The 71,423-nt window shown below is 31.4% G+C and overlaps 7 protein-coding genes, 1 long non-coding RNA gene and 1 other non-coding gene across 11 annotated transcripts in view; all 9 read left to right on the top strand.

The window, feature by feature from the left end:
- The first annotated feature begins 976 nt into the window (after positions 1–976).
- Positions 977–4,068, top strand: LOC116404147. The gene is made up of 4 exons (XR_004217076.1): positions 977–1,345; positions 2,094–2,163; positions 3,425–3,665; positions 3,790–4,068. It is a non-coding gene; the product is annotated as an uncharacterized LOC116404147 (long non-coding RNA).
- A 6,117-nt stretch (positions 4,069–10,185) lies between these two features.
- On the top strand, positions 10,186–19,310 carry LOC101221482 (multiple inositol polyphosphate phosphatase 1). 2 transcript variants are annotated; one of them, XM_011656703.2, is made up of 12 exons: positions 10,186–10,469; positions 14,663–14,744; positions 15,293–15,586; positions 15,736–15,894; positions 16,286–16,426; positions 16,645–16,701; positions 17,254–17,392; positions 17,468–17,578; positions 17,683–17,876; positions 18,650–18,691; positions 18,779–18,866; positions 19,017–19,310. In XM_011656703.2, exons 1-12 carry the CDS (start codon positions 10,348–10,350, stop codon positions 19,049–19,051), a joined length of 1,464 nt encoding a protein of 487 aa, XP_011655005.2. In that variant the 5' UTR covers positions 10,186–10,347; the 3' UTR covers positions 19,052–19,310. The 2 variants fall into 2 exon arrangements, with proteins under 2 accessions (XP_011655005.2, XP_011655004.2); XM_011656702.2 differs by having other exon boundaries at positions 10,187–10,469; positions 18,779–19,268.
- Positions 19,311–21,122: 1,812 nt separating this feature from the next.
- On the top strand, positions 21,123–21,204 carry TRNAS-CGA. Its single transcript has one exon. It is a non-coding gene; the product is annotated as a tRNA-Ser (tRNA).
- A 5,470-nt stretch (positions 21,205–26,674) lies between these two features.
- On the top strand, positions 26,675–30,214 carry LOC101221718 (probable methyltransferase PMT23). Its single transcript, XM_004148128.3, has 8 exons — positions 26,675–27,187; positions 27,357–27,506; positions 27,711–27,981; positions 28,087–28,197; positions 28,286–28,457; positions 28,568–28,822; positions 29,170–29,364; positions 29,735–30,214. Exons 1-8 carry the CDS (start codon positions 26,753–26,755, stop codon positions 29,916–29,918), a joined length of 1,773 nt encoding a protein of 590 aa, XP_004148176.1. The 5' UTR covers positions 26,675–26,752; the 3' UTR covers positions 29,919–30,214.
- A 5,003-nt stretch (positions 30,215–35,217) lies between these two features.
- LOC101206467 (sister chromatid cohesion 1 protein 1) lies at positions 35,218–41,236 on the top strand. Its single transcript, XM_031886222.1, has 20 exons — positions 35,218–35,411; positions 35,593–35,661; positions 35,751–35,809; positions 35,909–35,953; positions 36,061–36,080; positions 36,190–36,266; positions 36,800–36,893; positions 37,217–37,292; positions 37,392–37,470; positions 37,719–37,831; positions 38,404–38,486; positions 38,573–38,719; positions 38,946–39,114; positions 39,201–39,283; positions 39,377–39,557; positions 39,673–39,751; positions 39,862–39,995; positions 40,088–40,181; positions 40,285–40,397; positions 40,883–41,236. The coding sequence occupies exons 1-20, from the start codon at positions 35,359–35,361 to the stop codon at positions 40,963–40,965; spliced, it is 1,851 nt and encodes a 616-aa protein (XP_031742082.1). The 5' UTR covers positions 35,218–35,358; the 3' UTR covers positions 40,966–41,236.
- A 5,114-nt stretch (positions 41,237–46,350) lies between these two features.
- LOC101221950 (uncharacterized protein At5g39865) lies at positions 46,351–47,094 on the top strand. The gene has a single exon (XM_004148129.3). The coding sequence runs from the start codon at positions 46,351–46,353 to the stop codon at positions 47,092–47,094; it is 744 nt and encodes a 247-aa protein (XP_004148177.1).
- Positions 47,095–59,386: 12,292 nt separating this feature from the next.
- On the top strand, positions 59,387–63,923 carry LOC101206710 (probable inactive receptor-like protein kinase At3g56050). Of its 2 annotated transcripts, none has more exons than XM_031886095.1 (9): positions 59,387–59,954; positions 60,089–60,227; positions 60,475–60,546; positions 60,651–60,794; positions 60,893–61,033; positions 61,369–61,925; positions 62,217–62,407; positions 62,497–62,629; positions 63,166–63,923. In XM_031886095.1, exons 1-9 carry the CDS (start codon positions 59,834–59,836, stop codon positions 63,759–63,761), a joined length of 2,094 nt encoding a protein of 697 aa, XP_031741955.1. In that variant the 5' UTR covers positions 59,387–59,833; the 3' UTR covers positions 63,762–63,923. The 2 variants fall into 2 exon arrangements, with proteins under 2 accessions (XP_031741955.1, XP_004148196.1); XM_004148148.3 differs by having other exon boundaries at positions 59,390–59,954; positions 61,369–61,874.
- Positions 63,924–66,186: 2,263 nt separating this feature from the next.
- LOC101207189 (non-classical arabinogalactan protein 30) lies at positions 66,187–67,027 on the top strand. Its single transcript, XM_004148150.3, has one exon. It carries the CDS (start codon positions 66,228–66,230, stop codon positions 66,726–66,728), a length of 501 nt encoding a protein of 166 aa, XP_004148198.3. The 5' UTR covers positions 66,187–66,227; the 3' UTR covers positions 66,729–67,027.
- A 2,721-nt stretch (positions 67,028–69,748) lies between these two features.
- LOC101222188 (ELL-associated factor 2) overlaps positions 69,749–71,423 on the top strand; it is a 3,598-nt gene continuing 1,923 nt past the window's right edge. Inside the window, exons 1-4 of the mRNA XM_004148130.3 lie at positions 69,749–70,023; positions 70,108–70,323; positions 70,489–70,907; positions 71,114–71,156. Coding sequence (XP_004148178.1) covers positions 70,206–70,323; positions 70,489–70,907; positions 71,114–71,156 — 580 coding nt within the window. The 5' untranslated portion in view covers positions 69,749–70,023; positions 70,108–70,205. The remainder of the gene's footprint in view (positions 70,024–70,107; positions 70,324–70,488; positions 70,908–71,113; positions 71,157–71,423) is intronic.

Below are 71,423 nucleotides of genomic sequence, written 5' to 3'. Positions count from 1 at the left end.
AATGGAGAAAGGAACCAAATGGGGATGACACTACTACAAAATCTACTTTACTTGACACTATGTACTTTTAAATACTTGACATTTTTATTAAAAAAACGTCAAGTAATGATCATTTCAAAAGAAAAGCATCAAGTATAGTTTAAAAAAGGGAAACTTTCACGAAAGTTTTCAAACTATTTTACATTAGTTTTTACTTGACGTTTTTTTCGCGTCAAGTATAAGAGAGATTTTACTTGACGTTTTATTCGCATCAAGTATAACGAACTTTTACTTGACGAGAACAAAATGTCAAGTATAACGAACTTTTACTTGACATGAACAAAACGTCAAATATAACGAACTTTTACTTGACGCGAACAAAACATCAAGTATAGTTTGAATACAGCAAAATTTCATGAAATTTTGAATTATTTTACGTTAGCTTTTACTTGACGTTTTTTTCCACGTCAAGTATAGTGCATAATTTACTTGACGGTCTTTTAGTGTCAAGTATAATGCAACTTTTACTTGACATCTTTTTCATGTCAAGTATAGTTAACATTTTTATTTTGTCAAGTATAAAAATATAAAAATACTTTTTATTTCCCTCTTTTAAATTTTTTTAGTTGGATTTCTACCAACGTTTATTTTAATTTATGGTCAAGTATCATGTGTGGATAAATATTTTAAACATTTGTCGACTTAATTTACGTGGCGAAAGATCCCACGCCTTTTAGACATATTTATGCCAACGTAATTTACGTGACGAAAGACCCTAAATTTTTTATATGCATTTATGACGACTCAAAATTTATACATATGACAACGAAAATAACATGAGCATATGTTTTTTTTTTAAAAAAAAATATAATTTCAGTTTTTTATGTTCTTTAAAAAAAAAAAACATAATCATTTTTTTATGTTTTTTTTTTTAACAAAAACATAATTTCTTTTTTACTTCTTCCTCATTTTTTACTTTTTCCCTCCAACATTTCCCTCCCACTTTTCTCTCTCCCATACAACATTTCCCCCCAATTTGCCGCCTCCTCTTCTCACAGAACGCAACCCAACCACTATCCTTCCGATTTCCCTCTTCCTCTTCTCACAACCTACCATCTGAACGCCGCCGCTACCCTTTCTCGATTTCCCTCTTCCTCTTATCGCAACCCACCATGCAAATGTCGCTGCTATCCTCCCCATTTCCCTCTTCTCGCAACCCACCATTCGAACGTCGCTGCTACTTGCTACCATCTGAATGTCGCCGAACGCCACTGCTATCTGCTAGCATCTGAACGTCGTTGGAGGCCGCCACTCCTTTGCTCACCAAACTCGTCGTAAGTGCTCCATTCGTTGCAGCTCACCCTAAGTAAGTTTAACTTTAGTTTATTTATCAAGATTTCAAAGCCTCCAACATTTTGCTTGATTGTATAAGATATTGATATAGATTAGTATATTGTTATTGTGTGTGAAACCAAGGTTAATGTATTCCTATAATTGAATTGTATTTTTTTTCAAGATTACTTTGCTATATGTTTTTTAAGATTACATTGTGTGTAAGGATATATCGATTTTGCAAAGCTATAGTTTTTATAATTTTCTTTCTTCACTACTAATTGGAAACATTATTTATATTCCCATACTTTGAATTTTTTGAAGAACATAACTTGGTTATGATATTTGATGTCTAGCAAAATTAGTGATTTGAAGCACAGAAGCCCTGAGTCGTGTCAGTTTGTTTTGTTTATTTGTTTTTCTTTTAAATTATATTCTTTATTCTTTTAGAAACCAAGCAACAATAAAGTCATAGTTTGCGACGAGAAATTGAAGAACATATTTGGAGGGAAAAATGAGGTTGGATTTTTGGAGATTGTAGGTTTGATAAGTACTCCACACTTTCTATAATTATTCAAAGTATGGAAGATAAACATAATATGGACCTTCTTTTTAGTCCATGAAGATTAACTTTTTGTTTTGTACAAGGGAAGAGTACTAACTATTGCTATCGGAAAATGTTTGCTTGATTCTAAAATCTTGGTTTGTTCCATTCAACGTGACTAACAATTTTTAATATGTAGGATGAATTTATTTTTCATGTATTTTGTTACATAACTTAGGTTCACTCGTGAGGGATTAATATCAAGCTAGTGGATGAATACTTATTGGATCTTGAAAGGAGATTTAAAGGTATAGATGTCTACATCTTTAACTAGCCCTTCTTTTTTTTCTTCTTTTTTTGTGCTTTTAACTACCCTTCTTAACAATGTTAATTGTTCCAAATTAAGCAATCGGTTATATTTCTCTCGTAAGTAAAAGACATTTAAAGTTGTTGTGTTAATTAGGGTCATGGCTTTTTAGATTTTCTTGGCAGATGATGCAAAAGCCTATAGAATACTAGAATTCACATCTTATATTTTATTGGTTGCTATTAGTTGGACTGGTCATTAATTGTTGCATAAGACAGATTTATCTTGTACAACCTTTCTAGATCTTGTACGAATTTTCTCAATTTGCTACACGAACTTTAGAATTTTTGTCGATTGGAGTTCTTTTGCTTGTTTGATTATTTGATCGACTAGTTATTTTGTTTTTCACATTTTGAATTGTTTTGTAGTGAAGGCAAAAAGGTGAATTAATAGTTTTGAGTAGATATGGTTTCCTTCAAAATGATTGACCGCAAGAGTGAGTTTAAATTTTCTCTTAAGGATATATTATTTTTTTATTTTGTTTAGTGGATCGGTTTCATATTTGAAATATTTAGTTATTGGTTTAGGGTTAAGCTACTTGGTTAGTACAATCTTATTGGTTTATTTTGTTTGTTTTTTGGTATTTAGAATGATTAGGACAGAGTGTTGTTCGTTTAAGGGGTTGAATATTGTGAATCGGGCTTTAGTCATTAATCGTTATGTAATTACGATGTTAATCTAGTATTTTTGCTTCTCATCTTTGCCTCGATACTTGGAGTTTCATTATGGTCATCAACTCATTCACTTAGTTTAGTGTGTAGTTATGTGAGCCCTAGGTTTCTTAGAGATTATGTGTTGCATATTTTGTTAGGATTTCTACGTCTACGCTTAGCAATGCTCATGCATAAAAGAGAGAAGGTGTACGTGATTTTTTCTAATCATTTTGTTTCTTATATGAATTGTTTTTGTAATGGCATTAATGATAAATTTGGCTTAAGACTACGAGGATTTGTGCTCATTTTTTGGTTTGTGCTCATTTTCAAATCCATAAAATAAGTGCATTAAGAATTTTTATAAATGGTTATATATATTATTTAACTAATTAAACTTGTTGATTTAGTGGTGATCCAATATTTGAGCCATGAAATTAATAGTGTTTAGACTAGATTTGTGTTCAAGTATGTGAATTATCATCACTTGTTGTGGCTGAGAGAAAAATGCAATGATCCTTTCTCTTGAATCTTGATTGTTGTATTGTGTAGGAAGAGAAGGCTATTGACCGTGGAATTCTTTCCTTGCTCCAACCTGCAACTTTGGTTCAAACTTTTGGACAAAGGAACCATGTTTGCTTGAACGAGGGTCCATCATTGTTCCTCCATACTGTCCTCCCTAGAAAATGAAAACCCACCTAATCCCCCTTGAAACTCCTTGCTCTATCATCGTCTATTTTTGTGGATTGTTTTATGATGTTAACAATGACCCAGAAGGTGGTTATTACATAAGGTGCGTGTTGGTTATGTCATTATTAGTTTTTTACATTCCTAGAATAGAACAGAGTTGAATACAACACTAATAGGGTATAGAAGTTCGACTTTGTTGTGTTTTGACAATTTAATTGAACCTACAGAGGTGCAAGAGCAGTTGTGTGGGAGAACTTGAAAAACAATCCTCTCTTTAATATCTTTACCGACCATCCAACGACGTATTATGAAGATATGCACAGGGAAATATTTTGTTTATGTCCTCTTGGACATCTCTATCGACCATCCAACGACATATTATGAAGATAGCTATTATTATTGATTTAGAACATGCCACATATAGTAAATTTTAGCTAACTATATTGGATTGAAATTGTGTAATTGTTGATGACATTGTTGAGATTAATGAAATTATTGTTGGTTTATTAATTATACTAAATTATTCATCATTTTTTGTTGTAAATCTACTAGTTGAATAATTTATTTTGTTGATGGATCTGTTTTATTGAAATGAATGTACCTAATGCAAGAAATGAAAAATTGTGTATTAAATATATTAATAAATGATATACTTAACATTAAATACATGTCAAATATACTATTTCACTTGAATTAAATATAAAAATTTACTTGATGGATAAATAGTGTCAAGTATACTATCTTACTTGATGGGTAAATAGTGTCAAGTATATTATCTTATTTGACATGTAAATAGTGTCAAGTATATAATCTTACTTGACGTGCAAAAACCGTCAATTATAGGACTTTATTTGACACCTAAAATGCGTCATTTATATGACCTTACTTGACACGTAATAAGCGTCAAATGCGCTAGATTACTTGACGTTAATACAATGTCAAGTAAATGTATACTTAACATTTTTTTAGTGTCAAGTAATGCGACTATACTTGACAGTCGATTACTTGACGCTTTTAAAAACGTCAAGTATACGTTTACGTGAACCAATTTTTGTAGTAGTGAGGAAATTGAAATTACTAATTCATGATCCCAAATAGTTTGTGAAGTTTGATTGTTCACTTTTTCAACCATGAAAATGAAGGAAAATTTAAAGGTTAAATATATAAGTAAGGCCTTGTAGAAATCATTTTGTCAACAATTTTAAAATTATTAAGACATTAATTGAACCCTTAGGTGGGCTATGTTAAATTTCTTAAATGTTGAGTAAATAGTGGTTTTTTCTTTTCTTTTTAAATATCTAAATGTGCATTTATAGTTGGCTGGGAAATTTATTTAATGTTGAGAACTTAAATTTTCCTTTAAACTTTTTTATTTTATTTTTTTTGTTAAAATTGACTCAAAAAAATTATAGTTTTAACATTGGTTTCTTTTGTCTTCATCGGTGAAGAAGCATAACTATAACCTTCCCTAGAGTTCATATATTTATTGTATTTATGTTCGAAAGTTCAATATAGTTTGTAAGAGACAAATAGTCATATTACTTTTTAAAGTTAACTTCACGATGGTTACGATGGTATCACGATACTAATTACAAGGTATGTGATATTATCTATAATTTCTAGACTTGCTTCTATTATTGTTAGATGTAACAATACTACACCTCATTGAACCTTTGTTCTATGTATATTTATAAGTTCAAAAGAAATATATATATTATAACAGGTATACGAATTACAACTGTTTTTAACTCTTATTGGATGTTTTAAAAATGAAGCATTAGAAAATAATCTCACAATTATTTAAAAAATTGGGTAAGAATTTAACATAGAAGATGGTGTACAAGGTAAGTTTTTAAGTAACATTGAACATAATTGACATTGAAATTTTGATGATCTATAATGTTAGTTTAGAACCGACATTGTAGCTATATTATGTCAGATTTTAACTTACATTAAGTCCCAGTTCTGTACTAGTAGTGAGTTAAGAAAAACAAACAATATTGTAAAGAACAAAGAGTATAGAGGCTAGCTAGTAGGCAACATTAGTTATAATTCATCTCTTTGAGGTTGTTTACCATCATTGTGAAGCTAGAAGAACCAATTGAACAATGATAACTTACTCGACCAATCGAACAATGATAACTTACTCGATTTGAGCTCCTCTGTTGGTCCTTCCTCGTTTACAGTGCACAACTTCTTGAAATCATGCTTAAGAAGAGGATCCACAATTTTATCCTACAAAAGATATTAGTTTTAAGATCATTATTACATGGTAACATAATACTTACGCGTAATTCAAAATGGAGACAGTAATTCTACCTTGAATGTGTTGAAGGGGCAAAAGTACGAACCATCACAACCCTATTCATTCAAATTCAAAAGATTTTATTACTATACCAACTAACTAACAAGGATTAATTACTCAAAGAAACCAAATGAACACGTACAAAGATAACTATATTGCAATATCAATAATGATACGAGACATAAGAAGGGAATTTCATTCTTAATGGAAGTCAAAGCATATGAATAAGAAATAATAATACGAGACTACGAGTGATTGTAAGGGTGCTAACAGGCATTGCTATGGGTTCTTCATTATGCAAGACTTGAACAAAGTACTCGTTGGACGAATTAGCAACAGGAGCGCAGCTATAGAGAACCAGCATGTTATTTCCAGCAAAAGGTGAAACATTGCTTACCCTCCAGTTTCTAGTTGCGGGAGGCCGAGGAGGAAGCTCTAAAGGATAATGCTCCTTTTGGATTTGTTTAAATCCTGTTATATATATTCAAATAACAAAAAGAAAGAATAAAAAGAGTGCTTTGGTCTTAAAAAGAAGTGTGTAAATGAATCTCATAACTCTTTTAGGATAATAATTAAATTTATAACAATTTTTTGAAAAGAATTTGTAAATATTCGTCATGGTTTTTATCATTAATACTTCTATAACCATTCGATCTTCTAATAGACTCCAAAGACTGAATATAAATCTTGCTACATATGTAACTTTTCTTACAATATGTTATTGTCTCAGCTAACCCTCTGTCTCATTGCTATATTAGAAACTTCAGAAGAAGAAAAACACAATATACCTTCTCCTTCTTCTTCAAGGAAGAGCCAAAGCAAACATGTGAATGGAATAACAGTTTCAGCAAAACGAAGTCTTGCCTTCTCATAGAGTCTTCCAGGAACTTGTTTTTCCACAAAACAACAAAGTAGATATAATTTCCATACCATATATCAATTAAGATTGTGTCGTGTTTGTGTAAATATATAGATAGCTTGTCTGGCTTTGATAGCGTTCTTCATGGATTCAAAAACATCTTCCATCAAATTAACTCCAATTTTGTAATTTAATGAATTTCCATAACCATTCAACATAAACATCTCTACATCGCCCGTCCACTCCAACAAAGCAACCTGTTCACACACAGCGGATCAAGAAATTTTGTTAACAGAACGAAAAAATTGAAAAATAAATGCATGCTGAGATGAGAATTTTAACATGATACCGCCAACCCGAGACCCAACCCAACCCGTAAAAATCAATTTTTTTTAACCCAATCTAATCCATATTTTAACCTAACCCAACCCAACCCTTATTATATGGGTTGGGTAGTCCGGGTTATTCGGGTCCAACCCATATTCTTACACTCTTAACTCACAGTTACATACAAACTTGTTTTCTTTCCTTTTAACATTCGACGTAACAACAAATTATTTTTCTACTTCTAGATACACTTGATATGTTAGGAATTATCATATGCGTTTGTAAATATAAATAGGTTATGATCATATGTCAATTATGTAATCTTAACAAAAATTATAATTTATAGAATGTGTTTTTAAATTTGAATTAAAATGGATCCTATGTTTAAGATTAAAAAAAAAAAAAACCAACATGTGTTTTTAGATGGCCGAGTGTTAAACATTTGGCCAAACACCAATTTATTTTTACTATTCCCAAATCAAATATGTTCTTAAACAAATTAAAGAAAAATAAAATTAATAAAAACAAAAACTTATGGCTCATTTGGTAATGTTCTTGTTCCCTATTTCTTGTTTCTTGATAATTGTTTTCGTTTCTTGTTTCTTGAAAAAAGAAACAGAAACAAAAAATGTGTTGGATAATTGTTTCTTGTTTCCTTATTTTCTTTGAAATTTATTTTATTTTATTTTATTCATATTTAATTCAATTAAACATCAAACAAAAATATATGTCCTTCATTAAACATAATAAAAAAAAATTAACCTAGATAGGAAGGTCTTCTTTTAATCTTATGGAGAACGAGATGAAGATTGAGATCTAAAGAACAGAGCCAACGAGAGGAAGACAAAAACCCACAACGAAAAGAAGGACCGAAACCCACGACAAAGAGGAAGAAAAAAAGTCACGGTTAAAACACATATTTGACAAAAGTTCACAAATTCGATGAAAACACAATTCACGCAAAGAGGAAGAGGAAAACCTAGATCCAACGAAGAGGAAGGCGTCGTGTAAAGGAAGACGATGAGAGACGAAGAGGAAGACAACAAAGACGATGAGAGGAAGAGGAAGAGGATGGTTATTTGGAAAAGACAATCGAGATAAGAGGAAGAAAAAGGAAACCACGTGGAGAGTGCTTATTTGGGGAAGAAGATGGAAATAAGAGGAAGAAAAAGGAAATCACGAGAGTAAAATGGAAAAGGAAAATGAAATAGAAAAAGAATCAAAAAGAAGGGAAAGGAAGCCAATAAAAAGAATGGAGAAAAAAGAGAAGAAAATCAATAAAAAGAATGAGAAAAAAGAAAAGAAAACCAATAGAAAAAATTGAGAAACAGAAACAAGAGAAACTACTTTTCTATTTTTTTTAAAACGATAAACAGGGAACGTTACCAAACATCTCCGTTTTTTATAAAATAAAAACAGAAAACAAGAAACAAGAAACAAGAACATTACCAAACAGGCTCTTAGAAATCACAACTAAGCTCAAAATGGTTAATATTCAAATAATGTATATTATCTAAATCGAACAACAAATGTCTTGAGTTCATTGTGTGGTAGAGTGTTACTAAATACATATCGATATTTGTTTCACCAAGCTAATTTTCTAATTAAAATGTTGACTAAGACTAGTGTATGGATATAGACAAGGTAAATAAAAGTAAAGACTAGATAGTATATTAATATCATTTCTTATAAAACTCTATGATTATACTTTTAGTAATTTTTTATAATTGAAAAGAAGTTAAAGATAAATTAAAATTTTTTATATCAATACAATATGAAACACAACTTATTCTCGAAGACAAAACAATCCAAATAAGGTAAATAATTTTGTTTCTGCCTTGCTTGAGTGAGTACTAGGTTGTACAACTTATTCACGAGTTTTTAGAATTATTGGATGATATTTTGCCTTTCGTTTCGTAGTTTTATCATTCCACCTTGTTTAAGTAAAGATTAGGGAAAGCAGTGACGTATTTTAAATTTTATATAGGAGGCTCGGACACTATATAATAAACACACTAAAAATGGTTTAAAAACATTTCGATATTTCACTGATACTTCAATAACATTCATTACGTTTGTAGTAATAAAAAAAGACTGACAATTTACATATGATTTTTGTAATGTAAATATGTAAATTTAAAAATTTGCATCAAAAAATAAAAGAATAATACATTTTCATGGAATATTGTTGAGAGAGTGAAAATTTGCATCACCGACTTTATTGCATTTTGCATTTTTTAAAAAATTTTGTTAAATAACAAATGAAAACTAAAAAATAATTTAGACTTCTATCTTATATAGTTTTTTATTTTCTTTTTTTTTAAAAAAAATTATATTTCTTTTAGAAAATCATTGAAATTTAGGAAGAAATTTGATATTTAGGAAAAGAAAATTATTGATGTTTGGAATAAAAATTATTTCGTCGAGGGCACAACTACTACATCATATAATTTAGACAAAATGAAACTAAATTTAATATATATTATAATCTAACTCTTAAAAATAGTACTAAAATACAAAAGCAGATAAGTGAGAGAGGGCACGTGCCCTGATCTTAGGGGTGTATAAATATGAGTTGAACCTGAATAACCCAGACTACCCAACCCATATTATAAGGGTTGAGTTGAGTTAGGTTAAAATATGAGTTGGGTTGGGTTAACTTTTTTTTTATTTTTTCGGGTTGGGTTGGGTCTCGGGTTGGAGGGTTGAAAAATTCGATTCAATCCAACCCAACCAAAATTAATATAATATATAAATAAATAAATTAGAGGTATATATTATTTTAATAAAAAACAAATTAGAGGTATATAAATTTTGAATTATTGTATAAAAGTTTGAATTATGTATGTTTGAAATTTAAATATAACAACCTCAAACTGTTATAACCTTTGGAAACTAGAAAACGGAATTTTTTTTTAAAAAATATTTATATGTACAACTCGACAATCCAACTCATATTTTACGGGTTGGGTTAAAAACTAAATTTAGGTTATTCGAAAATATGGGTTGAGTTCAAAATGTCTCTCAACCCAACTCGATTTCGGATCGGCCTTATTAGTTTGACTTCAAAACTTAACACTATCTCATCTTCAGTTAAAATAATAGGACCCGACTCCACAACCCAAAAAATTGGGGTGGTTCAAGTGTTCCCAGCCCGTTTACAACCCTATGAACTCATAAGGGGGCAAATTGGCAAATAAAGTCACAATCAAAAGATGGAAGGCAAAATTGGCAAATAAAGTTTTTAGTTTCTTTTCATATAATTTCTTGATGTTTATATACATGCTTGGATGAATGGCAGCGAGGAAGGAAATTTTCATGGCCATTTTTCTTCTCATTTTCTTATTCCTATTCACTCATTTGAGGGCTGAAGAGCGATCATTCGATGTAAAGCAACATCTGTCCACGGTTACCAGGTTTTCTTGACGATCTCTCTCATCTATTTTTGTGGGTTTTGTGCTGTTTGAATTGCCTGTTTTTTTCGATCTATCTTCATGATTTATTTCTTTTCTTTCGTTTTGTATTGATTTAGGTGTTTGTGTGAATGATTGAGATTTAATTCATGGGAAACATCTCTGGATTTCGATCTGTTTCTTATGAAACATGTTTTAAACATTAATATTTCTGATCAGACAATTGAAATCGAAATTTAGAATTCCTGTATTTTAAAATTTAGCTTAATCTCTTTCCACGAATCCACGTGAAAAATTTACTAGAAAGTCAATGGCCTAAACATGGGTTTTTTTTCTTTTTCTTTTTTTAATGATTTTTAAACGTTTGTTGGTTGGACTTTGCATGTGATTATAGGTTTCCACAGCTTGATGTTAGATTACCACTATATGGAGCTGGAACTGTGACTGTCTTCGGGATGATTTTATTTTATGTTTTTAAAATTAATTCAAAAAAACGGAAACAGGCCTCTTTGTTGAAATAATGAAATGATACTAATGGTCAAAATACATAATAGGAGACAACAGTAGGGAGAGAAAAAACTAACCAACAATGCAAGAACAATGTCAAACGGTTAACAAGAGAAAACAATCTAACTTGTAAAAAAAGAGGAAATAGGAGCATTACGATTTAAGCTTATGTCTTGAATCAAATAATCTGAAAAAAAAAATCTTGGAAAGAGAGCATCAAGAGGAAGCTTTGACTCGAACAATCACAAAACGGTCAAACCTATGAAGTGACTTGTCTTGCAAGTTGCTGTTTCCTTTCAAACCAAATCTTTGAAAGAATGGGTTTGACAGCATTAACCTACAACTGATGCGAATGTGGTTTTAAGGACTGGCGCAATTAAGAACTGAGACACATTTTCTGTAAAGCTATTACAAAAATCCTGATGAAGGTTAAACAATGGGAATAGTTTTCTCCACAATTCTTTTGAGAAGTGACAATAAAAAAAGATATGCTGACAATCTTTATCATCTCTTTAGCATAATGGGAAAATTGAGGCAAAAAAGAACTATTTGGCAGTTTCCCTTGGAAGGATCTTTGCACAATTAAGAGGCCCAAAAATCATAACCCAAATGACGATGTTATCTCTTCTTGGACACCTATATTTCCATAGGTTTTTGATCATTTTGCTATCAATTGAAGAGGAAGAAGCCAAATGTCTAACTAAAGACTTTTTGTGAACACTCCTGAAGCATTCAATGTCCATATTCTGGAATCCTGCCTTTCTACCACTCATTGACACCTAACATTATCAAAAATTTCTTAAATCCAGCATCTCTTCTTCTTTTAATGATCTTCTATAATTAATTACCCATAATAACATGTTCAGGTACCAATGATAAAAAAATTGATCCTTAGGAATCATAGTAAATCTGAGTAATCTTGGAAAGAATGAACTCAAGGACGAAGAATTCAACCATTTGTGATGCCAAAAAGAGATCTAGCACCTCGGCCTCAATTGAAGGAGGCATAAGATTCAACTTTGAATAAGGCTTGAGAGAGATTTATCCAAGGGCTTCAAAGGTTTTTTCCAACTTTTCCAGATGTGTGCCAATCAAAGGAGCCACTCCCATTGATACTCCTTAGAACTTTGTATCAAAGAGCTTTCTCTTCATGAATAAATCTCCAACCCCATTTTGCCAATACTGCCATGTTTCTGTTTTTATATCATCAAAACTGAGACCTCCTTGTGTTTGCAGTTCGGAAACCAACCCACTTGACGAGGTGATTTATCTTCCCAAAAAAATCCTGCATTATCATTTTTATTTCTGCAAGCACTTTGGAAGGCATTGTAAAGGAAGACATATAATCAATTGGGAGATTAGAAAGATCTGCCTTATTCAAAGTGAGCCTCCCTCTAGATAGATTAAAGCATCTCCTTCTATCCAACTTCTTTTGGATTTTATCAACGACTGGCTGGTGGCTGCTAAAAGGAAACCTTTCTTGGGTGGCCTCGAAGAGGAAGCCCAAGATACACAAACGGTAATGGTTCCGCTTTACAATTCAAACTTGATGCAGTTGCCAACAGCCATTTTTTTTGCAATATTCACTTCACAAGGTTTAGATTTTTCCCAATTAATCTTCTGCTTCGAGCACCTTTGGAAGAGCTCAATGATTGGTATTAAAGCTGCCTTGAAGGTGAGGCGCCAGACCTGGTCCTTGAGGGCATTTTAAAACACTCGTCACACTTATTAAGCAAGAAAAGAAGAGAGGCCACTTCCCTATTGGATGAGTGACGCGGAACGTAAAAGAAAAGACACCGAACTTCCTCCCAAATCAAAAATTAGAGATTAGATGATTTTTAAGAGAGGACAAATGATGATAAAGATGAGGAAAGACGGAGCAAATGGGGCTATCCCTAACCAGTGGACTTGAAATACTTGAAAGACCCAACAAGTGGAAATCAGTTTTAATTAGGAAGAAAATGACAATGCAGGAGCTTGAACATAGGACCTCCCTGGACCACTTGCTCTGATACTATATTAAACCATCAATTTACCCAAAAGCTTAAGCTAGTGGTTAAAGGCAAATTTAATTATATATTACTGACACATCTAACCCAAGGAGAGAGAAGGGAGCTCAAGCGAGATGTCCTTCCCAAGGAGTACGATGTGTGCCTCTAACCCCTTTAGCCACCCACTCAAAGGAGTAGAGCCATGCTTGCCCAGAATGATTCTATGCCTCAAAGATTCAGACTCAAGGGCAAAATGCCAAAGCCAGTTAGCCAACAAGGCTTTGTTATGCAGCCTTAAGTTACCAATCTCCAATCCTCCCTGATTCATAGAGTGCCCAACAATTTGCCAGCTAACCAAATGAGATTCCTTCTTTTTCATCTATTCCTTCCCAAAGAAAATCTCTCATAAGCTTCTTGATACTTTTGCATATAGAGCTAGGAGCTTTAAATAAGGAGAAGAAGTAAACAGGAATACCGCTAAGTGTCACGAACATATTTTTCCAAAGTGTGTTTACCTTTGGTTATATGCTCCGATTACCCCCAGTTTATCTCATCTTTAGTCTCCATAACTAGTTTAGGTGTTTACTTTTCATTCTAGGTCATAAAGTTTGGGTGTGACGTTTCGGCATTTTCATATGCAAGCCTGCCAGAGCTGAAAATGTTCAGAATGTACTATAGGGGAAGCATACCAATTGAATCCCCGCTCAAACATTAGTTGTACTCTTTGCAAGCAACCCTTTTTCCTTGCAATTGACAGTCTTTAATGCTTATCGTAACGTCTATTTCAATGTATTTCTTTCTTTCCTGCGTTTTATTAATAAAATTTTCCTAAAACGCAAAGGAAGGTTACGACATACGTCGACGTTACCCACAACTCTTAGATTTTGATCGGCTGACTTGTTCGTCGAGTTAGAACAAGTGCCACACAATCGTCTGTCTCGAGGTTGAAACGCTACAATTGTGACACTAAGCACAGATCTACTAGAAGATAATCTACCACCCTTAGAGAAAAAAAAATTCCAAGAAGCGAACCTTTCATTTGCTTCTGCTTGGCATCAAAATACTCAAGTTCTGCCCATAGACCTTTTTCTTTCACAAAATCAGGAAACCAAGACTTCTTACAGTATCTGTTATCCTTCTGAGTTTGGAATTAATAAAAAAACCAGCTCAACCTTGTACCCTAAATCGGCAACTGAGGCTTTGATCTCTTCACAACATTCCTTTTGTAACAACCCACTATTGCAAAATTGGAAAGGACCCCATAACAACAAACACTTTGGAATTTGGGATGATGTTCTATTTTTCTAATTGGAGAGCCAGCTTTAGTCTTTTTTTCCTGATGTACAAAGTTATGGAGTCAATGGCATTATTTGTAATTGATAAGCTTTCTTGTAATGTTAGGCTGCAAGTTTGATTTGTCTGGAGGGGCTTACTACTTCGATATTCAGTAAATTTTTTTGTATTCTTGTATTTTTGTATTCTTAGGCTGCAAGCAGTTTGCAGGCAGCCTAGAGGGGGTTTTGTGTCTATTGTTCTTGTTTCTGTTCAAATATCGACAAAAGAGTTGTTCTGTTTCTTATTAGGGGAAAAAAAGACTATGCCCTATGTTTTCTGTGCAAGCGTGATGGGTTTCAATAGTCATGATGTACAATGCCATGGTAAAAGAAGAATACTTCTAATATTGATCTTTGTGGACAGATATGGTGCAGCAAAAGGTGGTCATTATAGTAACTATGTTCCCGCTCCTGATGGATGCATTCCAATCCATTTAAATCTTGTGGTAAGTTATATTCCAAACTTGTTGTTTCCAAAAAACCAATTTGGTTAATTAGCTTTCATGATGCTTTTTGATCAGGAGTTATTGTCGTCCTCGAGCGTGAATGAAATAGGTGGAAGTAAAAGATCTATATTTCAGAATTTTATTGATAGATCATGAATGATTGGGTTGTATCATGTATTCCCCCATTTAAGATTAGTTTTCCATTTTTGGATCGTTTCACTTGACTCCACCATTTCCTCTTTGGTCAATATGTATTAGGTTGTTTGTATGAACTTAAATGGAAAACTATATCTTTAAACCCCCTTACAGAAGGGGGGAGGCATGCAAGGTTGCTTTCTTGCCATGGATTCTAGCAGGGTGTATGTTTCTTTTCGGGTGTGTATGTAAATGTATCAATGCTTGTTGCACAGCTTGGGATTCTATACCAGATTTTTGCATGGCTTGTTTGCAAGCTTTTTAATAACAGTACTTGGTTTGACTATTTGTAATTTTTTGAAAGCTATAGATTCCAAAGAAATGAATAGATTTAATGGTTTATTTTTTCTCAGGCTAGGCACGGAACTCGTGCTCCAACCAAAAAACGGATCAAAGAGTTAAACAACTTGGAGAATCAATTACAGATGCTTTTAAGTGCTGCTGCAGGCAATGGTTTATCTCTGCATAAAGTTCCTTCCTGGTTGAAGGGATGGAAATCTCCTTGGAGAGAAAAAGTGAATGGTGGAGAATTAATTCCTGAAGGAGAGCAAGAATTGTATGATCTCGGAATTAGAACAAGAAAATTGTTTCCTGACTTGTTTAGTGATGATTATCACCCCGACATATATACAATCAAAGCAACTCAGGTTATTTTCGCTTTTGGCATTGTTTGTGTTGTCAGTTGTGCACCTCTAATTGTTAACTGTGTGGATTGGAAGTATATAGACTTGGAGCTTTGTTTATTTGTTTGAAAAACAAACTGTTTGATTATGTTCGTTCCTCCATGACTAATTAGATTCCTCGAGCATCTGCTAGTGCTGTGGCATTTGGTATGGGGCTATTCAGTGGGAGAGGAAACCTTGGACTAGATCATCATCGAGCTTTTTCTGTTGTTAGTGAGAGTCGTGCCAGTGATACGATGCTTAGGTTTTTCGATTGTTGTCAGAGATATGAGGTAATTATGAATTCTTAATATTTTCTAATTTCTGTGGTTTATATTTGCCAAAATTTGATTACATATTACTATTTTCATTAAAATCATACTTTTTGTTTACTGTTTTGCACTTTAATTGTTGTTATGTGTTGGTTTGTGCATGGAAATTAGATCAAAAGTATTAAATATACGAATTCATTGGACATTGACATCAATCACATCCATCTCGTGTTCATCATTGTTCTTGAATTTTCTGAATGTTACACTGGAACTCTAAAACATCAATCAACATTTCTGCCAGTTTAACTTTCAATAGGTCAACCATATGACAAAATTATTTTCAACCCTTAAATCTGCCATGATTAATTAAGATGTTTAATGATTAACTGGTTGCTGTCATTCATCAATTCAGGATTATAGGAAGAATCAGGAACCTGAAGTTGAGAAGCGTAAAGAACCTGTACTTGATGATATTACTAAGTCACTCACTGAACGTTATGGTCTAAATTTTACCCGGCAACACATTTCATCTCTTTGGTTTCTCTGTAAGCAGGTGATTCTTCATTCATTTACTTGGAATATGGTGAATGGCAAAGTCCTCCATAAAATATTCAGGTTCAAGGATCTTGAAAATGGATTTTGAAATTTTACAGTCAATTGTTTTATCTTGGGGTATGCACTTACAAAGTAGCAAGTTAACCTTTTAATTAGCGATGATATTGAAAATGGGATTTTTCTAAGAAAATGTTTATGATTCTTCTTCATCTGCAGGAGGCATCCTTGTTGGACATAACAGATCAAGCTTGTGGAATGTTCAGCCAGTCTGAGGTACTTGAATTATTGGTCTTATTATTTACTGCCATGTAAATAGTACGGTTTGGTTTTAAATGCATGTTATAGATTCTTGTATTTCATGGAGCAAGTATAGCTTATTACTTCTCATCTCATTATGTATATATCTAACTAAAGTTAGCTTTTATTAAAAGGAACAGAAAATATGGATATGTATTTATGTATTCCTTCATATGAATCTGAAAAGGGTTGGATGGGAATTCAAGCTAGAAAATACATTTTCTTAAAAGAATAGACGGTTTGAGAGAAATGAGATAGGCATTAATTTGATATATAATATATGTACGTATTCACATACCTACATATAGGTTATAGCTTGAATAGTCAGTGAGCTCGTATACGAGGTTAGCGTGTTCCACAGAATATTTATCTATCAAGATGATCAGACTTTTGAGTTCTTTCTAATCCACTTATATAGAATCTTTTGTTGAATGGTTTTGGTTCAGCTGTGCAAGCTGCAGTTAACATGTTTGGTAGGTTCTGCATTTCTTGATTCTCAACTTTGCAACCTGTGTTTTGTGTTCTCAGGTTGCTTTGTTGGAGTGGATGGATGATATGGAGGTGTTTATATTGAAGGGTTATGGCAATTCATTAAACTATAGAATGGGAGTTCCTTTGTTGGAAGATATCGTTCAATCCATGGAGAAAGCTATCACAGCCAAAGAAGGTACACACACACACACACATCTTAAAGGCCAATGCTGGAAGTTATATTTACTGTATTTCATTTTGCTATTGGCAGAAAAACGAGTTCCTGGCAGCTATGAGAAGGCAAGACTTCGTTTTGCTCATGCTGAAACTGTGCTTCCATTCACATGTTTGCTCGGGCTCTTCCTTGAAGGAGGACATCATGGTAAATGTTTTTTTTCTTTTTGGTATGAATAAAACACTTCTAAATTTATGCACTCAATCTTTCTCAGTCTTGGACTTTATTCTTTTAACATCTGAATATAACAGGATTTAAACAAATACAAAGGGAGCAGTCTTTGCAACTTCCTCCACGGCCTCCAGCTACTAGAATCTGGAAGGGAAGTGCTGTTGCACCTTTTGCTGGGAATAACATGCTGGTTCTCTATAGCTGCCCCGCCAATAACTTGTCGGACGAGTACCTTGTGCAAGTCTTGCATAATGAAGAACCCATAGCAATGCCGGTTAGCGCTCTCTTATAATTTCTTATTGATAGCTCATGTTTGGGCTTCCATAAAAATTTCATTCTTACGTCTTTTAATGCATAAAATTTCTAAAAGGCTATATTTTTTTTGTTTTTTTTTCTAAATAAGCTTTAGAAACACCATTTTGACCCTTTCAAGTTTCTATATTTAAGGTATTTTTTTCAAACCTTATTGTTTTTAGAATTGGACAAAGAATTTGAATGATTTTTTTTAAGAAATGTGAAAACAATAATAAAGAAACTACGAGTAAACAAATATCGATTTTAACTACAAAAAACTAAAAGTTAAACCATTATCGAATGAGATCCTAATTTATTTTGTTTTAAGATCTACATTTATAGACGATTCTAAGATTGGATTTTCATCTCAAAATTTTCTATTCTTGACATTTCTTGCTGATTTTGTAGTCTGTTCATATTTCTAGTGACAATTGAATTTATGATGAATTTGTTAGAGCACTAGTTAAAGGTATATATGTAAGATTAGTAAGGTATTAGTAAGGGGTATTGTGGGTAATTATGTAGCAGTGTCTTGGTTATAAATAAGGGAAATTATGGACCTTAGAGGGTTTGTGGATGGTTTTGGTGGGAGTTTCCATTGGGAAAAAGATAGCCCTCTCGAAACACTATTGGTGTATTGTAACCGTGCTTGATATTTTGCAATACACTACTATCTTTGTGCTCTTTTTGATTTCTTTGAGTTTTTATGTGAGTTGGGATCCTAACAGATTTTTTTTATACTTGGATGAATAGGGTTGCGATGGTTTGCATTTTTGCCCCTTCCAAATGTTCAAGGTAGAATTTATGGCTTCTTTTTAAATTACACACTGAGTATTTTGTTACTACAGAATGATAATATCTTAAAATTGTGATCTTTTGAAGGACAAAATTGTGGCCCCTCATCTTGAGCATGATTTCAACACGTTGTGCACTGCGAATGTGGAAGAACAAACACCATCGCCTGAATCGAGTAAGTTATCACTGTTCCATTGGCTCTTCTCGCTGTGGAATAATGATAAACAACCTCGAACAGATGAATTGTAATCAAATGATGCCTTACTAACTAATTCAATCTTTGTTGTTGTTGACATTGTTTTCTTAATGTGTATATCATCAACAGGCGCAGATGCTGAGTCCACGTTTTATTACATGTAGGCAGGAATCACTCGTTTTTCGTGCTAATTTCAAGTTTTGTTTTAACCTCATCTGGAGCTTCCATTTGTTTCACACTCCTCTTTCATTCAAAGATTTAGACTCCAATCAAATTTTGGCTTTTGCTTGATGTTTTATCACAAAAGGCAAGTGCTTCAATTTTATCAGTATGACAGAAAGGATTGAGAGTTTGTTAATCCTTTTGCCATTTTTGTTGTAATTTTTGAAATCATTTAAAAAAATTCCAATTAGATTTATCCTATTTAAAATACAGTTATATTTTCTATTAACAACCAACAGATCTGTTGATTAAACTTGAAATTTGTATTCAATTTTAAGAGGGGATAAAAAGTTGATAAAAATGTAAAACTAAACTCAAAATTGATACTTACCTTTGGATTTATGTTCTCAGTTTTATGGAAATGCTAAGATAAAAATATTTTTAAAATATTCATTTTAATGTATAGGTTTTTTTTTTCCCAAAATTGAAAATATAAGTTAATAGATGAACTCTATAAAAGAAAAAGAGCATAAAGAAAAAGTTATAATTATGAAAAGATTAATGATAGAAGAAAAAGAAAAAGTATAAATATCAAATGCAATCAAATAGAAATAAGCTTTATACAAATGGAGTATCGACTAGATGTATAGACAATATGCACGGACGGACTAGCTACTTCAATGGGATCTTTTAATATGGTTGGAGGAGAAATTACCAAATGTCTAGTCTTCCCAAAACATGAAATATCAAATGATATTAACTTTTATCAATTATCTTTTATATTTTAAAGATATGCAAACATTATGATGAATTCATAAAATTGTTGAAATATCAATCAAATTTTCTTACATCTTAAAAACAAATAATACTATGCTTTCTTTTAACACTAGACAAATTTTCTAGATTACTTTGACAATTTTCTAAATATAACAATTGTGGGGCAAGTGATTAAACTTCCGTCGTGGTGCCCTCTAATATGGATAAACATAGTAGATTGAAAAAATGAGTTGGCTGGTTTGTGTCGATTTGGAAAAAATCTAAGTCGAAAAATTTACATAAATATTTTAGAGAAAAAAACGGACTAGTTGGCTTTTATTTCTCGACAATTGAGGTTGGTTTGAACATTGAACATTTACTAAACTGGTCGTAGTTGGTTTAGTTGTGATATATTCGAAAAACCAACTTTGATCGATCATTGTCCTTACTCTCTAAGGACAAAGTAACACGCCAATACTACTAAACTAAGCTCATTTTTGGCACTTTAATCGCTATCTAATTAAATTTTTTAGTCTATCTTGTTAAAAAAACTACTTTTAAATTTGTTGAAATTAGAGTTTAGACATTATTTATAGGTTTTAGTACTTAATAATTGTTGGATAGGCAGTGGAAATTTTTATTTTACTGACTAATATGTCATTGGTCAATTCATCATTTTTTTTTTTTTACAATTTATAGATCTATTATAAGTAAAATGTGTAAGTTTAAGGTTAAAAGTTGTAAGTGATCTATTAAATACAAAATTAAAAATTGAAATACTCATTTGATCTTTCAAAGTTGATAAATCTATTTCTCATCAAATCGACCTAAAGAATCTATTTTGACACATTTTTTAAAGTTATTTTAACAAACAAAAATAAAGAATTCAGTAGATCAGGAGTACAACTAATAATGTTAGTAATCGTCATCGTCATTGTCATCAACCCTAGTAATATATTAACATATCAAAATTTCATTAGTGAAATCTCAAACAATTAATGGGTAAAAAACCCTTAGATTCCTCGTATTAAACAAATACAATAGAGTTGAGTTTATAAGAGTTAGAATCGTGAGTTTTTTAAGGTATAGACATTCACCCTTCAAGTATTTTAGAAGGAATCTATCCTAACGTTTTTTTTCTTTTTCATTTTTTACAAAAAGAAAGAAAAGGTAAAAGCATTTTATTATGTTAGATAATTAATTAATTTATAAATAAATAAAATACTTAAAGTGCTTCTATCATTTAAAATATTTGAAAGGCTTTGGAACTAATCTATTTCAATTTATAAATTATTAGAAATTTTGGAACGAAATAGTGTCGATATGTCCGAGTGGTTAAGGAGACAGACTCGAAATCTGTTGGGCTTTGCCTGCGCAGGTTCGAATCCTGCTGTCGACGCTTGTTTTTTTCTTCTTCTCTTCTCTTCTTTTATTTGCACATTCTAACACTTCCTTTTTAACTTTTCATTTTTTTCTTCATAACATTCTATTGCTTAACTTTTCAATTCTTTTTTGAAAGGCTGTCTTCCAGTTTTTTAACTTCACCTTCTTTTATTTAAATTATATTTGTTCGCATCATATTTTTTTAGAAATTTAATTTGTGGATCGTTGGACTTGTGTTGATGCTGTATTTATTTTGATTTAATGTGATATTGTTCGATCTCTGGAATTTGATCTTTTGATTCTCTCTCGATTGGATGCTTACGCTTGATTTGAAGAAGCGGAGCACGTGATGTTGTTGAAGTTTAGTCTTGGAATAAGAGAGATTATATCTTCAAAAGAGCTTCAATCTTCGAGGGTGGTCGATTTTAGAAGTTAGAGAGTCTTCTAGCTCTTGGTTATGAAAGAAACTTATATTTGAATATGATTCAAATTTAACTTATTCAAATTTAATTTAAGTTAAATGTAAGATATTTAATTTAGCTATTAATTAATTGGATAATTTAGTTTTATTTAATTAAACGAGATTTTTTAAAAATAGCAATTTTACAAAATACTTACAACATATAGCAAATTTTATCACTGATAATCATTGATAGTTATAGTGATAGAAGACTATAATTGATTGAATCCAAAATTTTGTTATAACTTGTAAATATTTTAATTTATTTTGCTATGTTTAAAAATGTATCTTAATTAAATTAATATAAATTTGTAAGATATTGAAGAGATATTCATTCAAATAAAATTTGAATGAAATATTAATTAAATATGATTTAATTAATTATATTAATATAAATTTATAAGATAGTAGAGAGATATTCGTTCAAAGAAGATTTGAATGAAATATTAATTAAATGTGATTTAATTAATGTAAATCTATAAGATATTGAAGAGATATTAATTCAAATAAAATTGGAATGAAATATTAATTAAATATAATTTAATTAATTATTAACTCATTGATAAATGGTTAATTAGTAAAAGTGACATTCTATTAATTTCATGATTCTCTCCTACTATTTTTTCTTATTTCGAGAAGAAAAGAGAGTTATAAATATCTAGAAAAAAAACAGTTTTCTTTAAAACAAATTCATCACGAAAAAAAGTCAATACTTGCAGCTTTTGCTCTCTGCAAAAGGAAAAGAGTTTCTCTCAAATATCTCTAAATTTTTTTTCATCCCAATTGGTTCCCATAAACCAATCTCATCCAAAAGGATAGGAAGGTCTCCGACCGATCGTGTCCCAATTAAGAGAATTACTTTGTAGATTTAAAGACATAAACGAGTAAGTTTTTCTTTCTCTAATCTATAATTAGAAAAAATGCTTAGTCTTTAAGTCTTATTAAGAAAACTAGTTTCGTAACTATTTTTGTCGATGTACTAGTATTTTGGGATTCTCAAATTAAATTGAGTAATGGTTCTTTAAAATCTTCCGTTGTCATAGGATTTTTATCTCATCAGGTGCCGTTTGAATTTTTAACAAATAGAGAAGAGTCAGCTTGTGATGCAATGAAGCCAAGGTTTAAGAGATATGAGGTAAAACATTCAAACCAAGCTTTGGTTGCTTGTTTAAGTTCGTATAGGGATTTAAGTAGTTTGCAAACATGATGAGGATGTGATGGATTGACAAATCCTTGAGGTTGTTGCATATATACTTCTTCTTGAAGAGTGTTATGAAGTAATGCCTTTTTCACATCAAGTTGTCTGATTTTCCATCCATATTGAGCTGCAAGAGACAAGATGATATGGATAGTTGCCTTTTTAACTACTGGGCTAAAGGTTTCTTCATAATCAACACCTTCTTCTTGATGGTAGCCCTTTGCTACAATGCAGGCTTTGTGTCTAGCGATTGTCCAATCTCTAGATTCCTTTTAATTTTATAGACCAATTTATATTCTATTACACTTTTTCCGAGAAGTAAATGTGTTAAGATCCATGTCCCTTGTTTAATAAGTGTTGAATGCTCCTTAGCTATAGCATTCTGCCACAGTGGAAATACTAGGGCTTTGGTGAATGAAGTTGGTTCCAGATTATTCTCATCTGAAGTAACAACAACAACGAAGATCTTCTTTTTGGAAATGCCAGATTTTCCTCAAGTTTCCATAGAGTGGGAGTTATGTGCTAAGGGAGCCATAGGTATTTCAACTTCATTTTTAAAAATTTGACTTTTTGTATTAATTTATGTATTCTCAATGGGCAGTGTATTAAGTCTACCGATGTCATCTTTAATATTCATCAGAGTTGATGTAGCTGCTTTTGTGTGATGGATAGGTGGAGTAGAGCTGATGGGCAGCTAAAAAGAGATATCACTTGATTGTGACGTTTGTGTGTTAACAGACTGCAAAAAAAAAAAAAAAAAGTAAAAAAAAAAGTATATATTTTTTTTTGTAGGTTGGGAAGGTTTGCCTTAGATTTTTAATGGTGTATCGTTTGGTTCATTAAATGGAAAGGATGACTCATAAAAGATAACATGTCTAGACGTATAGATTTGATGGTTGCTCATGTTGTAACAAATATATCCTTTACAATCTAATGCATATCCAAGGAAGGCACATTTGGTTGTTTTTTGTTGGAGTTTGTTTGATATATATGGTTTTGCTAAAGGGTAGCAGATGCAACCAAAGACTTTTAGTGAAGAGTAATCAAGGGTTTTATAGAAAAGTATTTCGAACGGTGATTTATGGCCAAGGTTAGGAGATGAGAGGCAGTTGATTAGGTATACAACAGTGTTGAAGGCGAATGGCCATAATTTTATGGGCATAGAGACTCTAGACATCAAAATGAGTGTTATTTTGTCGATGTGTCTATGTTTTCTTTCAGCTACACCGTTTTGTTCGGGGTATAGGGGCAATATTTTTTATGGATGATGTCATGTTTTTGGAGGTAGGATTGAAGGGAATGGTTCACAAATTCTCCACCTCCATCACTTCTTAATTTTTTTTTATAGTAAGGGATAGTTCGTTTTCAAAAAGGGGTTTGAAGATCTGAAATATGGAGTAAACATCATATTTATGAGTAATGGGATAGAGCCAAGTGTATTTAGACACATCATCCATAAATGATACATAGTAATTGAAGTTGTTTATTGATTTTTCTGGGGAAGGTCCCTATACATCAGTAAGTACTACTTTTAAGGGGTATAGAAAAGTGGAAGGGGTATAGAAAAGTGGAAGTAGAATGAGAAAAAAGAAGTTTAGAGAGGGTACACAAAGGATTTCTTGGAGTTTTAGAGAGGAGAAAGATGTAGGGAGAATGCCACAACCTGAGTGAGTTATTGGTAGAGCTTGCCCACTGCCTACAACAATTTGTTTGTCATTAACAACGTTAGAAGCATTGGCTAATAGAGATAGATCAAAAGTAACGTAAGAGTTACAGTTAGAGTCAGCAAGCCATTGAGTATTGGAATTTGAAACAATATTGTAGTTTTGAGTGGCTACCATAGCAGCAAGTTGTGCTGGTGGATGACAACCTTGATAGTTGTAGTTCATGTGATTATAGCAGTTAAGTGCACTATGACCAAGTCGAGTGCAAATATGACATTAAATTTTGGTGGTTGATTGATCAGTAGGGGGTCTTGAGAAGGTGTTTGGGAATATGTTTGAGAGGTTATTTGATATTAGGTTGTTTGGGATTCTGCCTCTTCCATTATTTTCACTTGGGTTTCCTCTTCCATTTCCTCGATTGTTACTATTGCCTCCACGGTTGTTGTGGTTATTACCACCATAGTTTTCTCGGTTTTGTGGATTGTAATTTTGGCTTCTTATTTGGTTATTTTAAACAACAAAAGCAACACTTTGAGGTAGACTTCATCATGCTTAGTCTATTTCTCAATGGTGGATTCTTTTATTATTAGACGAACATGGAGTTCTTCAAAGGATACTGATGTAGACATGAATATGCATTGAGGTTCAGAAGATATTATATTCAGGGGATAATCCATTCATGATGAGATCTTCATAATCAATGAGAACAGAGACATTGGACAACTTATCTTTTAGTTCTTTGATGCGCTGAATGTATGAGTTTATTGATTCACCTACTTTCTTGGAGATAGTACGAAGTTCAGACTTAAGGTTCACCACATTGACTCGAGAGTTGGATTGATAGTGTTTTTCTTGGGTATCTCATATATCTTTGGATGTGGAGCAGCCAACAATGTAGGCAAGGGCATCAGGGGAGAGGGTAGTGTTGATGAGGGGTGATTGAGGGCATGGTCTTTAGCAATCCATTCATCATGGAGTGGGTTTGGCTGAGCGGGTGTTGTTGTTTAGGCAAAATCAGTTGCTTTAGATGAAGATGAAAAGGCACCCGTGGTAGTTTGTGCAAGAAATCTTGCACGTTTTGGGTTAGAGCCATCAACGAAGCCAAATAGTTTGTGTGCAATCAAAGATTGAATGGATCTGGAATTTCCATAGTACATAGTTTTTAGAATCAAGGCGAAGTGAAATAAGTGGGGAGGAGGAAGATCAAAGAGGAGAGTTCTTTGGTTGGATCAGTCATGGGTTTCAGCGAAGGTTTGACAATGGTGGAAATTTTAGGATGGAACGTTAGTCACCAAACTGATACCAAGAAAGAATTCAGAGTGAAGAGAAATTCTCAAGGACGAGAGTATTATTTCTTAAATATTTTATGAGAGTTTTCCAAAGTATTTATAATCAAATATAACCGCACATAACAACTTAACTATAGCAACTTATTTTAAAACTAAATAACAGACAAAAAAAAATTAGTTTAATTAAAATATGAATATGATAAAAACTTTTCAAATTTAAAGATTATAAATTGATCTTTGTTCTAAATTTTATAAAAAAAAAAATGGAAGAAGAAAATTGGCTAAAAGAGAATAGTGGAAATATTAATATTGGAAAGAAATACATATTTAAATGTTTTTTTTAAAGACAATAAATATTTGAATGTTAAGTTAAAATTAAAATAAAGTATATAAATTAGGAGAAAAATAAATAAATATATGACGTCCTTTTCAAGAACCAACCAATGTTAATACTTATAAAAATGGGATTAACAGTGTTGTCCTTTGTCGGTGCCAAATTTATATATATATATATATATATATATATATATATATAAAGAAATTTCATTAAATTTGACCAATAAATTTCTTTGTAATGGTGACATTAATTTAAAAACTAAATTATTAGAAACAAATATGCAAATTTAATATTAAAATCATTTGACGACTTGTAACTATTTGTTATTGTACTTTAAATTTTGATAAAAATGTATTTAGTTTATAAGAAATAAATAGATTATATAAGGTAGAAATAGATAATTTTTGGAGTGGGTAGTAAGTGTAAAGGGGTGGAGGGCTCCACAGCAATAGAAAAGATGAGTAGGGAGCAGTGTAGGATATTAATTTCTCGTTCCCAAAATTATAAAAAAATTTATAACGACATTTCGAATCCGTAAAATGATTGCCGCGTCCTTCTCTCTATATCCCACTTTCCTTTCTCTCTGATCCAAATTTCTCAAACCTTCTTTTCATCAATGGCCATTTCTCTCCCAACCTTCTTCCAAGAACGAAAATTCCCATTTCTCTTCACTCTCTCTCTCCTCCTCGTTTGCTTCCTCTTCCTCTTCTTCACCGATTCTCTTACTCTCAACCCTCTCGTTCGTACTTATTCCTCTCTTCGATCCCCTTCGTCTTCTTCTTCTCCTACAACACATGCGGTTCATCTCAACCCATCTTCATCGGATTTCTCTTCTTCTTTCGCCCACACTCTCACTTGGAAGCTCTGTGATGGCTCTGTCGCCGTCGATTTCATTCCCTGTTTGGATAATTCCAAGGCGATCAAGGCTTTGCAGTCCAGGAAACACATGGAGCATCGTGAACGTCATTGCCCCCGTCCCAGTCCACGCTGTTTGATCCCTCTTCCTCTTGCTTATAAGGTCCCGGTTCCCTGGCCCAAGAGTAGGGACATGGTGAGCAGCTTCATTCTTTGCACAAGGTTTGTTGATGATCTTGTATTTTGTTAGGGGATTTTTTTTTTTTTTTTTTGTTCTCTTCAAATTGGGCGACTTTTGTGATTGTGTTGTTGGGAAATTGTTAATGTGATGATTTTTGATTTTTTTGAAAACTCTTCTGTTGTAGATTTGGTATGATAATGTTCCTCATCCCAAGCTTGTGGAATATAAGAAAGATCAGCATTGGGTTGTTAAGGTGGGGGAGTATCTTAACTTTCCTGGAGGTGGTACACAATTCAAGGATGGAGTTGATCGTTACATTAACTTCATTCAGGAGGTGCTTTTTTCTCTTATTTCTTCATTGAGTTCATCTATTGATGTATTGTGTTATACATTGACTAGGTGATCGTAAGATAATATTTATATGGTGGTTTAGGATATTCCAGTTTAGTAATTTATCTAGTCTGTACATCTTGTTGTGCCAGTACAATTTTGCATGGATCTCGGTTTGATTTATATCACGCAATTGAATTTGGAACAGACCTTATCGGATATCAAATGGGGGGAAAACATTAGAGTTATTCTAGATGTTGGTTGTGGTGTTGCTAGCTTTGGTGGCTATTTACTGCAGAAGAATGTTCTTGCTATGTCATTTGCCCCTAAGGATGAACATGAAGCACAGATACAATTTGCTTTAGAACGGGGAATTCCTGCTACTCTCTCAGTCATTGGAACTCAGAGGTTGACGTTTCCAGACAATGCATATGATTTGATACATTGTGCACGTTGCAGGGTGCACTGGGATGCAGATGGTAGTATTTGATAAATTGAGTTTTTTTTTTTTTTTGTCATTAGAAATCAACTGATTTCTTTTGGATATCTTGACCTTCTTATGGAAATTTTGGTAAAAATTGTAGGTGGAAAACCATTATTGGAGCTAAACAGGATTCTCAGGCCTGGAGGATATTTCATATGGTCTGCTACACCAGTTTATCGTGACGACGAAAGAGACAAGAATGTTTGGAATGGTTTGTGTTTTTGTTACGATATCTGTATTTTAGTTTCACATAACTTGTAAACGACCTTTTCAAGATTGTTTCAATTGATAACTTACAGCAATGGTGTTGCTAACGAAGTCCATGTGCTGGAAGGTTGTGAAAAAGACCTCTGATTCATCTGGGGTTGGTCTTGTTATATATCAAAAGCCCACCTCAACATCCTGCTATGAAGAACGTAGCGAAAATGACCCTCCTATATGTGATGAAAAGAACAAGAGAAATAACTCTTGGTATTTTCTGGAAATTCTTCTTACGTGTCTCTACTCTTCTATTTTGGCAGCAACAGGATGAAGTTGCTGAATTTATGTTTATTTTGTTTTTTTTTTTTTTGTTCTGACAGGTATGCACCCCTGACTAGATGTATTTCCCAGCTTCCAGTTGATAACAAAGGCCAATATTTTAATTGGCCTTCGCCATGGCCACAGAGACTAACTAGCAAACCTCCTAGATTGTCAGTTGAACCAAGTGCCGAGGAGAAATTCTTGGAGGATACCAAACAATGGTCTACTGTTGTGTCAGATGTATATCTAGATAAGATTGGAGTAAACTGGTCAACCGTCCGAAACGTGCTGGATATGAATGCTGGCTATGGAGGGTAAAGCATATAAAAATAATGAATATAAGCATTGAGTTCCTTTCTGATCTGTAGTTTGGTGAACTTGCTGTGTCGAGTCTTCTTTATTCTATGGCAGACAGGAAGAAGCCCTTGTCTAGATAATCTAGTATGATCCCGATATAGGACCGTTTGGATTGTATACACTTTTTTTGCGCTTATATAAGCGCTCAGTCAATTCACACACCCCTTAGCTTCTTTTTTTTTAATTATTCTACTGTGGAAAAGGACCAGACTGTTCAAATCAGTCCAAATCTTATCAGCCAGTGTTCTTTTATTCTATTTAATAAGTAAAATTAAACAACTTTTATAATCTCCCTAATTTTCAGGTTTGCAGCTGCATTGATTGATCTACCACTATGGGTTATGAATGTCGTCCCCATAGATGAACCAGACACCTTGTCCATCATTTTTGATCGAGGATTGATCGGGCTCTACCACGATTGGTGCGAATCCTTCAACACCTACCCTCGAACCTATGATCTGCTACATTCCAGTTTTCTCTTCACATCTCTAAAGAAAAGGTAAGATATCATATATATAGTGCCAGTACACTCATCCTAGCACATCTCTACAGAAAATTTCTAGATCGATAGGCTGAAACGGTGAAGTTAAATGAAATTTGATATTCTGAATACTCTCCATTATGGATTTGGAATCAACGAGGAAGTTGTAGAGGTTCAAACTTAGATTTGCTTGTTTGGGTATCCAGTTAAATTACACTGCACATTCACAAATCACAAGTTTAAACCAATAGAGTTAAGCTGTTAGGGTACATACAATCTTTTACACATATTCTTGACACCCTGTAATACATAAATATGAACATGAACACTGTTCTAGTTATTATACCTTTTCATTTCTAAGCATCCACGACTTTGATTATCTTTCCAGATGCGACGTTGTAGCTACGGTTGTGGAGATGGATAGAATATTGAGGCCAGGCGGATATGTTTTGATTCGGGACAACATGGAGGCAATAAAGGTGCTTGGTTCTATCTTTCACTCACTTCAGTGGTCAGTTTCTGTTTATCAAGATCAGCTTCTTGTTGGAAAAAAGGGATTCTGGCGGCCATAGGCTTCCTCCTACGATCTGAAGAACAGATAGTTTGATAAATTTTATTTCTTTCCTCAGTTTTCTTTTAAACTTCTCCATTTCAATTGTAAAAGAAAATACGTATAAGCATGAGAGATATTGCAGAGCCTGCAGTGATTGCATTGGAGGTTAGTATCTTGGAGTTTGTAATGATGCATTAATATTATTTCTATAGTTTCTTTGAATAGATGCTGAATAATTTTAGAAAATTCTTTCTGATGTGATTCTTGTTCCTGTTTATGTATGATGGGTTATAAAATATAGTAGTAATTTGGGCATTTCTTCATCATTCATGTTAGAATTTCATATTTTTTAACTAATTGAGTTGTGTTCATGTTGTGTGATTATTAAAGTTTTCTTTTAAGTCATATTGTTTGATTGTTTGAGTTGAAAGTTTCATCGAAATTTGACGAGAACCTAGGAAAAAGAAAAATGTCTATATTATTAAATTGGACTTTATTCTGTATGGTTCAAAGAAAATTAGAATCTAGTTCCAAATGGAAACTATAGTGTAATTGATGCATCATATCGATAAATACAAAAATAAATGCATCCAATGCTAGATCAGAAATTTTATATAGGAACGCTATATAATAAAAACACTAAAAAAATGTTTAGAAAATATTAATAGCTTCATAGATTAATTCATTTAATACGTTTTACAATTGTTCTGTGCGACTTTTCATGTTTTGAATTTGATCCCTCATAAGTTTATTATCTAACATATTCAATAAATCTTTCTCAATATAAGCTATAAGACATTCGTTCATCCATTGATCTTTCATTCACACGCAACCGAGTTTCACAATATTCATAGTAGAAAATGTTTTCTTTTACGGTAGTTGTAGCAACTAGTAAAATCAATGCAAATGTGAGCAACCAATAAATTAATGGGCAAACCTTATATCTTTTCGTAATGACCATTTTCACTACAAGATTAATTATGGTTTTTAGTTCAAAAACTCTGAATGCATATCAATAGTGTAATAGTATCCCATTTTTCTAGTAGTGTCAAGCATAGAGAGTTCAATAGCTAAAAAGTCTCTTGGATAACTAAGCAAGTTGGCTAAGTTTTTGTCTATCAAATGCAGCTAATGAATTACTCGGATTCAAATAGGCCACACAGAGAAGCAATTTAGTACTTGTTTCAATAAAATGATTATGTCGAAATTTATGTTCTAAAACTCATAGTTTTTTGTTTAAAATTACTAAACCTCGAGGTTGAGAGAAGCCATCGTCTTCCTCGTGCATGCACTTAGGCTTCCATTTCTTATGGTTTCTTTTTTCCTTTTTTTTATGAGTGTTGTTTCTTTTTCCATGCTTTTGATAGAAGTGCAAATTTTTTTGAATGAAATTTGATTGTCTTCCTCTTCGAAGAGTCACTACTATCCATCCTTCGTGATCCTCTTCGTCAAGTTCATATTTTTTTTAGAGTTTTTCGTCACGATCTCTTGTTGGAATCGAACAACTATAAGCTCAAAGGTCCCAAACTTGATTAAGTTTTCCCTTTTATCATAAAACGGTATTGGTGGTGGAACAAATTTATCACCACCGTAACATGATTTGTCTAAGCTACTCCATCAATATCCAACTCAATCTTCTTTTCACGAGCTAACTTTAGAATTACCTCTTTTAACACAAAGAATTCCCAATTGAATGGCTAATAAACGAACAAATGATACTTGCAGTAGTTAGGATAATCTATTTTTTCTGTTTGTTCCAGTTGTTTGCTCTTCCACAGTGGAATAAGTTGTTTTTTTAGCAGCGGCTTTAACATGTATACAACATGTGAGTCAGGAAATGGACAAATTTTTTCTTGTCTTTCTTTAAAAGCTGGATGTTGCTTCTCACCACTGTTATGCTTTCTTTCAACTTTTGTTTCTTTTTCTTTAGAGAAAGATTTCAATGGAGTCGCATAAACAACCACAAATTCTTTTGTGACACTTTTCACGATCTTTTCAGTGTCATTGGCTTCATTTTTGTCATTCTTCATTTTTTGGAACCAAGAAAACTTTTGCTCCACTGTTGGCAATGCTCAGCTTCATATTATGGACTCGAGTTGTCAACTCTTTAAACATGCAGGGTTTTATTCCCTGCAAGATGTAAAGAAGCTTCTTGTGCACGCCTTGGGTGCACATGATCTCAACTACAGACAATTCAATGAGTTTATTTTACAATCTAAATCCAGAGCTCTCAATCGGGTTATGTAGTCAATGAGTGGCTCTCCCTTCGGTTGTTTGGTATTTGTCAGCTCCATCATGTTGATGATGCACTTAGTGTTATAAAAGGAGTTAAAGAACTCTCTTTTCGGCTGTTTCTAGCTATCAATCGCTTACGGCTCCATATCGATATACCACTTAAAAACATTTCCTTACAAGCTTCAAACAAACTGCCTGACTAGTTGGTCTTCACCACTTCCTTCATTTGTGTATGGCTTGACAAAATGAGCAATGTCTTGTTAGGGATTACTCATTCTATCGAACTGTTGTAACTTTGGAGGTTGGTATACCCAATAAACATTCTCAGGTCATTGATTCCTTTGGTTTATAGCTTTGAGTACATCAAAAAAGTTTGTGACGACCTTCATACTAAGCCCTTATAGAGCTTGTGATCATATCCTACAGTTTATAGCTCGATTCAATAGTTTCACGAGCCTTCATTTGATCTCTCAAGGCAGCGATTTAATGATCTCACTCCTTGACAACTTTCATTACGAAATCTATTTCCTCTCCATCTCTGTCGTGGTTGTCTAAACTATTATATCTGCATCATGATAAACACTACTTCAATGTGTGATTTTTTCTCTGATAGATCAAAAGTAGGAGCAAAGTTTTTTAACAAAGGATTCTCTCTACTGAAGATCCTGCCTTCAAGAGATTTCATAAGTTGTCAGCTTTTCTTAGTGAGGATAGAACCTTGTCCTTGATTTTGATGATATTCTTTGAGTGACTTTGGATGATTGGTCTAATGTAAACATCGCTTGCGACAGTAACTTTAGATGTGACTTTCTTGGGTGTCCTTTGTTAACTTGTTGATTTAGATGACAAAAGAGAGATTAGAGTTAGAGATGTCCCACTAGACGTGTCAATTTTTTCGTACAAGGTTTCGGAAAAAATGTGTCGTGTGGAGTTTAACTTATGTTTATGTTGTGTTTGTGTTTATTTCATGTGATGTGGTTCAATTTTTAATACTTGATGCTTTGACAATCTCTTGGTTGAATGCATATACTTGATATATGGAAGTAAAGCGCTTATTGTTCTTGAAGTTGGAGTCTTGGAAGAATATTTGTATCTCCAAAGAACTTGAGCTTTAAGAAGTGATTCAACCTTTAAGTTGTCTGGGAGAATTTACCTCTAGACTCAACTTCTCTATTTAGAGAGTTCTCAGATGGGTTTGTTGCTAGAGCTCAGTTGGCCTATGGATCTGACCTTCAAGCGGCCTAACCATATGCACTTGGGCTTTATTTAGCATTTAGGCTAAACTAAGTTTTTTTTTTTTTTTTTTTCAATTAGACTTTAGTTCAAATAAATAATATTTAATTTAACCAAATTAAATAACTTGATCCAACCGTCATGATAAAAACACATGGCTTTATCAATTGTCAAATTTATGTCTTCAATTTTATTTTTGAGATACATGACAAACTTTCAATTAGTCCTAAATTCAATTATTTATGATTTCGTTATTAATTTAGTAAATGACATTACAATTTGTGATTGGTCCAAAATTTCTCATTCAACACACATATTTTCTTATTAATTAAATTATAGGCTACATTACAAAAAATGTCCCTGAAATTTATAGTTTGTAATACGCCTAAACTTTTAAAAGTTTAAAAAATGCCCTTAAACTTTAAAAAATGATTAAAGAAATACCACTACCATTAATTTTGGATGGAAATCGTTAAAGTTCTATATAAGAAATACTCCTAAACTATTGAAAAGTTTCATAATTTTCCTTAAACTTAAAAGTTACCCCTTAACTTATGCTATCTCTACATGTCACTGCATCCCAAGCATCATTTTATTACAATGTTAACCAATGAACAAGTGAACATGCTCACATAGCCAACATAAGCTTAGTTCAACCGACACATGTATGTACTTGTGGACAAGAGGTTCCGAGTTCAAATCTCCACCCATGCATTTATTACAATATCTTTTCACACACGCACAAAAAAAAATAAAAAAAGGCATGTCCACATAGCCCTTACGTTTTCACCTTGCACCCTACCACTCATTGAGAATGGTGCAGACCACCCCATCCCTCCGTAAGTACTCTAAGAGGAACCTCTAAATTGAATTGATCTAGAGTTTTATCGAGCCATCACCCGTATTGAAGACCACTCAATTACGAACCTTAGCACAACAACACCACTTTGAATCTTTCCATCATAGCTTGCTCATCATGGTCTTGCACCTAGTTGAAGTGATCTAAAGGCATCCAACCATTCTTACAACACATCAAATAAACAATATTAGTGTAGGAAAAAAGCTGTGTCAAATGGCCTTAGCCACTCAACATTTTTAAAACAAATGTGTTGTCATTTCCACCTGGCTATAGTTCAATATCCTTAGTAGCCAAATTCGCCATCATCAACGGTCAAGATCTTAATACAAATCAATTTAAATAATAATTTGTTTTAGAATAAATTTAAAATCACTTTTAGTCTCTGACCTTTCGTAAAAGCAACAGTCTCTAAACTTTAATTTATAACAATTTAAACTCTTAATTTTTTTATAATTTAATAATAAACCAGATTATATTTGAGACTGTGGTAACACTAACCAAAGATGGACTATTATATGAAATAAATGATTGTTTGGGTAAATTTGAGCTTTAACATGAAAAAGTAGTTAATAATGGCTTTAACTATAATGATTGAATTATTTAATTTTTTATATTAAATTGAAATTAGTTATTTATTTAAAATTTTTATAGCCCGTGAATGTAATATTTTAAATATTTTGCCTCAAATAATTTTCCAAAGTTTTTATCCGCCTAATGACAAAAATATATATATATATATATATTAGTATTCAAAAAGAAAAAAGAAAAAAAGCAACGGAAGCATCTAGCAATGATAATCTCACATATAGATTCACATAAAACTTCATGTTTCCTTTCAAAATTTGAAGCTATGGTTGTCTTAATTATGGGTAGCACACAAATTGTTATGCCTCCCAAGTAAGTTTATCCCCCTCAGCATCGTCCATGCATATAGTTATAGCTCTCACTACCTATGGCGCGCACAATTCGTTACTTATTACCCTTTCCCCAACCAAACCAAACTCCACTTCATTTCTTCTTCTTCTTCTTCTTCTTCTTCTTCTTCTTCTTCCTCTTCCTCTTCTTCTTCTTCCACCTTCTCTTTCAGGAGTTTCAAGCTCCAACAACACCTAAACCCACAGTTTCATCCACAATGTTTTACTCCCATCACCTTCTAGCTCGCAAAGCTCCTCTTGGCCAAATCTGGTAATTATTCCTTTTTCAATCTGAATCATAACTACGAATCAATCCAAATGCCATTTCTCTGCTTCTTCTAGTTTCTTGTTTAAGTTACTTCAGAGTAGTTGTGGATGTTTTTTATGCATCCATACATTTTTGTTTGTTTCTTTATGTTATCTGCTATTTTGTGTTTCTATATTTTTCGAAGGATGGCTGCGACAATGCACGCCAAGATTAATCGGAGGAAGCTCGATAACTTGAACATAATCAAAATTTGGTAATGGAGAAAACAGAAGATGATGGAGTTAAGTTTGTTTTTATTTTCGAGTGTTTCTTTAGTTTTGACTTTTCTGCTGGCTTTTGTAGTGAGGAGATTTTGAATCCTTCGGTTCCGATGGCTCTAAGACTCTCGGGGATTCTTATGGGTAATCGTTCTTCCAGTTCTTTCTTATTTTTCCAGATTTTTAATGCTCTGTTTTTCATTTCAGTGACGGATTTGTGTTTGTCTGCTTCGTTATTCTCAGGTGGCGTTGTCATTGTTTATGAACGGAAAGTTAAAATTCTTTACGGTAATCTTCTGGTTACTCTTTTTATGAAGGAATGTATTGATTTAATGTTTGAACGCTGTCTCTGAAGGATTGCGCATTTGTTTTTTCTTCTTGCTCTTTTATCACAGAGGATGTAACTCGCCTTCTGGTAATTACTCAATTCTGAGTTCTATCGATAGAGTACCGTTTGGTTTTGTGTCTTCTTATTTCTATTGAATAAGTTGACTCGCTTTGTTTTCTGGAATTGATTTTCTCAGATTGAGATAAACGAAGCATGGAAAGTGAAAGCAGCTCCAGAGCCCACCGCCCTTCCCAAAGGAAAATCTCTGGCCAAGTCCGTCTCTACCTACCTTCTCTTAACAGTAATGCATGATCATTTAATTATTGATTTACTTAGAAAATGAATGCGTCTGCATTTGAGAATATGAATAGTTTGAACAATGGTCCGGGTTGCTTCCCGGTCAAAAAATAAGATGGGTCCTTGCGGATTAAGAGAGTTATTTTGGATTGGAGTTTATTTAGTTAGGATTTTAGTATTTCCATAGTCTAAAGTAAGATGAGCTTGGGGTATTAAGAATATGGTTTTGGATCTGAATATTTCTCATTATGACTTTCATTTGTCCACATTCCAAAATAATTAAGATAACTTGTCTTTATTATTTTTTTTTTCCTTTCAATATGTTCTTCATATGTTCACTGTCCAAAATGTAATTTGAGATTGAGAAAGGTTGAGAGTGTGATTTCGGCTCAATTGTATGTTAACAAATGCTCACAGCTCAATATAAGATGAGTATACGGTCGGTTAAGAAGGTTATCTTGATTCTGAATTTATTTTGTTACAATTTATATCTTTCCACATGTATTCAGGAAGGAGGCTATTACTAGGCCTGAGAAGGATCCGAACGACATTTCCTACAACACTTCTCCAATGAAGTTTCAACAAACCGCATTTTTTAGTATGGTAAGTTGTAGAAGAGAAGGGGTTACTTTGGTTTCATCAATTTACAGAAAGATATAAATTTCAAGTGTCCAGAGCACTTTAATGTGGAATTGGGAGATTTTAAGCCTAATAAGTTGCGTTAAGATTGATTTACGAGAAAGACAAGCATAGAATAAACTTGTTGGATATTGGCTTTGAAGGCAACTGATTTATTTTGGCAATTATCGTCACACTATTTTGCATGTTCTTTGAAACAAACTATAGGAGTTTGGCAATTTATTTCTGGCTAGTTTTTAGTTTTTCAATTACCAATTGTTCATTGATAGATTTTTCTGCGTTTGTAGCGGCTTGACAGTGTGGATGAACCCTATATCAACGATAAAACAGTGGAAGATGACCCATCACAAAACTTCCATCAAAGTTTTATTCCGTCCCCTTGAACTCATTTTCTGCATAACTATTAAATTCATGATGCGTTCTACTTCTACCTACTAATGATCTCGGTTGTTCTTTGGCCAGCTGATGCTGAAAATATAACCTTAATTGAGCGTTTTGATATGTATCAATCAAAGACAAGTACATTTGATCGGTTTGAAAGGTGAATTCTTTACTTGTATGGACAGAACTTTGCAGTTATCGATATAATTTCTGTACTACCTTCCTCTTGCTCAAAAACTTGAGCCATAAAACTTATGTGTTAATTGGAGCTCGTAACATACACCATTCCAAATTCATGAAGCTCTCTCTTGCTCTATAGTGATAATTCAACTCGTTATTTGAAATGCTTGTGAGGTGAAATGGTAAGCAAAGAACCAACAACGTCAACTTCTTGTGCTGGATTTATAGATTTGATATTGAAGAGGACGGGGATACACAACCAGATTTTGCATCTGTAGATCAAACACAAATTCCAGCTACTGTTAGACCTCCCCCTCCTCCTCCAGACAAGTATCCAGAAGGTAATATACATTATCATGATTTGGCATTTAAAAGGCTCTCAACTGCACCATGTATGTATTCCACATTCATAACTATATGAACATTCATTTTTAAGTTAAATCTTCTAAATGTTAATGTCAAACTATGAATTTTTACTTCGGGAGAAATGAAATAAATGTGATGATATTAACGTTTCATGCATTTGTTTTTTCATCACAACATCCTAGAAATGTGAATATCTACAAACTCATACTTCAGGGATGAGAACTTATAAATAGCCTCCACTCTCCTTCTTTTCTTATCTCTCGGTATCTTCTTTTTCTTCTTATTTTTAGTATCTTTTCCAGATCAGATTCTACTATATTTACACTTGATGAAAAAATAGATCAGACTGGTCGATGGAAACTTAGTACTAAGTAGCCTCTTGCTAAAACAGACTACTCTATTAATCTTTTCAGAAAAGAAAATTGCTATGATTCATCCTACCACACTCCAAAACTCGATTTAACTTGCTACTACACTCCAAACGAACTTTCATCATCAAATGCCAATTTTAGAAGATATTTCACGTTATGAATTCTCTTACGTTTAGGCCCTCCTGATGCTGAAGTCCAGGACCAACATCTTGAACACATTGTTGATCAGCCGGCCGAGGAATCCAAGGAACTTAGACAGGTATTCTACTAGTTTGCTTGATAAAGAGTAATTAATTATACATTGTAGGCTTAATCGGTCAATGGAGTATATCCATTCGACATTAGGTGGAGCAGGTGGCAAGAAAAAGGAAAGCAAAAAGAACAGCAGCCTCTTTGATGGACTATGAACAGACCATCATTCCTGGACACATATACCAATCTTGGCTAAAAGATGTCTCGGATCTGATCTCTAGAAGAAGAAGAAAGAGAAAGGTTCTTAGTCTTCAATCTGTAGATTTAGATAATGAGCACACTTTTTAACTATTATCTTGAAAATTTTACTCGAATAAGAGTGTTCTTGAAGATTGACTGCCACAATGTATCTTAGATACTTATTTTGAACGGACAGAGTGATGTCTGTGATAAGATTGATATTACACAAGATAACAAAAACTACCATTAAGTTAATAAAATAAAGAAGTTTCATGTTCTTTTGTAGCAACGGACAGGTCCAATGTTCACTAAGAAGATAGCCACTCTCATGGACCTTCCTCCTGTGGTGTTAAGTGAACGCTTATTCACAGAGGGAAGTAGGGAAGCCTACTATCCAGCTCCTCTCCTAGAGTTATGGATGAGAAGTATCCGCCAACCCCCTGACTCACCTTCTGGTTAGTATTATTATTACTCGTAACTAGACATTTCCATTGAAAATTTATATTGCGGGAAAAAGGAATTTGACCATTTATTTCTGCAGAGAGGAGTTCTACACCATTACCTCCCGAGCCATCTGTGTTCTCACCGCCAGAGAGAGTAAACTTTTCAGAACATATGAATTTTGTAAGCCGTTTAACCAACTTCTACAGATTTATTTTGAATGTTGGAAGAATATAATCTTATTCCTTACGAATTATTTAAATGCAAACTATGAAGCCTTTTGAAGATCATTACAGTGGAGTTGGTTCTCAGTCGTTTGGAAGTTCCATGGAGAAGCTAATGACCGGACAAGTCAATGGTGGTGCCGAGATCCCTCTGGAAGAACTTGGACCCAACATCATGGATAATGTTATGGAGATGGCTGAAAGAAATCAAATGGGTACACCTGGAAATTCCGGTATGTTTTCTTCATCTCAGCTAAAACAGATAACATTCACTTCCGCCTCCATGGTAAGAACTTTTGAGATTGTCATGACTTGTTTTAGAAACATATGGTCTCTCTATATAAACAGGATTTGGAGTGAGGTCAGTTTCAAGCTCAGCATCTGAACATGATGTGCTATCAAAAAATTCAGGGACTGATTCTTTACGGTTAGTAGTACGAAAGCTTCAAGACATTCCCTTTTGAACCCAAAACACAAATTATTTTTTATTTAGGAAAAACTCAATAACACTATGATTGATGTGTTAACGATCAATAGGTTCAACAAGAAAAGATCTTATTCTTCATCGAAACGAAGTAGCGGAGGCCTCGAACCTGTAGCTGAGGAGAATCCATGGTCTCATCACTCTGATCCAAATTTCAAGTTAGCGAGGTTGTCTGAAAATGATCCAGGTAAGTAAAAAACAGTTACCTATTTGGGATCGTTTCTCTATCTAGTTGAACTCTACTCACTACTTGCTATAATTGATAATTTGCTTTCACAGATTTATTGGAAGAAACTGCACTGACCCAAACTCAACTTACTCAAGCTGCTATCAAGTATCCTCCTGCTGACAAGATAACTGATTCCATTCGAATGTAAATTCTCTTTTTGTTTTGGTATGAAGTGTGTATTTTAGTTGTTTCATCATAGATTCCTAAAAAAAAGTTTGTCTCCCTCTGGACCATTGTAATGATGAAGGCAAATGAAGGCACATTTCGATACGCCAGGAGCCGCATCAACAGAATCTCTAAACAATTTGGCCGCTGGAATGAACCGCAAAGCAGCTGCTATGCTCTTCTATCAAACTTGCGGTATATTTTCTTCCTTTGTGCTTTTTCTTGGCTCTTCTCGTTTATCTTTAGAAAGTCCCAAGTCTTTTTGGTTGTTGGTTAAATCTTTTAATAGATTTTCTAAGGGATAGAAGTATCTTTTTTAACTCTAACTTAAGCTGAAAGCAAAACATTACGAGGGTTCGAACACATATCATCTTCTTCTCGCATCATGTTAAATTATGATCTAAAAGTTTAAGTTGATGGGTTATGGTAAATTTAATTATACCAACACTTTAACATTTGTTTATCATGCTAAACAAAATCATCTCAGGTAGAAAAAAATATCAATACATGATTAGAAGACATTTTAGAAGAAGATGTAATCCGAAAATCATAAATAGAAAAATGAAAATTTTAAAATTTAAATAGCAGAAGACTACCATAATAGTTTGATACTATGCTCATATGATGTTATTACCCATAAGAAATCAATCTTAAAATGACTTTATTCTTTCTTTACACAGTTCTAGCTTCAAGTGATTACTTAAAGGTTAACCAACAAGTTCCATTTGGAGATATTTTCATCTCTAAAGGTACAAAAATGTGAAGGAGTGAGGTCAGCATCTTAAACTTACTAAAGCCACCATCACACACTTACACACATATATATTCTACCAATACATTTTTTACTAAAATAGCATCTTGTTTGTCATTTATATATAGACCAAAAGAATTATAGGGTTTATATAGCCTTAAATTTGAGAATTGCAAAAGTAGATTAAGAAAAAGCCAGAAACAGTACCAAATGTAATTATATAATATCCATTCTCCTTCCCTAGCTTGTGGAATGAAATTTATTATATAATCTACTATATGCTTTCCAGGGTTATTGCTTCTCATTAGATTTAGTTAATTTCATACCAAATTAGATATACTTAGATTAATACTACCTAGAAGTATAATAACAAATTTCAATAGTTAAAATTAAGCTCTCAAACTTGTAAATGTTAAAACCAAGGCCTTGAGAGTCTAATTTCTACTATCATTTTAACTTTAAGTGTCCAATTTTAACTAGTGTCAAAGTTTGAAGGTAAAATTTTTACAATTAAAAGTTGAAAATATAATATTAACCTAACTTTTTCACCTTATCCTGTTAAAAATAATAAAAAGGTATGTATGCATTTGGTAAAATATTAGTTTCTCTAGATTTTTTTGTTTTAAAACTCCAGATTGTTAATTATGAACTAACTTGATATGCTTTATACTTTCCAGAAACTAATCAGAAAATTTAGTTAACATTGAAAGACTAAAAATAAGACTTTGGGAACCACTATTTGTCATTTACAAATTGATTACAACTTTGAAAATGCAGTCTACTATTATGTAAAGTTATATACTTACCAAATAAATTTTAGTTTGTCATATAATGTTTCTGTTCCTTTAAGACGTTGGAATCTTCACTCCACAGTTCACATTTTATTAAACCAAAAGAAAAACTTAAAGTCAATTTTATTAAAGAAAATGTTGCATAGTACAGAACTATGGTGCCTTTAGAGATAGAGAATTGATATTGTATAAATAATTAAATACGTTAAATATAAATTTTCCTTAATTAGATTTCGACGACTTTGTACTTAGTCATGGAAATGTATATTCTTACAGAAGAAAAAACCACAAGTGATAATGGATTTATCTGTTTCTTGCAAATATAATTTGGTTTTTAACATATATTATTTAAGATAATAGAGTTTTATAAGTTTGATAAAAATTATTGATCTAACTTAGTTGTACATGATTAAGCATTAAATTTAAATTTTGGTAGAGGTGGCTTGTTAACTACTCATTTACAACTCATTTTATTCTCCAAAATACATAATTTAATAATTTTTTTATAATAGTGACAAATTATATGAGGTGCATGTGCATGCATATACTTCACCATAAATGCTAACTTTCTTCAATTTCAACACTTTAATCTCTCATTGCATTTCAATCTCAACTTACACAAAAGGGAAATTTACTTTCCTCTTTTACCTTTTTTTTTTTTTTTCATTTTCTTCAATTCCTATCAACATCAATATGAATCTTGAGATTATATTTAAGAAAATGTTCAATTAAGGAAATTAATTAGTGGCTTTGTTTTCTTCTTCTAAAAAATACATTTCAAGATCAAATAAATATGAATGCAACAAATATATATAGTTTAGTGCTAACAAATATAGTAATTACAATCTCGAAACTCCCATACCATACAATTATTTTGAACTAGGGAGAAAAAAATACAAATATAGCCTTTATAATTAAAAAATTTATCAGTCATAACAAACATTATTTCATTGAGATATTGATGTTTGTATATTAAATAATTATTGATTATCTACTTGGATCACTTCGCTATATTGGTAACTTTTTTAGTTTAACTCTCGAGTATGTGTATGTATATATGTATTAAAGAAACTCACTTCATAAAACCCCTAAACAATAGCATTGTATGTCCGGCTCGAAAAGTTAACAAGTTCGATTTTTCTAAAATATTTCGAATGAAAAGAAAAAGAACTAAAAATTTTAGACATCATAACGAACTACGATATAGATAGCTTGATTCCTATCACAAAAATAAAATGAGAAGCATATACCTATCTTATCAAGTTAGTTTTTCACTTTATACTAAAGTTAATTAACAACTAGTTGTTTATCCTGTTTATCTTCCCTTAACATCACCACTACTCGAACTTTGAGTTTTAATGATGCAAAATTTACATCATAAATATGCTTAGATGACAATAGAAATATAAGAAATATCAAGAAAAATGAAATTATCAAGACCCTCAATAACTAGTTTAGATTTTTGACAACTTGATAGACCTATGGAAAAAACTTATAAAGTCAAATATATTGAAGTTGTAATTTTTTATTTCTTTCCTTCTCCTAATTTATTTTACTACTGGAATTACAATCATGTGAAAACAAGATTACATACATATATATATATATATATATATGTATGTCTAAAAAAGTCAGTATACTTTTTATTTTTTTTTCTATCTATCTTGACTGTTTTAAACTATACCTATAAATATTCACAATTTTGGTAATCAATTGAAAGCAACAACCAATTCATTATCCAAACTTAAAATCATAAATAAGTATCAAAATGGTCGTGGATTCATGTGCATATTATTAATTTCTATCTTTTATAGAAATGTAATATCCATCCAAATATAACATTTAAATAACCATTCAAATTTTAATGTAAATTTTTATGTTCCCTTCCCTACCTTTAAACTCACTCTGCCCTAAATAAAAAGGAATTAATATGTTTAATTTATTTTTCAATTCAATAATCATACATATATATATATATAAACAAATATCAATTAGTATCCGGTTTTTAAAATTATAAATTGAGGTCTAGAGGGAGTTGAGAGACCTTTTATCACTAGATCACTAACTTTAATTGATATTATTTTAATTTCATATATATGTGTATATACAATATAAAAATCATAAAATTGAGATGGGTTCAAACCCGACTCCCTGATCTATGCTAAGTTTTTTGGTGTGTCTATTATGAAAAATAAATATTTACAGTTTTTTTAAATTAGTTTTGTTCGTGCTAAATAATTTGGGTAGTTTTTTTTTTTTTTTTTTGAAAAGAAAATTGTTTTTTTAGACATAGGATTGCATTCATAAATAATGCATCGTATTATAAAAAGTATATATATATATATATATATATATATATAGTTTATTTTTCTTAGAATAAATCAAAGTGTATATTATAAAAGTATGAATTGGGAAGATATTTTATTTATTTTTGGGAAATAATATAAGGATACGTAATTTAATTGAATTAATACAAAATATGTAATAGATAAAAAAAAAGGTCAAATTTACCATTTCTGTCAGCCTAATTTCAGAAAGGTAATGCTCTCACCAAAATGGTTTTTTTTTTCTTTTATTTTTTAAATTTTGTGTGGAAAAAACATGCTAATTTAATTGCTCCTGAAATTTATTTTTTTAATTAAAAAAATACAATTCTGAAGTAAGGTTTTTTTTAATTGGCAGTTTAATTACAAAGTGTGTTTGAATCAGAGTTTACTATTATTTCTTTTTAGGAAGAAGAATAAATTCATTGCTAAAAAACAACGTACAAACCCTCAACAACATCAGGAGAGATTCAATTTGAAACTGAAACTTGAATTGCACCCCAACATCATAAATAAGAGAGGGAATGGAGACAAAGTAACCCTCGGAAGCCCTAGCCAATTGGTGAGCCAACACATTCGAAAAATAAGGGTATCATACAAACCTTTGAACATAGACAATCAAAAGCTAATGTGTTACAATATCCTCAACAAAGTTCGACAACTCAAAATATCCACAAACATATCGACGGGAGAGGACCAAGACACATGACTTAGTTGAATCTCTCTCCTAAGAGGGAAAGGCTTGGACCTATCAAGCCTAGAAAAACTCCTTAATGTGCAAGGAAATCATATCCAATAGTGCCATTTTGTTCAACGACTAACCGTTAGAATTAATCAAATTCCTGTAGTTCCACTCTCACACATCCCACATCAGGATGATCAAGGCGTTCTGCACCGAACTCTCAATTAGCTCCAAGACCCCAATATTCCAGCAATCTATTAGGTTCCAACAATCTTTGAACCATTAAAAAGACTACATAAGGCAAAAAAAAAAAAAAAGAACCAAACATGTTTAGTAAACTTACACCCCAAAAAACGTGACTGGATGAAAAAGCTTATCTTTCATCAAGTTCAAACTGAAAGCTCTAAAAGAAGAAGCATAATTGGTAGCAAGAATATAAGCACTCTTAGATCGAGAAACAACCTTTGGACTCGATTCCCCACACGATCTCACCAAGCCCCCAGAACCCTTACGAGGGATATAAAGAATAGACTCGATGTCGCACGATAGAAACAAATTTGAAACTATCTCAACATCCCCGTTCCTATTATCACCCAATGGATCACACACACATCATCTCCAAATTACTATTAGTACATATGGGCCTCCTCCCCATATCTCCCACCTGCCACAATTAGTACATTTGTAATTGAAAATTTTATATATTATAAATATAGAAGGATATAAAGTAAAATATTAAATTTAGTTTTGGAATTATGATATGAAAAATCATAACCATATGTGATATCATTTTAAAAAATACTAAAAGAGTAAAACAGGGTGTTGTTCTGCTTTCACTTCTTTCATTTTCTGTAACTACTAAATCCTTCCCTTAATTAAATAAACAAACAAACAAACAAAATCACTTTACTTTTGAATTTAAATAAATCCACTTTACTTTCCATTGTACCATGAAACATATTGAAGTTTTACTACACATCTCTATATCATATCAAATCGATACCCATTATGTTTAAAAAGAAAGAGAAATATTGAAATGAAATTGATTATCTCATTATTAATTTTGATAGGAAGAGTTTGTGATATAAATGGATAATTTTGGAAAGGAAAATTAGTGTTGTTGAAGAAGGAAAAAAATGCCAAATGTGGAAGTGTCCTACACATAAAATTCCCAAATTAGGGTTTTTTTGTTATTATCTTTAATATATATTGCGATTATTTTAAAATATAATCATGAAAAATTATCAAAAATAGAAGATTTTGTCAAATTTTGTATTTTAGTAATTTAAAATTTTGTATTTTTGTTTATGGATTGTCAATTATTTTCATTTTTCGAAAGAACCCAAATATAACAAAAATATCAAATTATATAAACTACTATTTAGGAGGTTTATTAATTTGGCTAACTTTGAGACTATTTTAGAAAGTTTTGTTTATTGAAAATAATTTTATTACATTATATATTTATGTTTTAGGGCATTGTGATTTTAATAATAATTGTTTCTTTAAATATTAAAACTCTGTCTTCCTTGGAAAACGCCTTTACTCTCAACACTCTCTCTGCCTTTCTTCTGCTTCTTCTTCTCTCCATTTCTCTCTCATGTTGTCTCAATGGCTGAGATCTCCGGCCAGAGTCCAATCTCCCTCCCAACCTCGTCATCGTCACTTCTCTTGTTCCTCCTTCAAAGACATTCAAGACCTCTGCCGTGAAGACTCCTCTTCCGATTCCGGATCCGATTCCCCTCCCAACACTCCCAAGAAACCTTCCATTTTCCACCGCGTCCGTCTCTCCACCTCCGTCCTCCGCTCTTGGTCTCACCGCCTCGCCGTCTCTTCCACCTCTTCCTCACGCCGCGACTCCGATCACCGTATCATCCTCTACCACACCTCTCTCCGCGTCGTCCGTCGCACCTTCGAGGACTGTCGAGTCGTCCGATCCATCCTCAGAACCCTCCGCGTTCCAATCGACGAACGCGATCTCTCAATGGACTCCAGATTCGTAGACGAGCTACACGATGCGATCGGACGGAAGAGTCTGAGTTTACCTAGAGTGTTCATTGGCGGTCGATACATAGGCGGAGTAGAGGAAATAAAATTAATGAACGAAAATGGTGAGTTGAAGAGACTAATCGAAAGGCTACCGGATGTAGCGACGGGACCTGCGGCGGCGTGGTGCTGCGAGGTATGCGGTGGAATCAGATTCGTGGTTTGTGAAGAATGCGATGGAAGCCATAAGATCTACATTGAGAAAATAGGATTCAGAAGCTGTAACTCTTGCAACATCAATGGATTGATTCGATGTCCTTCGTGTTCACCAATGAAGCTACGAATTGCAGGTTCTTAATCCTTATTAACTGAATGGGTTATATAAATAAAACTATGAGATTAACCATTTGCATTCAAATTGTTTGTAACACAGTTTAGTTTTTAGATTAGATTTTGAATGTAATTGTAAAATTGTAGAATTTGGAATCAAAATCTTAGGGTTTTCTTCTTTTGTTTATTTGGTTGAATCATCCTCTCTGAATCTGGATAATATGCTTTATTTTTCTTTTCAGTTCACTTCAAAAGGGAAGGAAAATAAATTAAATTATAAATTTGATTCCATAAAATCTTCCCATCCTATAAAAAGGTTTTAAGAATTAATACCGAAATTAAACTTTATAATACTAAATGTTATATCAGTTTGTTGTGTTTTTATATTTTCCTAAATGAGTTCAAAACAAATATAGATTCCCAAACTTTAACTTTTAAAATATTTCAAATACTATAATAATTTAGTTTAGTTTAGGGTACAACAAATATTAAATAGTAGTCCAAAATGTTCTCTATTTTCTACTCAATACCAAAATTTTCTTTTCATTATGATGGAAGCCTAAAGTAAATATTGTGTATAATCCTACAGTATTCTTGTATAATTTTTTTCTTCTTCTTTTTTAAGCCCTATTTTTCTCATTTGCACAAATTCCCAAAAGCAGAAAAGAAAGTAAAAGTATTTGTTTAGTTGGTCAAATTTTGGATTGCTAAAACCTAGATAGCAACTACAATCTGTGTATATCAAATTTTAATCAATTCAGCCTCTAAAACTATGGCTTTCACTCAATTAAATACCATTAATGTAAGGGTTTTTTTTCAAAAGAAAAAAAATAATCCTGTAGAATAATTCTGAAAACGGAGTTGAAAACTAAATGATTGTGATGATCATAGAAAGAATATGGATTTATCGTCCAATTAATTGATGGTTATAAACTTTGAACCCAATGGACTATGTAAGATGATCTCAACGTTAAAGTGTGTGGGATTTGGGGAGGCAAGCAAAGATGATTAAAAATTGTTAATAAATAAATGAATAGATAAATAAAAGGTTTCAATTACATTACATTAATGAGGATTTATTTTGAGGCAATTAGAAAAGGAAAATATAAGGGAGCATGTTTGACTAATAACTGATTAAACCTTTTTTTATCAAACTATACATAAACAAATCTGTATTTTCTTTTCAAATCAAACTTAAATCACTGCTAATTACTATTACACTGTAATAAATTCAATATTAAACTTATAGAAATGAAAAATTAATTAAAAATATTTTAAAATATTAAGAAATGAAGAAAAAACAAAACAAGTTAAGAAATATGTATTAAAATAAAATTTTAAAAAAAAATCATCAAAATTAGGAATTGAGTCCAACACTTTTAGGTCAAGAATAAATATAGGTATCTCTCAAACGAGCGAATTAAAATTTTTAAGAAGAATCAAATAATTTTTTTTTAAAAAAACTAAGTGGTAAACTATAAGAGAGAAACCATTAACATTATTTTTCTATTTTTGATCAATTTGTAGAATCGTTTCTTAAATTTTTTTTAAAAATAATAATTATCAAACACGTATATTTTTCATCGACACAACAAAAGAAGACCGAATACTAATCAGGCTAATATAAAATCATTCTTATATTTTGGTAATGGAAGATGGTGATCTATTATTTAGAATTTATTGATTAATTTACAAGATTGGACAGATATTATTGATTAGTCTTATAGAGAATGATTAGATTTTGATACTTCATTATACATTACTTTTTATTTTTGACAAACAAACTTAAATTATTTTTATTTTTATTTATACTTGCTTATCTTCTTATTAAATACCCACGTGCATCCAATCAAAACACAACACATCCAATCAAAATATTTTGTAAATATTTTAGTAAATTTTACGACATTAAAATTTTTTTTTTCATAAATAAGTCAACATTTCCATCTTAATTTTTCTTATTACTAATTGACATTTTTCAATATAGTAATGAAAAAAAAACAATAAAATTAGAATAATTGATATTCTTAAGATAAAGGTATTGGAAAGAGTATCGGTGAGAGCACCAAACGATTCCTAAAGAGCTACATTAGTAAAATTGGGCTTTTCAACCCATTATACATTTTGGGCTTCACTCAATACTTTGAGCCCAAGGACTTGGGAAGAACTATCTCAAAGCTATTGATTGCTACATTAACTCTTTTCATAAGATTCAAAAAATTATATCCATTCCTTAATCCTCTTCAATTGTAAAATACAAGTTAGGCTATCTTGGAGTTTGATTTCTTTTGGTTCAAACTACATACTTCTTTTAACTTATAATTCTTCCGTAAGTGTTTTTCTTAAGTCCATTGAGAAACTTATTTTGAACTTAATTGTTAAATTTGCAACTATTCCAAAATTTAAACCACCTACAACGTACTTTTGATTACTAACACATACAATAGCTTATAAGTTTAGTTACAAGTTAAAGATTTGAGATACAAGGTGTAGTTTCAAATATTAGTATTTATTTTTGAGCTTGTTAAATTATTTTAAACTTTTTGATCAAGCCTTGAAATAAATAATTGAAAGGATCAGCCTAACATAAAATAAAATATATCAAATATTCAATCAACTGTTATATAATAATGAAGTGCAAAATGATGAATGGAACATATCAAAAAGTAAACTAAAAAAATGTTATATAAATCCTTAGTGTTTCTTTCCCCTTTTATTTTAATAATGATGATGAGGAGTGTACCTAATCCCATGCTTTCTATTTTTATATACACACAAAAAATGAATTAAAATATTTTTTAAAAAAATAAGTGCACTCGAAAAACATGAAAGTATTTTTCCTTTTATAAATAATACTTTTGTGTAAATGAAAGGTTCAACCATTCATTTTCTATATTATGATATTAAAAAAGAAAATTATAAAATAGTTTACTTCGAGTGAAGAAAAAAAAAATGAAGAGTTTGAGAGATGATGAGTTTAGATATATAGGTAGAAGGAGAGAGACGAAGTTAATGAGTGAGAGAAATTTGGTGAGGGAGAAAGGGAGAAAGAGAAGTTATGAAAACTAAAACTTTAAATAATTTAGGTAGATGGGAAGTTAGAGTATTATTATTTTATTTAATGAAGGATAGAAAAATTAAGTGTGTTTATACTTAGGGTTTACATAAATTAAATCAAAAAATAATTCTCTAGTTAATTTTTTTAAATATGATAATTAAGATAATTAAAAATAAGACTTAGAACCAAACCATCCATCTTAGTATATATAATAATACACTAACACTAACTAGTAACTATCACTTTAAATCTAATATTTATATGTTTTCCCAAACTCATCAATTAGATTAAATTAGAATAACATTTTTTGTTCTCTTTTGTCAACAAAATTACAAAATATATATGTATATACATCTCATTGGTTTCACAAGCTGAACTAGTAAATAGAAGGGTCATTTTCTGTCTTTGACATTAGAAGAGGTTTATTATTATATCAATCAATTTTGAAAATGATGCCTCAACCTCTCCATTTCAACCAAATTTTTAATCATTCATAACTATATCAATATACTTTACCTAAATCATATTTAATTAATTACCACACTATTTATCTCCAAATCTTATGTTTGTTGGTTTTGTTACCATCATTATTAATAAAATCTAAAATTTGGTAAGGTAAGAACGAATAAATGTGACCTAACATATTTCGTGTTTTCCACTAAATTAAAAATGGTGTGTTTTGTGTTATGAATTACTTTTCTTTTCCACTTGGAGGGATTTCAACGATAGGGATTAAAAGAATGTGTGTAGATTTTTGTTTTCGAAAAGCACAACGCCTCGCCTACCATCACCCACCCTTTAATTAATGGAGTCTTCTTCTTTTCCGGTCCTATTGGTTGCAAATTTTGGATATATAATAGACTTCACGTTCACGTGTTCTTGACAGATGCAATTATAGAAGACAATGACCTATCAAAATAATTTAAAAAGTGTATATTCAGTGTGATGTTTGTTTAAGTGAGGATGAACTCTCTTCAAATTTAGTCATAACAATGTATTTATATGAGGTTGGTTCACAGGTTTTTCATATATTTTTCTTTACCTTTTATAAAAAGTAATGAGAGTGAAGGAATCCATTTTAGGTTGTCTTTGTGCTTATCGTTCATGTGGAATTTTTTAGAACAACGAGTCTTGTACTCTAGCGCATGCTTTTCCTCTTCAATACATAAGACTAAAAGCAAACTAAAATTCAAATTCTTGTCGAATGGGGGACTCAATTTTTGTTTCAACTGCTCAGTTTAAGCTTTATAAATGAGAAATTGTTACGGGTAGCACAAAGAAATAAAAGTATTTATAAAATATAACAAGAAAAAAATATAGTTGAAAAAAAGATGAAATCGAACTAAGATAGTTGTTTGACAACACTTTTGCATATAATTTTGGTGCTCTTGATACAATATATGAAAATGATGATCTTGAACCAAAATTTGTTGAAGAATGTAGACAGATAGAATATTAGTTTTTGTGGAAAGAAGCAATTGAGGTAGAATTAAACTCACTTCCAAAACGTCAAGTTTATAGACCAGTAGTTCAAACATCAAAAGGTAGGGGTGATCATCGATTGGTTGGAGTCTTTTTTTTTACAAAACCGCCACCGAACGACCATAGTCGATTTAGTAAATGTTCAAACCGACTTTGACATCGATGAGTGAGGGTCGATTTAGTTTAACACTTACAATTATTTTTTGGAAATTTTTTATTTGAAACATTCTAAAACCGACCTCGATCGACTCCTCGTTTTTCAACTGGCCGACTTTGATTTGATCGGTCGGCTCAATTTTTCGATCTACCATGCTCACCCTTATCGGAAGATGGCAAATATTATGTGGGATATGAATGAGTATTTGTGAGAAAAAGAAATGAATATAATGAAATCACAATATATAAAGAAAGACTAGTTGTACAAGGTTTTTCACAAAGATTTGGTATTGATTATGAGTGAACATATTCTCCAATGGTGGATGCAATCCCATTAAGATTTTTAATTAACCTAACTATTTATGAAAATTTGGATATGCATCTCATGGATGTAATCACAATATTTAGATGGATCTCTTGATAATGATATTTCTTATGAAAATCTGAGAAAGATTTAAGATATCTAAAACATATAAATCAAGTTCGTGGAAACTATATTCAATAAAGTTATAAAGATCACTATATAAATTAAAACAATTAGAACGAATGTGGTATAATCGCTTAAGTGGATATTTGTTGAAAGAAGCATATCAAAATAATCTAACATGTTCATACGTTTTTATAAAAATCACAGTCATGATCTGCTATTATAACTGTATATGTTGATGATTTAAATATAATTGGAACTCTTAACGAGCTTTCAAAGATAATAAAATATCTTAAGAAAAAAATTGAGATGAAAGTTCTTAAAAAACAAAATTTTGTCTTAGTTTGCAAATCGAGCATTTAATAGATGGGATATTTGTTTATTAGGCAACTTATACAAGAAAAAAATTGAAAAGATTTTATATGGATGAAACACATCGATTGAACATTCAAATGCAAACTCAAACACTAAATGTGAAAAATATATATTTCAACATCGAAATGATAATAAACTTCTTGGTCCAGAAGTACTATATCTTAGTACAATTGATGCATTTATGTATCTTGGTAATAATATAAAACCAGATATTGCATTTTCAGTAAAGTTATTAGCTAGATACAATTTTTCTTCAGTAAAAAGACGCTGGAATGAAATGAAATATATACTTCCTTATTTTCGAGGAACAATTGGTATGAGTTTGTTTTATTCAAATAAATCAAATTTTGATTTAGTTGGTTTTGCATATTATGGATATTTATCTTATCTACACAAAACTATATCTCAAACAAGTTATCTATTCACATGTAGAGAAACTGCTATATTTCTATGACCAGTGAAACATGTTATTTTGATTTCAATACTATAAAATGATTTTCAAACCATTAGTTGTTTCTTTTAAATGATGCTAACTTTTATGTGCACATAAAGAGTCAAAACCACCATGAGATGTATAGGGCTACATGGTTATGAGAAGTTGGATTATGCCTTGAAAGGAGCATATAAAGCTTAGTGACATGAACAACAAGGATGAATTTGTATATTCTCGAATGTTGTTGATACAGTAATCTAAGCATGAGGTAATGAGACCAAGCGTAGAGAACAACTCGGGATCTTTGGCAAAAAGAATAATTAACTAATAGGTGTTTATGCGAAATGAATATTAATGTGATTCGCGAGTTGATCTAATTCTATTGTAAAAATGATTACATACGTTTTCATATGCTTTGTGAAATGAAGTGTTTATTAATAAATTGATTTGTGTTGGATTTGGCAAAAAAGATTTATCAAAGAGCATTGCAAAAAGAATTTCATAAAATTTTACTAATTCTTTTCGACTTACGTTTTAAAAATCTCATCTTCCAGGAATAGACGTTTAGGCCAAGTAGAGAAGAAGGTTGAAGAGCTTGCGACGAGTTTGAGAAAACCACTAGGCGTTAAAGAGTTTTAATAAATATCAATTACATTTGATCAAAGTGTTGTAATTGTATGCTCATATCAAACACCTTTTATTAATAAAGCGTACGTTTTGGTTATGTTATTTATCGCACTTGGCATTTAAAGCTGACTCCGTTGCATTTTGAAGTTTCGATTGATAGTTTAAGAGTTTATCATGAGAATAAGTTAAGCGACAAAGATCAATTGCAAAGTTTAAAACTAAACCGCATAACCGCATCCAATATGCACTAATTCCTACGCTTTGGTTGTCTTACCAATCGATGTGCCATAGGTGGCTTTTGCAAATGACATACACATTGGTGAAATTTCCTAAGAAAATGGAGTTAGCGGAGAAATTTGAAAAATTCCTATTTCCTATTTCTTAAATTCTTGATTTTATTATTTATATAATTTATATATTATATTTTATTTAGCGAAATTTTCAAATATAACAAACAAATTGAAACCATTTACAAACTATTGCAAAACCATCAAATTCTCTATCACACATTTGAGTTTTTTTCTACTATATTCTGTAAATAGTTTTCATTTTTTACCATTCATGATAATTCCCCTTTTATTTATTCCAATATTATATTTTCCGTTTTCCGTGTTTTAGTTGTATTTATGTTTACAACATAAAACAAATTATACAATTTCTTAAGAAAGTAGAAAATTAATATATATATATATATATATATATATATATATATATTAATTAAAACTTAGAAGGAAATAAGAGAATAATTCCTCCAAGTCAATATTGAAAGGTGTAGATAAATTTAGAATATCAAATATTGGATTGGGAATTGAGAATTGAGTAAGAATGGGATGGCTACAATACTCATACCAATATAACAAATTAGAAATGTTAAATATGATAATATTGAATTCAAAAAATAATAATTTACAACTTCAATTGTTTGGAGAATTTCAAAATTGTGCTCAATTTGAATCAATTATATATATAAAAGAAAAAAGCCGATTTTGACCAAAGTCAAAGCTCCGCCGAGGAAATGATCCCCTCAACCAAAAAGTCGGCTATTTTATCTTCTGGATAACATTGGACTTTTACCAATTAATTTAAGGTTTTTGTTGCCAATCTCTTTAAATCAATTTTCATTCCTCTTTTCTTTTCTTCTAATGGGAATTTAAACATTTTAATCATTTTCTATTTTCATGTTTTATCTATATATTCTTTTATTTTATTTAACATCTACTTCTCAAATAAATATCTTATCTATTTTTTAAAAAAAATAGACATGGATTTACCTTCTATAAATTCTTCAGTTTGAACATGTACAAAACTATGAAAATAAGTACACATATTTCAACATTAAGTTAATTTAAATTATACCATATAAATTGAAAAAAATAAATAGAATTTTTTTAAAAAAAAATCATAAATTAGGCTCTTTAATATGATTTTTAAAATTTCTATTTGAAAGTATTGTATAACAATAAATTTTATTTGGGCTTCTCATTATACATCATGCAAATTCAAGTAGTGTGACAAATTAGCTATAGAATATGACTTTGAATCAAGCGATGAGCTAAAACTCGTAGAAGCCCTTTTCTCCATATGTAATGATCCTAATTTAGCTCTTCGTGGTCTATAGTGAACCAAGTTTACCCTCTCTTGAAGTAGCATCTACCTCAACCTTGATTCAAGTCTCATGTTCTTTTTGAAAACTAGAGGTTAATGTGTCTAACCCTAGAGTGGACCAAAATGGTCTCTCGAAGTCGGTCTCCATCTCTAAATTTCTTATTGCTTGATATTACTAAATTTGATGGTTCTGGAGATCCAGAAGCCCCTCAACAACAATACGTTGTTGCGATGAACACCACTACTCTCATCAAGAAGCAACACATTTTCTTCTTTGTTTTCATTTTGGAAAGAGTAGCAATGTGGTGATACTATAGTTTAGATGCCTGAATATAACTTATATCTTTTTTGTCTAGTCGAGAAGAGAGATGTAAACACATAAAAACTCTAGAATGGAAATGAAAAATAGGTTCCTTCAAAATTGGTAAGATCTTTGGCGAGAAGGATAAGGGATTTAGTCACTAATCTAAGACTTTGACGAACAAATAAATCGCCACTTTGGTTAGTAGTGGGCCCATCATAGGTGCACGCAGTAGGATCAACTTGTGTCACAAGTGGTTAGGATGTTTATGAATTCTTCTACTCTGGTTTTATGAATTTCAACTTGGATATCGGAGAAATCAAAATTCGACTAATAAGGATAAGAGTTAGAATATGCTCGACCATAGGGAGAGGGCGAACACCCTGCTATGTACCTTGCTTCCACACCAACCATCTCAATTTGATAAAGCGCCTACTCGTGCATTGCTTCTATGATCTTATGAGCACTGACCGTCATAACCTAGACAAAAGTCAAAAGAACTCTAGCACATAGTTCAATTGGATATGTAGGTTATATTTGTACAGGTTTCTCATGTAGAACCATAAAAGGAATTCAATCACTATTAATTGATATTTTTTATGTATTAATGACAATAGACACACTCGCGATAGTTTTAGCACTACCGCAAACCCGTATAAAATATACAGAGGATTTGAGCATTTGTTTTTAAAAAAAAAATCTTTGGAATGTCCTTATTAAAAAAACTAGAAAACGAAAATGTAGCGTATAATTCTTTTTTGGGTCAAAACAAACTTTAAATTGGTGATAGATCGACGTATTCTATTTTTTTCATTTTAAAGTCGGATTTGAACTCCCACCCCTATAATTATTAAATAACAATAGTTCTACTCTTTTTTATTTTTGTTAGATTGAAAATATATACTTGATGCATACCATAACCATGTTAACTTAATTTTGAAGCATTTATTAAAAAAAGAAAAAAGAGAGAGATAAGAATAATAATAACTTAAAATTGAAGCAATTTAACTTTTTTCTTTCTAAAGTTTTTAAATACAAAGAAAGTAATAACTATTTTATAAATTATTTATATAAAATAGTAAGATTTACCTAATTTTGAATTAAGAACTAAAAATACATTTATTTTATAGATGATTATATTTTGAAGTTGTGGTCGTATCCCACTTGGATTTACTAATACCACCACTCTTATGTAATAGTAATTCAAAACAAGAAACTTCTTGGAAATATCCAATTGTTTATGGGTAAAATAATTCCCAAATTTTTTTTTCATTTTTAAATAAATGCCTATACTGTATGGACTTAAATTTGTTTGTATTTACTTTAATTTGTACAATGGGTAGACTATAAAAGAGAAAAAATATGCATTTACTGCCCAATATACTAAGGTTTAGCTATTTTAAAGCATTGTTGATGATCATCTTCTTCAACTCTCCAAACACTCTATATATTCTCATTTTTGTAAACTTCTCACATGTTATGTTTTATTGAGAGTTTACATCATTCAAATTTGCTTATAAACATTACAACTATTATACAATGTTTATTCAAATTAAAATATAATAGAGAATATAAATTCATGCAATTATCGAACGTTTCAAATTTCAATCAAGTAATAATCATTAGTTCACGGTTTTAATTGAAACAACTTTCTAACATTTATTAATTAATTGTATTATCGTCTATCTAATCGTTATTAAAAATAAACTTTCTTTTTTTTTTCAAAATTATATCCATTCAACATTTTATATATATTTCTTTACCATTTTTCTATAAATTCATTGTATTAATTAAATGGATTCTATTTGCATTACCATAAAGGTTGCTTTCTATATGGGTGGTTTTTATTTTATTTTTTAAAAGTTTATTTTAGTTTGATGTGATGTTACACCTATATGTCAATTTTATTTTTTTCATTATAGCCGATGTTCTATGATTTGCTTCAATATTTCAATTTGAAAATAGAAATAAAGGTCGGGAGACGAGGAGGGAACGTGAGAGAGTTGATTTTGGAGAAAACAAATAACAAAATTAGTTTTTGGGTTTATTTGATTCAAATGTGTTGATTTTGTTTGTTTATTTGTGTAAAAGATTCATAGAATAAATTAGTAAGATTGATTGGTTATTTATCAATTTAGTTAAAGTGATGGATATCTATACGTTAGTCATTCAAATATTGAAGCCAAATCATCATTCCGTTAAAAATTTAAGAGAATCTTAATGCAAAAAATCGAAGTAAGTGTTCTTTTTTTTTTTAAAGTTCGACCAAAATAGAACAAGATCGGAAGTAAATTGTATATTTGTGAAAATAAACCCAACTTAATTATTTCAAATAAATAAATAAAAGTAGCATAGTATTTGATTGACATAAATTGGTAGCATTAGATGTTAAATATCTATATCTCTGCTAATAAGTTTGCTACTAATTATTTATGAAAACACCACTTTTGTTTCAAAAAACTTTGTTACATTGCTAATGATTTTGGTTTTTTTAATTTTTTTTTAAACAATTTAATCGTTATATCTTCATATTTGTAATAATTTAGTTCATACACTATAAAAAGTACCAATTTATTTATGCTACTTTATAATTTGTATTAATTCAGTCTTCGTCGTGAAAAATGCTATTAAGATTTAATGGAATTTTTTATCTATATAGATTGTAGACCTAATTAATGTCGAGTTTATTTGTAAGTGATAAAGATTATGTTTGTATAATCAAAATTAGTAAATTAAGTTCGATAAAAAGTTTCATAAATAAATTGATACAATTTTAGCTCCATCGTATGTGTTTGAAAGTGATTCTAACTCGTATTTTGAGTGTTCAAGTAAATATTTTTAACTTTGTATTCGGAATTTGTTCTATTTTAGTATATCTATTTTTATATCCTAAATTTAGTTATATCGTTGATATTTTTTCTATCATTTACACTTTGACTCTAAATTTTAAAATTTATTATTAGCATTTAACAAATTTTGATAAAAATTAATTTTGAAAGAGTAAAGATTTATCAAACAAAGCAATTCAAAAATTCAAAATTTTAATATAGAGATTAAAATCGAACAAACTTAGAGTAAAATGAAAAAAATGATATTTCGAACCGAATCTAAATTTGTTCCAAACACGATTTTTAATAATTTAAAATTGTAATAATTTTGAAGTTTATCTATATTTGACGATTTTTTGTTTTTATATTTATCTATATCTGTCTAGAAACTAAAATACATATGCATTCAAGACTCATTAAACAAATGCACATTTAAAACAAAAAAAACCTAAAAATGTAGTTTTCTTATTAAGAAAAGAGATAGTAAAAAATATATCAAATATAACAAAGTTTTAAAATTGTAAATATTACAAAATATAGTAATTAAATTTAAGAAAAATTGTATCAAATGATAAAAATATTTAGAAAAAAACAGCTGATGACACTAATTTTTCTGCATATTATGAATATGACAAAACTAATGATATCATATGATAATTATAAGACTACCAGATGATCATCATTTTTAAATTTGCTACTTTTATAAATTTAGAAAATGGTTGATATGTATTAATTTTTTTTGTTATTTTTATAAAAACTCTTAAATTTAAAATATTAACATATTTATAATTTTTAGAAAGTATTCAGGTATATTTAATTATTATTTCTAAAATGGGTCCTATGTAATTAGTCATTTAAAAGTAATTCCATTATCATTACAAACCTTTTGAAAAGGCAACATTTAGAAATGGGCTGAACCCCACCTGAAAGCATGCTTTTTTCTTTTGAAAGGCAGTATATATTAATCTTTGGTACGTATATAATTCAATCATTCAAACGTGCCATAGACGTATTTCACCTTCCTCTCTTCACAAATTTCACCTAAGGCAGGCCCTGCTCCTAACATTTAGACTCAGTCTTCCCACTCTTTTCTATTATCCAATCGTTTTCTCAATACCCACTTGTCTTCTTGTGATACTATTCTGATTTTTTCTCCCCATATGTTCTTCTCGCCCCTAAAATTTCAAAAAAAAGAAAAGAAAAAAAGAAAAGAAAAAAAGAAAAGAAAAAGAAAGACTCAGTTGATTTGATAGAGACTTCAAACATGAAATAAAGTTAGACTACGCGTTTTAATTCAAAGTTTCCTTTTGATGGTTGGTTTGCCTTAGCTTTCTGTGATCAGAACCCTGTTTTCTTCTTTCATCTCTTCCCATTTTCTTGAGCTCGATTTGGAGTTTTCGACTTGGTTGGTGTTCTTATTTCGGTAAAACTCAATTGGGTTTCTGTTGGTTTGGGTTTTGGTTGCTTTCTTTGATATGGGTAAGGTTCAGAATCTGAGTTTTCATCGATTCAGGCTTCGAATTGGGGTTTATGGGTTTGTTGTAATCAGTTTGCTGTTTCAGAGTTTTCATTTGTCTTGGTCGCTGAATGAGGAAGGTAAACGGAATGGATCTTCTTGTACTAGTTTCATGGATTTTTCTTTTATGCTCTTTTTAATCTTCTGATGAAAATTCATGAAGATTTTTTTTTTAAAAAAAAAAAAGTTGATTTGTTTGTTTTCATTTGGGCAGGTTTGACTCTTCTGAAGTTCCGGGAGAGAGTTGTGAATGATCCATTTGGTGTTTTGTCAAATTGGAATGACCACAAAGAGGATATTAATCCATGCTTTTGGTTTGGAGTTGAATGCTCAGATGGGAAAGTTGTATCCCTGTATGTTCTTCATTTTCTTTTTCTACTTTTGTATCTTTCTTTGTTTTGATTCTTCTCCCCCTCCCAAGTTTCTGGAATTTGGAACTTGATTCTAGAAAACCTCTATCTACTATGCTTAAGCAGATAAATTCTTGATCATAATATGATGATTGTTTTGTTAGTTTTGTTTAGGTGGTCATACTTGTATTAATTTTCCCAATAATTTCCCTCTGAAGATGATTTTGAAGTGGAATTATATGATATGCAGGAATTTGAAAGATCTTTGTCTTGAAGGAACACTCACTCCTGAGCTCAAGAACTTAGTCCATATAAAATCTATGTAATAACTTAGCTCTTTGATCTCAATTTTTGTTTTATTTGTTGGTTTTTGTTCTATCTGCAACCGCGAACTGTAGTAAACCTTCGTTCTGTCTCGTCTTGCAGTAATTTGCGAAACAATTCTTTTACTGGAACCATCCCTCAAGGATTGGGAGGACTTGAAGAACTGGAGGTGCTAGATTTAGGATATAACAATTTCTGTGGGCCACTTCCATCTGATCTTGGAAGTAATCTTTCACTTGGAATCCTGTATGTTTGGCTTCAACCAATTAAGAGTTAGTTTTTTTTGCTTTAACTTTTTCTCCTCCACCTCCTTAATAACTTTAGTTTTCTGTAAACATATGCAGCCTGTTGGATAACAATAAGGATCTTCGTAGCTTATCTCCTGAAATTTATCAGCTTCAACTACTTTCTGAGTTTCAAGTTGATGAGAATCAGCTTTCTAATACAGCGGAAGGATCATTATGCAACAAGGAATCGATGTCATGGTTTGTGACCCCAATTCATCTTATTACATGTTAATTTTAAGTTCTGACACAGGCTGAATCTTATGCCCATTGGGTTAAGTTTAGAAGGATTCCTTTATTTACGAAATGAAGAACTTGAAGGAAAATGCCATGACTGAAATGTTATTTACAGTCAATTGTCATTGTGGATTACTGAAATGAAAAACTACTTTAGTGTGCAAGATAAATGGATGACTTCATTCGAAAACCTATCCTTTTGAAATCAAATCCCGCTTTTCTACAATTCATCTTATTCTGTCAACGTTTATTTTGCTTGAAAAATATCTTAATTAGATTGTGTGTTTCGTTTTTGCTAGTGATGCTGTTCAAGTAAAAGACAGTAGAGGAAGAAGAGAACTCCGGGCATCGGCTAGTCAAGCTCAGTTGACAATTCAGGGTAGAGTTGCAGAAGTTGTAGTTCCTCTAACTCCACCATCACCATCTGGTGGCAATTCTGATAGACCACCATCAAATTCACCACCACCATCACCACCAGCGGGAGCTCAAGGTTCTCAACCACCACCACCAGGTACTGGCATCTCTACGTCAAATAATGCAACCAGTCCACCTCCTTCATTTAAGGCTCCTTCAGAGAAAACCCCACCAGCAGCACCTGAGGGACTACCTTCACCTCAGCCTTCTTCAAAACAACAAGGAGGCAAGAACAAGTCTTCAGTCGGTGTAGTTGTAGGAGTAAGTGTAGGGGCTGCAGTATTTGTTATTGCATTGGCCGTTGGCATTTACCTCTGGACCAACAATAAAGCTACTGTCAAACCATGGGCGACGGGACTAAGCGGACAGCTTCAGAAAGCATTCGTTACCGGTATTCTTCATTCTGAAAAAAGAACAAAAAATCTAGTGGTTTCATTAATTGGTTAGTTTTTGCTTTTTGATTGATCTACCGATTTGGAACTGATTAGGCTAGCTTTAGATGAAACTACTAGTCAGTTGAGAAGTGAAAGTATCAAGATATTGGAATATAACCAGTATTCCATGGTTTCACTGTGTTCATTTTTAATATGTATTTAGTCTCAAATTTTAGAATCTGAAAGAATCATGGCAGTATCCTTTTATGATTTATTCTCCTTCCTTTTGTGGGTTGACTGATTAGATATAGCAATTATGGCAGCATCTTCTTGCTTCTAACTGGGGATGTGTTTCTCAGGTGTTCCAAAGCTGAAAAGATCAGAGCTTGAAGTATCTTGTGAGGATTTCAGTAATGTGATTGGTTATTCACCCATTGGTCCGGTCTATAAAGGGACATTGTCTAGTGGGGTTGAAATAGCCGTTAACATCATTTCAGTGAAGTCGTCTAAAGATTGGTCCATGGCGTTGGAAGCTCAGTTCAGGAAAAAGGTAGCTGATATATAACTTTCACCGATCCATGTTTTCTCTTTGACTTGTCAAGCCTGATATTTCTAACATTTCTTATTATCTTGTTGTAGATCGATACACTATCGAAAATAAACCACAAGAACTTTGTCAACCTTATTGGGTATTGCGAGGAGGAGGAGCCCTTCAGTAGGATGATGGTTTTCGAATATGCTCCTAATGGAACGGTATTCGAACATCTTCATGGTAAGTATCAAACCATATTCTCATTTACCATCATTTTTCCATTTAATAAGATAGTTTCTATCTAGATAAGTTCAGGTTTGACGAAAAGTAGCTCAATTTACAGATGTAATATGCTTTATATGCTTATAGACAAATGAATATACTATGATAATGAAGTTGATTTCAGCCATAAAATGGACTTAAGTTAAATATTTGGAAGATGCTCATTGGCGCGGTGGAAAACCAAGTTGAATTCTATGTTATTTGGAGAAGTGTTTCGAATATGAATTTGTCTAAAAAGCTGATACGTGTTTCAAATATGCATTTGTCTGAAAAACATTATGTCTTGTTGTTATCGCTCCAGTTTGGAGGCTGGAGTAATACTGTCATCAACCATAGAATGCTAGATATTCTACATTTATGTAAAATTCCTTTGGAGGATGCCATAGAAGTTGGAAGTTGTTTTCGCCATATTTGTAATCACAACCTTGTTCAATTCAATCTACTATACTTTTCGTAGAAATTTGATTGTTTTTTTTTTCTCTTTTGCTTTGCAGATGAAGAATTCGAACACTTGAACTGGAGAATGCGAATGAGAATAGTAATGGGAATGGCTTACTCTCTTGAATATTTGCACGAGCAGAGTGCACCGCTAATCCATCTCAACCTTACATCATCAGCCGTCAATCTGACCGAGGATTATGCAGCAAAGATTGCAGAGTGTAGTTTGCAAAACAAAATCGTTGCTAACGAGCGAAACTGCACCAGTGGACATCTCTTAAACACTTCATCAGGAGGTCCAGAAAGCCAAATTTACAGCTTTGGTTTAGTGTTGTTAGAACTAATGACAGGTAGAATCCCCCATTCAGCACAAAATGGTACACTTGAAGGCTGGGCCATACAGTACTTAAAATTGGACAAACCACTCAAGGAGCTCATAGATCCGACTCTCACATCGTTCCAGGAAGAGCAGTTGGAGCAAATCGGTCAGTTACTAAGATCTTGCTTACATTCCAATCCAGAGCAGAGACCAACAATGAAGCTCATTACCTCAAGGTTGAGATTAATAACTGGGATAACCCCAGATGAAGCGATCCCAAGGCTTTCTCCTCTTTGGTGGGCCGAGCTCGAGATTGCATCAGAAGGACGATAAAGTGTGGAATCTGGAATGTTGCAAGTATGAGCACAATTTCTGTATCTTGTGTGTAGTTTTTTGCTGGATGATAATGTAGATATCATCACTTTAGAAGCTTTGCTTGTATATATGTGAGATTGTTAATATATACATAACAAGTTATTTTATTTTATCCCTACACACACAATTTTAGTTCTTATATTTTTAATAAATCTTAAATAATAATAATTTTCATTCAAGAAATGATATCATTAACAGATACAATTTTTTTTAAAAGCAATCTACCAATAAATTAATTGTTTTTTTTTTTTTTTTTTTTTGAAGATTTATTCTTCCCTTGAGTCTGAGAAATGCCTTTTTATTTGGGCTTGAATATTCTATAAAATTTGATGTGACCTGATTAAAGGTAATCTATGGCCATGTCCTAATTCACTAATAAATGAATTAAAAGTGATTTAGAGTTAGTCTATATTTGATATCTCAGATTCCAAAATGTCAATATTAGACCTTCGCTTATAATATAAATTATAAATGTCAATGTGTTGTCGGGTCTTTTTATCATTTTTTATGTAACCCAACAATTGAAGACTGTATTGTACATTGTTAAAAAAAAATTTAATGAAATTTCTTATATATGTAGTTTAAGATTCAAGTATATGTTCATAAATCAGAAAGATGAAGTCATTTACCTAGGGATTTTTTTTAAAAATAATGTAAAATTTGAAACATATTTCAAAAATAGGGTAGATGCAAAACTATTTTCAAAAATAGGTGTTTTGAGGTGAAGTCGTGGACGGGGTACACGACTTCCATGCAGTGGCCCCCACATACTCTATTTTTTCCTTATTTTTATATTTATACTACACTGGGCCCCACATTTTTTAATTTTCTCATTATTTATATACGTGGGTCCCACACACTTCATTTTTTCTCATTATTTATATATACATACTCACATATAATATAATATATATATTATACATTCAAATTCTAAAAATATCTTTCTTTATTAAATTAATTTATTTTTTTATTTTTTTCTTTATATATATTTAAATATCACAATCTTCAATCTTCAATTTTTCTTATTAAATTCATTTTTCTAATTTAATTTAATTCTTTCTTAATCAAAATTATACATATATTTTTTTTCCAATTTTCAATTTTTTTAAAAAAAATCTCATATATTAACAAAACATGTTATTAAAAATATATTAAACAAATTAAAAGAGTAATAATAATAATAATTTATATATATATATATATATATATATATATATATATATTTAATATCTCAATCTTCAAATTTTCTTATTAATTCATCTTTTCTAATTTAATTTAATTATTTCTTAACCAAAATTATATATATCTTTTTCTAATTTTCTGTTTAAAAAAACACATATATTAACCAAATATGTTATTAAAAAATACATTAAACAAATAAAAATAATAATAGTAATTGAAAGAAGTTGAAACGTACTCTAAAAATAATAATAACAATAAATTTGCAATTCAAAATTATCCATTAAGTTTTTAAATTTAATTTGTAATCGAACCAATTCTTGTTTTTTTCCTTTTACCATAAACATGAATTTCTTTTTATTCAATTATCAATGTGTGTGGCTTCAAGTGTTATTATTATTATTTTTTTTAGTAATTTTAACTTATCTCAATTATTATTATTACTCTTTTAATTTGTTTAATATATTTTTAATAACATGTTTTGTTAATATATGAGATTTTTTTAAAAAAATTGAAAATTGGAAAAAAAATATATGTATAATTTTGATTAAGAAAGAATTAAATTAAATTAGAAAAATGAATTTAATAAGAAAAATTGAAGATTGAAGATTGTGATATTTAAATATATATAAAGAAAAAAATAAAAAAAATAAATTAATTTAATAAAGAAAGATATTTTTAGAATTTAAATGTATAATATATATATTATATTATATATGAGTATGTATATATAAATAATGAGAAAAAATGAAGTGTGTGGGACCCACGTATATAAATAATGAGAAAATTAAAAAATGTGGGGCCCAGTATAGTATAAATATAAAAATAAGGAAAAAATAGAGTATGTGGGGTCCACTGCATGGAAGTCGTGTACCCCGTCCACGACTTCACCTCAAAACACCTATTTTTGAAAATAGTTTTGCATCTACCCTATTTTTGAAATATGTTTCAAATTTTACATTATTTTTAAAAAAAATCCTTTACCTAGTAAAGGTGCATATAATTTTGTTGAAAATATTGATTATAAACTAAAATAATTATTACACTAAATTAAATTTAAATTGTGTTTAGAAAACAGAAAGAAAGCAATTGGTGGGTGTCACGTACATACCAAAAACATTATTTCTCAAAAATTAGTCGCCCCCACGTCTTCTAAATCCTTGATTCCATCACACACACACATATATATATAAATCCCATTTCCCTTTGTCCCCATCAAAGGAAAACAAACACATACACACAAAAATGTCAACCAAAAACCTCCTCTCCCTCTCCTTTCTCCTCCTCCTCCTCCACATTGCTTCCGCCGACCCTGTCCGACTCCCCCACAAACCCCTCTCCATGGCAATCGAAGGATTGGTCTACTGCCAAAACTGCAAGAAAATCGGGACGTGGTCGTTGACGGAGGCCAAGCCAATCAGCGGAGCCAAGATCAGTGTGATTTGCAAGAACCATAACGACCAAGTAAAGTTCTACAAGGTGTATCAAACCAACAAAGATGGTTACTTTTACGCAGAGTTGGTTGGGTACCAAATGAACCACCCGGTTCTCGACCACCCACTTCAAGCTTGTAAAGTCAAGCCTGTTTCTTCCCCACTTTCCGACTGTAACCTTTTAACCAATCTCAACTATGGTCTCACTGGAGCCCCACTCCGGTTCGAGAAAAAATTTGTGGTCGGCACCAATTATAGGGCCGCTGTTTACGCCGCCGGGCCACTGGCTTTCCACCCTCAGAAATGCCTCTAGATCATTATATTATATTGAGTAATATTATACATTTTAAACTTCTATATATAATTTATACTCTCTATGTGTGATTTAATGTGTTTTGTTTTGTTATTTTCTTTTGGGGGCTATTCATGTGTTTGGGGTTTGGAATTTGTTTGGTGCTAAATGTAGTTTGATGTGTTTTTGTTCAGCCAGAAATGAGAGAATGAGAAAGAAGTGAAACTTTTTTGTTTGGATTTAACTTTTTTCCATTTTATGATCCTTAATTGGATGATGTAGCAATGGGAATTATATATATATATATATAGTAGTGAGAATTGGGATGTTTTGGTTAAATGAGAAATCACACCTTCCATTCTTTTAAAAGTAATACAAAGAATAACTGAAGTAAGAAGAGATGAAATAACTATAGCCATGAGGGCATCAATACGTATGCATGGGCGATCCTGATCAGACTCTACGAACTTTAGTTGGTGGTGTATTATTACCAAATTCATGGAAAAAAGAAAAGCTAGAAACAATACCTCATGGGAACTAAGATTTGAGTTAACGTAAACAAGAATTAGAATAATAATATGTGACACACCTTACCTTATGCACAAAACTGTCTTACTTTTTGTATTCATACTGGATTGGATTTGTTTTTTCACGAGTTAGTAATAACCTTAGCTTAATTGTTGGGGTTAATTTGAAGGATAAATTGTTTCTTCATGAGTTAGTAATAACCATCTACATCAAAAATTAAAGAAAAAAAGGAAAAGAAAAACTACAAAACCATAGAAATAGTCAATTAGGGTTCATCTCTATCACTTTCTCAAGCTCAAAATTTCTTGATCCTTATTGAATCCATTTGATCTTCCTGAATGTGAATCAACATGTATAGAGCAAAAAGAAAATCTACAAAAGCATATATGAAAAATCACTTTATATGATTCAATAAAATAAATATCATAATTATATTATAAAAAAGAATTTACTAAAGAATGTCATTATATAAATCATTAATTAGGACTTGAACAACTTAATATATTCTTGTTATATCATAATTTTTTAAAATGATTTTGTAGATAAAAAATTAAAGGAAAAACTTTAATAATTTTTGCTATAAATATTTTATTACTTTATTTATATATATATATATATAATTTATAAAAGTGGCAATGGGGAGAAATTTTTTCTTCTCATTTTTCCCTTTTCATCGTTTGTACTATGTTGGTTTGATTGTAATTGCATTTTTAACTTTGTTGAATTTTTTAATTATTATAGGTTTCCAATTACATGCATCTATCATTTGTCAACTATTTTTACGTAAGATATGAAATCTAACGAAGTTGTAAGCAATAAAATAAATTCATATAGTGGAGAATTTAATGTAAAGCGAGAGGTACTTTTGTATTTTCCAATAAATATATAGAGATGCAAGGAGGCCTCTGATGAGACTATCAACTATATGTCAAATAAGCAATATTTTTCTACAATACTTGCCATGCACTACAAATTTATTTCATATATGGATTCTATCAATAATAATTTCCTATCACTGTAGCATATCAATGACTATCACTGATAGAATTTGCTATAGTTTATAAATATTTCGTAAAATTTTCTTTTAAAATATTATAGTTGCTCATTAATTTCCTGATATTTGTTTATATATATAATTTTATAGTTGTATATATATTGTTGTGTATTCATGAACATAAAGTTCTTTTATATTCTTTACGTAAGATCTAATACAATTGTTCTATGTGATCACCTCCTTATTATTGGTGGATTTGGATTTAATAATAGCATATATATATATATATATATATATACTAGTTTGTAAGTTGCACGTGGACGCCATGTTATTTTTTTAAATATAAAATTAATAATATAAGTTATAGTAGCATTTGTCTAATAATTATATTTTCATGTTTATCTAATGTAGGGTTATATCTCATCATTTTTTACTTTTATTTAGAATTAATATTTCACTTTTAATAGTTTTTTTAGTTATTCTCTATGTTTCAAGTTTAGTTAGATATCAAAATATGATAATATTTAATTTATTTTTTTAAAAGATTATATTATATTTTAAAATTATATTATATTATGGAAGATTGTTGAAAGAAGCATAAGCTATAAAGAAGAAAAATAAATTTAAGTAATATATAGAAACGTGATAGTAATTACTATTGGATAATTGATGTAGAAAATATCTGTTTATATAAAATGATAGGTTTTTATAAGATTAAATAGTTAATTTATCGTCTTTTACTATATATTTTAGAGTTCGAATGTTTGTAACAAATATTAATTATAAGTCGTCCATCGTTGATACATAATATAAAAGTCATATAATATTTCTAAGCTAAGAATGTGAAAAATGTGTAACTAAAATCATTGATTCGAATTTAGTTTCACCATATTTCAGTTCCCTAACTCTTTTGGTTTTATGCTTATGTCTTAATATTAAATTTTTATCATCTAAAATAATACTAGTTTTTAAATTTAAAAACACACTCTCCAAAAAAAAATGTTAGAAATTTTAGAAAGCATAACAAAGTGATATACTAATTGAAACGTGTTTCGTATAGTTGAACTTGTATTGATATTGTGTTTGTGTTGATTTGATGTTATGTGGTGCGATCTCCGATATTGATAATATGATTCTCTTTTAGTTGAATACTACTTGATCCTTTGATTATCTCCTAGTTGAATGTACATACTTGATGTATGGAAGCAGAGTACTTGATGATCTTAACTTGAGTCAGAATCTACTATAGCTTCTATAGGGTTGGAGAACTCTTACAAGATAATATTTAATTTCACTTCAATTTGGGTTAAATAATATTTAATTTGATCAAAATAATTAAAATTAGTTTATGGGTATTCTAAAATTTCTTCCATTTATATTATAAAGAAGTAAAAATATGTTGAATTTTTCTAATGTAAATGTACACAGGACGAGTTTGTGGTATTAAAAAAAAAAACAAAAGAAACCCTAATAGCTTTTTAATATTTTCTTAAATTTGAAGAGAATATTTAAATACATTCATATTAAAAAGCGTAATGCTTTTCCTTCTCATTCTCCCAATCTCCGTCGGTTTTTCTCTCTCGCTCTCCTAATCGCACCTCACCGCCGTTCTTAGGCAACCTCCGTCCACAACATCAGTTCACAAGCCTCCTTTTCCCCCTATTATTCCCTTCGTCTGCGTTACCCACGACTCATTTGTACCTTCAATCCACTTACTCTTCGATCTCTCAATTCTCAACCAATTTGGAATACTCTACAGGAAGGGCATTCACTTCTCTTCCTCAATTTTCATGGGTAACCACCACTCTAACCCCATTTCAATTCGATTTATTTTCTTAGTTTGAGTTTTCAGTTTTTTGAATTACTCTATATGGATAGTTTCATCTTGAAAAAGATTCGTTAGTTCCGGACCGTCCATTCAAGGTTTCAAGGCGACCCCATATCAGAACCTTTCTTGATAACTATTTGAATCAGTAATGGCGAACAACATCCCAGAAGAACCGAAGACCGCGCCCCAGCCCGATCGGTGGTATAACCTATCCCTTGGTCCTTCATTCAAGGATGAATCGTCCAACAAATTTTGCACTTTTCGATGTAAGTCATTCGAATTGATCCCAAATTGCAAAAAGCAAAACCAAATTGGTGTAAATTCTTTTGCGCAAAACTTCGTGATGTGAGAAATTAGTTTTTTTTTTTTTTTTTGCCTTTATTTATTTCTTTTGTCAAATCGTTTGAATTGTTTCTGCATTGTGGTTTTAGATGAATTTAAACCCGCTTCAATTGATAAAACGAAGCCGGGGTGGCTGAAAAAGACCAAGGAAAATAGGGTTACTGTTGAATTTCAAAACAGTCAACCTGGGAAACCCAATTTGTCGTTCGTTGGTAGCAGTGAGGATTACAAAGAGAATGATGCCGTTTTGTTTTTTGATGGTGAGACATTCCGGTTGGAGCGGCTGCACCGAGCGGTCAATCAGCTTCGACACCTTCGACAGCCAGGTGAATCTGCTGCTGCTGTCGCTGCCCCTGCCACTACCGCAGGCGTGGCTGCCCCTGCTGCCGCACCCACCACGGCTTCTGTCCTTCATTCTTTGACACCGCCGGAGCCTCGGTTATCTCCTCCAGTGACTAAAGTTTCCAAACCTATGCATATGGGTCGAAGCAGTTTTCCAACCATGCCGGTGAGAGCTCTTTATGAATTGTTTCCTAATTGCATAAGCTTATATGAAATAGATCAAGCATTTGAATTTTTGGTATTTACATGCTGAAGAAGTTTATATTATCTTTCTTGCTTCTGTCAGGCAAGAATCTCATATGTATTCAAACTGCTTTTGAACAAGATATATTCTAGAGATTGTATAACTCTGGTCTTGTGCTGCATTTACAGGTAGAGGTGGAGCGAATCGATATTGGAGAGCCAGGAAATGCAGGTCAATATGCTTATCTGGTCTTATTAGAACACTTTTGGATTTGTATATACTTTGTTGTAATCAGTTGGCTATCCATCTCCACGATATTTGATGATTGTGAAATGATTTCAGAGCAAATATTGCCTATGTTTCTGAAATTGGATCCTTTGCTTACCTACTCTACTCATTGTGGTTGTTTTTTGCCCTGGTGTCTTAGTTTGCAACCTGCAGTTTTTTCTCTTTTAAATAAGAAACCAAGCTTGAGAAAAATGAAAAGAACAAGAGGCA

This window comes from Cucumis sativus, chromosome 5, assembly GCF_000004075.3.
Source record: "Cucumis sativus cultivar 9930 chromosome 5, Cucumber_9930_V3, whole genome shotgun sequence".
NCBI lineage: Eukaryota > Viridiplantae > Streptophyta > Magnoliopsida > Cucurbitales > Cucurbitaceae > Cucumis > Cucumis sativus.
Note: the sequence above shows the minus strand (reverse complement) of the source record. Positions and strands in the feature narration are given on the sequence as shown.

Coding starts and splice junctions, on each gene's coding strand:
- LOC101221482 (XM_011656702.2), top strand. CDS start 10,348: ATGGCAGCGAGGAAGGAAATTTTCATGGCCATTTTTCTTCTCATTTTC. Junction 10,470..14,662: donor CATCTGTCCACGGTTACCAG/GTTTTCTTGACG, acceptor CTTTGTGGACAG/ATATGGTGCAGCAAAAGGTG. Junction 16,702..17,253: donor GAATGTTCAGCCAGTCTGAG/GTACTTGAATTA, acceptor TTGTGTTCTCAG/GTTGCTTTGTTGGAGTGGAT.
- LOC101221718 (XM_004148128.3), top strand. CDS start 26,753: ATGGCCATTTCTCTCCCAACCTTCTTCCAAGAACGAAAATTCCCATTT. Junction 28,198..28,285: donor AGACAAGAATGTTTGGAATG/GTTTGTGTTTTT, acceptor GATAACTTACAG/CAATGGTGTTGCTAACGAAG. Junction 28,458..28,567: donor AACAAGAGAAATAACTCTTG/GTATTTTCTGGA, acceptor TTGTTCTGACAG/GTATGCACCCCTGACTAGAT.
- LOC101206467 (XM_031886222.1), top strand. CDS start 35,359: ATGTTTTACTCCCATCACCTTCTAGCTCGCAAAGCTCCTCTTGGCCAA. Junction 35,412..35,592: donor GCTCCTCTTGGCCAAATCTG/GTAATTATTCCT, acceptor TATTTTTCGAAG/GATGGCTGCGACAATGCACG. Junction 37,832..38,403: donor TCCAGACAAGTATCCAGAAG/GTAATATACATT, acceptor TCTTACGTTTAG/GCCCTCCTGATGCTGAAGTC.
- LOC101221950 (XM_004148129.3), top strand. CDS start 46,351: ATGTTGTCTCAATGGCTGAGATCTCCGGCCAGAGTCCAATCTCCCTCC.
- LOC101206710 (XM_031886095.1), top strand. CDS start 59,834: ATGGGTAAGGTTCAGAATCTGAGTTTTCATCGATTCAGGCTTCGAATT. Junction 61,926..62,216: donor TCTAGTGGTTTCATTAATTG/GTTAGTTTTTGC, acceptor TGTGTTTCTCAG/GTGTTCCAAAGCTGAAAAGA. Junction 62,408..62,496: donor AAGCTCAGTTCAGGAAAAAG/GTAGCTGATATA, acceptor ATCTTGTTGTAG/ATCGATACACTATCGAAAAT.
- LOC101207189 (XM_004148150.3), top strand. CDS start 66,228: ATGTCAACCAAAAACCTCCTCTCCCTCTCCTTTCTCCTCCTCCTCCTC.